Raw genomic sequence first — 72089 nt, forward strand, 5'->3', positions numbered from 1 at the left:
AATTTTTTTCTAATTTTATAGGGCCTCAAAATATGATAATTTTGAATTCCACCAAACCTATCTTATGGCATTCCAAACCTATATTTTTCCAAAAAAAAATTAGAAATTAGATTTGCCAAAATACCATTGATATTTTAAAAATACCAATTTTCAGGATTTCTAAAAAATAATTTTTAGAAAATTCCTAATTTTTTTGAGAATCCCATCGTTCACGAAATTTCCAATTCTCCCTGACAATTCTCAAATCCAATGAAAATTTACAATTTTAATGGATTTTCTAATTTTTTGGGTCAAAAAATATATTTTTAAAGAAATTTGAATGGTCACGGGCGCTCGAATGGACACACCACATGCCAATCACCAACCCCACATTTTCCAAAAATTTAAAATAACCTTTGTCTATTTTTCCACTAATTTTCTAAAATTTTTTTTAAAAAATAAAATTTTTTAATTTACCCTGAACGCATTTAGAATACGAACGGTCAAAAAATTTCAAAACAAAATAGTCTTCCCGGAATCCGGAAAGCCAACAGTTTCGGGAAATGAAAAGACAAAAAAAATGTGGAATGTGATAGGTCAAAAGTTTCCGAAATCCAAAAGGTCAAAAGATTTTCCGGAATTTGGAAAGCCAAAAGGTTTCCTGGGAATGTTGAAAGCCAAAGGGTTTCAAGAAAATACACTCATAAAATTTCAGAGAAATTTTTATCTCAAATTTCATATTTTCATTTTTTTGGCTTTTTTCCAAGCTTTTTTGAAAATCTTTCAAAATCTTTTGAATTAAAAAACCCTTTTTTTTAAATCAAAATTTTTAAATAAAGCTTTTTTTAAGCTTTAGTTATAAAGCTTATGGAAATAATATAATGGAGGAGTGGCAATTTTTTTATGCCCACGACCTCCCCCCCCCTCGGCTACACGTTGAGATAATCTGAGGAGAGGGAGAAAGAACCCTCTCCTCTCTCCTCCCCTTCTCCTCCAATTGATGTCTCACAACCTCCTCCTTCTCTGTTATATCATAGAGAGGTTGATTAAAGAAATTAATTAAACCATTTCAAATCATAATTATCCATTAATCAATATATGCCTATTAAGAGGCATTCACACGCACGAAAAAAGAAATAGGAGAAAAATTTGGATTTGAGAGACGAAGAGGATCCCACGCACACGGGAGAGCATTCCATGCATTAATTGATTTCCCCACACTGCATTTTAGCATAAATTTGGCAAAAATTCGAAAGCATACTCGTGAAAAATCCACAAAATGTATTAAAAATATATTTTTTTCATAAAAATACTTAAAAAATGTTAAAAATTAGAAACAAATTCCTAAAAATTGTAAAAATTCATGGAGTTCATTCTACCAAAATTATCTATAGTAAAATATATGGTATTTTGGTAAAAATTTCCATTAATGCTTATTTTAAACCATAAAAAATAAGAAAAAATAGCATTAAACTCACAGAATTCCCTCGCAATGTCGATTCATCCATTGAATAGAAGAAACACATATTCCAACCGCCATATCGACAATTCACATGTAAATCATCAACACAAATCAATAAAATAACATTTTTATTTAGTAAATATTAAAATTTACTTCAAAAAATGTCAAAAGTTATAATAAGAAAGAAAAAATAACAACAATTAACTAGAGATTGCTCTGATATCATTGTTAAAATCCTAAGATCTCTCTAGATAATTGTTATGCATAAACATGCATAAATCAGGCATAAACTCATCCACCCAACCACCTTTAAGCCCAAGGGATGCACACATGAATTACAATAAAGTATCTCATACCTTTACCTTGATGTCCCATACCATCAAGAGGTATAACTCCAATCCCGCAACATGTAGCTATAGTGTGAAATGGTAGGTGAGTAGTTATGATCCTCTACTACACAAGAGAACATAACATAACCTAGCCTCAAGATAACATCAAGAGACCATAGCCTAAGCCTCAAGATAGCATAGCCTTTGCCTCCCTTGAGTGTGCCCTATGCTCCTGAAGTGACTCTTGACTCTCCATTTCCCATGTGTGACCCTTGGATGCCTGACCCTAACCTTAACCCTTAAGGTTAGTCCTAACCCATGCTCCACTACAGCTTGTCCCCATGCTCCCATGCTCAAAAGCAGCCTCCTAGTATATACACACATAAAGTGCATATAACACACCTACACCCAAAAAGCCTCCCCCTCACCATCAAGTATTCCACCTCTCATCCCTTGGCCTCTAGCTACCACCCTAGTGGAAACCACCATAGCTTGCCCCCACCTCATGTGCCCACGCACACAGCCAATCCTCTATTTAAAAGTATGGTGAGTATGGTCACTACCAAAGCGAGTGCTCCCTACTTGAAGGATCACCACCTTGTTGCTCCAAAGATCAATATACCCATGATTTTCCCACCCACCTAGAAGGCTAGCTCTTCTACCTCTCCATTAGAAGTGTTCACTTTTCCAATAGCATGCCTTATCTCGGTGGGAGAAGAAGGATAGAATACTGTTGGTTTTCAAACTTTTCAATCACATTTTCTTGTTCATGTCTTCGTAGAAGATGACGATCATTGTAGACCATGAAATACAACCGATGAAAGGGAGTTCACAATGTAGAAGTAGACCATGAAGAAGATGGCAGAGCCATTCTTTTTATGCACATCAACCTTAAGATTGGCCTTAGGGCCATTCTTGCAATGCTCTAGTGTATTCTTCTCGACCATATGTGTTTTTCAGGTCCTTAGCTGTAAACCTATGTTCTACCTATATCACCTTATCCTAGGTATATTTTTTCTTTAATTCTATGATTTATAAGTTTTTTTAAAATTTTTGTGATTTTATTGACTACTATCTACTATTTGGAATAAGCTTTTACAAATTTATTGGTGATAAAAATAAAAACAATTCTCATAAAAAATGTAAAAATATTTCAAAGTTAAGAAAAATAGCCCCTTAAAAGTTGATGTTTTGCATCAAAGTTGATGCAAAACATCAACTTTTTCACACAACTCGATGTTTTTGCATCAAATTTGATGCAAAACATCAACTCTACCACAAAACTTAATGTTTTGTATCAAGTTTCAGATGCTCCGGAGAAGAAAGTTGGAGGATCGGAGGTGGAATTTCACAAATGGTCTATTTTAGCGATTCCATTCTCACGCTAGCATGCTGTGATGACCTATTCCACAAATTTTGAGTATCAACATAACTATGTTTCGATGCGATGTGTAGACGTCACAAAGTCACAAAAAGTAATTCTCTGCATCAGCAAATCGCTTTGTGATGTCTGCACATCACATCGAAACATAGTCTTGTTGGTACTCAAAATTTATGGATAGGTCGTTTAAGAATGCCCACATGCACAGAATCGGTAAAATAGGCCATTTGTGAAAATCGACCTCCGATCCTTCAACTTTCTTCTCCGGAGCATCAGAAACTTGATGCAAAACATCAAGCTTTGTGTGGTAGAGTTAATGTTTTGCATCAACTTTGATGCAAAACATCGAGTTGTGTGAAAAAGTTGATGTTTTGCATCAACTTGATGCAAAACATCGAGTTGTGTAGAAAAGTTGATGTTTTGCATCAACTCGATGCAAAACATCAACTTTAAGCCTAAAGTTGATGTTTTGCATCCAGTTGTGTGGAAAAGTTGATGTTTTGCATCAACTGGATACAAAACATCAACTTTAGGCTTAAAGTTGATGTTTTGCATCAACTGGAAGCAAAACATCAACTTTTTCACACAACTCGATGTTTTGCATCAGGCTAAAAGTTGATGTTTTGCATCAGGCTAAAAGTTTATACTTTCCAAAGTTGATGTTTTGCATCAGGCTAAAAGTTGATGTTTCTTAAAGCGAGCTTTTTCATGCTTTCTAAACTCATTTAATAACTAAAATTATCACTTAACCCTTTTTTGTCACATCAAGGACACATCTTCTTTAAAAACGAGTGGGGAATTATTTTTCAAAATTAGATAACTTTTAAATAGCTTATTAATGATATCTGAAAATTCATATGTACGTAGTAACGAACTCTTTTTAAAAAAGTATATATTATTAATTAAGAAATTGTGATACTCAAGAGCTTCAAAATGGATTTTAATACTACTCTCATCAAGAGCTAAAATAGGATTTATAATTAAGATAATAATTGTATCAAGATAACACTTTTGTAATATAATTATACAAATAGTTTTTATAGTTGCACTTTGTAGCACATCCTCAATCATGCTAACATGGCAGATGACCCAAGGAGTCGAAGCTTCAAGTGTACACATAGAAAGAAAAAAATTGTATTTGTGGATATTAAAGAAGAGGATGCCTCGTCTACCTTCTGAGGGAAAGGCATATCAACTAGTGATGGTGTAGCAATGATTATGAGGAACCATAACTATGCCATAAGCTATATGTTTAAAAAATAGCTTCTTTTTACAGTTGTATCATTTTTTAAATGGATTGACAATGGAAATAATAAACATTGTCTCTATTTTGGTATGTTTTTTAAAAACTTATTGTTCAATTTTCAATTATAATCTCAAAAAGTAAGCGAAACGAAGTCTTTTTTTCATGTCAATTTTTGTAAGAAACGTGTAAAGTGCCCAAAATATTATCGTTTTTTGGCAGTGTACGCATGCGTAGACCACTTTTTAAAAAGAGATAAAAAATTGAACTTTTTTGATGGAATATTTGAAAGATGCCAAATGTTTCTCATTTTCAAGAAATATTACCTATTTTGTCTGCAACAACAGTGTTACCAACATTAGGATCGATCTAAATTTCCAACGAAGACATCTAAAAGATAGAAAGAAGACCATATTAAGGAGTCGGGAAAATCCCAATTCCCATTGTATAAGGATAAAAGATGAGGGGCGCGGTAAAGCCTTCTAAGATTTTGTCAAAACCCCCTCATGCGACATATCCTAATAGCACAATAATGCATTAATTGGTGATAAATGACATTAATAACAATGCAATATGAGGCCATCGGGGAAAATCATCATGCCCTTCTCACGTTGTATAATTTGATACAGCCACCATTCAACCTTGTGTTCTAATTATTTGTTAAAAAGGTGCAAAATTATGCATCAATAGTATCCAAAGACATATAACTAAATGGGGTCAAAAATGGCAACAACAACTATATGAAAAGAAATTTGAAATATTTGCCAAATTAAACGTTGAAGACTTTGAAAATGTACCTCGAAAACAACCTGAAGAACACACCACCATGATATGATGAATGCATGAAAACAATTTGAATAACACACGAGAAGGATTTGAAGAATGTACAAAAAAAATTGATACAATTGGTAATGAATGTGGGTAGATACGATTTATGTAATGATATTTACACATGGCACTCATGTGATGCCTCACTTAATCTTCCACACATGTTGGAGTCATGTGTCAAGGACACGTGTCACACATGCATTGGTTGTAATCGTTTTTGCGCCATTACTATTTAATGTGAACATGTGTCATTCTTCTTCTTGCTTTCGCTACTTCAACTATTCTATGATCCTGTATACTTCGACTATTCTACGCTTTACGGGCTCCACTTCTAAATCCTCATCACTTACTTTGATCAAGGTAACTACAGACAAGTCACCATGATGCCAGACAATACTTTCAATGTTTTTTGAATTTCCTTTTTGCGTTATAGTGTGTCCGTTCATTTTATGCATTCTGATAAATTTATCTCTGACACATTTTTATCTACCCATCATACATTTGTGCTGATCACACAACGCGAAGCATTATATAACCAATTGCCACAGAGCGGTAGATATTATTTTGGTGCATTTGTGCGTTAATTCATTTGAACTCTGCGTGAGATGGCTACATTGCTAGGATTGCATGATGGTTTTTTCTGACGTCCCCATGTCAAAAATCAATACTACGTGATAAATCACTACAATGGGAGACAAGGCCTTACAACTTTTTTGAATATGGTCTTCGCATTGTAGTGAGTTGTAGGGTGGTTGCAAGATGAGCGTACTCACTTTCGTTCACTCTCTCTAAAATTGGGACATCGGTGCAACTCAAGCGGATTACCTCGATTGTGATATCGCCATCAATTAAAACACGACACTTGCCTCCCGAGCCTAAAGTGACATATCTCGAATGAGATACCAACTAATGGCACGCCAGCAGGTCTGGGTTTCAAGTCACCATACATGTCAAACTAGTACAGGTCACCCACCACACTATCTCGATTGAGATATGCATGCCACTCAGTTCCACGTCAATGCCACGGGTGGATCCCCCTGGACATCCCACTCAGATGTACATTCAGCATATTCAATAAGGCCATCTCCACCGTCCACATATCTCGAATGAGATATTGAAATATAATCTCGACCATTGAAATATCTCGTTCGAGGTATAGAGATGTAATCTCATCCGTCCACATATCTCGTTCGAGATAGGATCGGCCTCCTCATGTCCCAGCTACATTCGTCCCACCACCACCATGGCCATCACCGAATCAGCGACCACCAACTAACAGGGTAGTGAATCGATATTTTGGATGCTGAAGGATCTAAGGGAAAAACTACGTAAATGGAAGAAATGCAACAAACGCAATCTTCCCCTCCCCGACAAATGCAAGTTTCCACTTTCAATTCACCGCCCCAAGAACATTAAGCTTCCCCTCCCACTTCCCAAGCCACATAGCATACTCCTAATTTTTTGAACAAATATGTGATCCAATGCATGATCCAATGTCAAAATGTAAAATATTTGACAATGTAAAAACATATTGATTTTGTTTGTATTGCCGCTCAGAAATATAAAATGGTTTCATGATTAACTATTTGCCCATCAAGAATACAAGAGGACCTTTTTGAATGTCTCTAAGATGTATGTCATAGTCGGCTGTAATGATTCTTATGACATAGTTTGATTGCACCAAGAAAACTTACTTCCTTATAATGTCTTTACATAAAATGTTCCTTCGTTTTCTCCTTGGTACCTATTTCCAGAGATGACAATTGTATATAAATAATAATGATTGTGGCATATTATTGAAATTGAAACTAAATTCAAGGTTAGAGTGATGGGCGTACCTTACGGTCATTTCATTCAAACGCATAATCATCAAGAACTTATAGGTCCTTGTCATTTTCCAAGTCTGTTCTCACTTGACGTAGGGAGACGTTTCACCTAATATTGAGTATTGTTAAGGAGCTCATGTTCAAACCATACCTCTAATTAGATCAATGGATTTTCAATGTCATCCTCCAAGTCTTGAGCAACTGCTACAAGATTTCCATTGACATAATGCCATCTCATATAATAAAAGGCTAAAATAAAATTTTAAGAGCCAATCATAAATATACAGACAATATACTTATGTTGGATTTTGCAAGTAACCCCATTTAATTCTTTCACATCCTAGTTTTGATCTAAGAAATCCAAACATTTCTTTGATTTATAGATAAACATTAACAATGTTTTTCTGACCTCCTCGTCATAAAAGAAGTCAAAAAAACATGCAATGGCATAAAGACAATGATTTTCACTTGGCGATTTGCTACATTTGGTCTCATACATCTTTGTAGGTATTGGTATATCTTTAATCTAAAACACTCACTTGTTTTGCAGTGGGTATTGGCCATTTTGAACTTTCCAATGAAGGTAGTGGTAATGCTTTCAAAAATCCATAACTTATAACACTATGATGTGCCGTGTAAAATTTGTTATAAAAGAAAACTCCCCTTTTTACCAAAGACTTGCGTTAGCTTTATTTGTATAGCTTCTCACCAATAGAAGCATGAAGCACATTAAAGATTCCCACTATATTGTCCGTAGGTTGCCATTCTAACACGTTTAAAGGATATATATATATATGTACAGAGAAATACAAGATAAGTGTAAGTTTAAAAATGAAACGCATTACATATAATGTAAAACCCTTCCAAAAAAACATTCACTTATAGTTTGGTCTATGGAGTGGCATGCCATTAGGAAAATGTTGCTAACATAGTTCTGAGTGCATGTACACATGGTTTATAAAAGGACTTCCTTAATTCTCCTACCTGTGTCAAATAGCTTGAAGTCTTCAAAAAGAGTGCCTCACTCTCATCAACACCTAAACTCTCTCTCTTCAACACCAAACACCCTTTACTTTTATGCATTTCACCCACTCTATCTCTCCCATGGCACCTAATCTCTCTCTCTTTTGACAACTCACACCCTTTACTTTTGTGCATGTCACCCCACTCTATCTCTCTCATTGGTAGCCTCATCCTCTCTCTCCTTGCCATCTGGCAATCCCTTCCTCTCTCTCTTTGACAATCCCTTCATCGCTCTCTTTGACATATGCCATGTACATCACCTCTTCCATCTCTCTTTAAGAACTCCATCTATCTTTCCTCAAACCCTCATCCTCCCTCTCTCCAACCTACCTATTGCACCTCCAAGATAAGAGACTCCTTTTTCCAAGTGCTTGCATCAATAAGAATTATCCCACTATGTTGTCCATCTTAGCACTCCCATGGGCTACCCATAGGAATCCTCTTGGGCTATCCCACATTCCATACCCTCCCCATCAACTTCCATTGTGCCCTCCTTGCCATCACCTAACCCTAAACCCTCCCCATAGGCATCATTCTTCTATGTAACAACCCTCACCATCAAAATTAACACCACCCTGCTTGTTGACATTACACACTTGTGCTCCTTGCATGTCCCCTAACACACTGCCATGCTACCCAACCATACCCTCTTTCTACACTCTCTCTTCGTCACACAGGTGCCCCTTCTCTCTCTGTGCCAAAAAAGTATTAACCTTATCTCTCTCTACTAAACAACATCACCATCTAGATCTCTTTGCTAATTTTGCCATAATTCCCTTATATAATTAACCAAAGCGATGAGCTACCCTCATACACTCTCTCTCTTTCTCGAATGTGCCTTTTCTCTCTTTTCAATAACTATGTGCTTCCCTCTCTCTCGTTGCCAACATAACATGTGCACTTTCCTCTCTCTCCTTGACATATGTGCTACACACTCTCTCATCAACAACTGTGCTCCCCACCACTCACCCCACTCTCTTTCTTTGAAAATGTGCTTCGTACACCCTCTTTCCCACACAAGTGCTTCTCTCCTCTCCTTCTTTGGTAACCAACTTCACTCTCCCTACGATCAATTCCCACCCCTTGAAAAAAAAATTTCCTAGAAATTGTCCTCCTTTCCTTCTCTCTCATTGTTTTTCTCCTTGTGCCAATACCCATACCTTGCAAGATAACGTTTTTTATGAAATTATTGTTCTCTCCTCTTTCTCATCGTCAACCCCCACTTCTCTATCTCTCTCTTTGTCAATCCTTACTTCTCTCTTATTATCGTCCTTCCCGTCTCTGTCATCATTTTTCTCCTATTGCTAATACCCATATTCAAGACAACAATTTTTCTAAAATTATTATTCTCTCCTCCTCTCTCTCACTATCAACCCCCACTTCTCTATCTCTCTCTTCATCACATTTACCCTCTTTTTCTGTCATCATCAATCTCCAACTCCCTCTCTCACTTCATCCAGTTTACTACATGTCCCTCTATTTAAAATAATCCCAAGAGTAGCCAAAAGACATTTTGGGGGGGGCCAAGATCATAGCTTAGAAAGCATCTTGCAAATAGGCTTGTGGTAGAGCATACTGGAGAAGGATACTGTATATTTCTACAAATAATACGATCAATGCCAATGTTTGGGAAAACCACTATCAAGAAATGTAATGTTTCTCAATCTAATATAGGCATAGATCTTTTTATGAAATGGGGATTGGGATTCATTGGATTCTTTAAGAAAGACACCAAGAAGAACCAAATATGTATAGTGGTTTCCACTCACTATGTTATTAAATAGGCCAACATAAAAATATTCCCTAACAAATTAGTTAATAAGCATAGAGTTGTTTAGTAAATTATTACTTGGTTTAGATGTCTAACAAAGATAAACATTGACCAAGGAACCACTTCATTTACAAGACTATAAAGTGTTGGTCAAGGAGATAATCATTATCCACCACCATGATCAAAATTTATCTTATCCTATCCATTCACATCACCTCCCTTTTCCTAACCCAATTTTGGTCATGGGAAAACCAATCCAAATTTCACAAGTAAAAAGTAAGGTACATTGTAGCTTGCCTACAAAGTAGTTGGGATGTAATAGCTCTACAAGGTGTCTCGGTACTTTGAGAGGACTAAGATATTAGAAGAAGATCTACCACAATGTGGAGAAATACTATTCTAAGGAGGACAACTGTAAAGTTATTAATAGAATCAAGGTGGATATTTTGGTCAGTGCTTAGCACGTATGATTGAGACTTCTATCTCAAGTAATAAGAGAAGAGATTTGGGCCAAGGAGCTACTGAGATACCTACCCAAAAAGGTAGGTAAGTCTACCCACCCTAAACCTACCCAATATGGAAGACAAGTTTGCACATTAATAGAAGACATTGGGTCCAAGGAGTTACTGAGAAACTATAAGTCTACACATTAAAGGGTGAACCTCGAGAAGATATTAGATTAGGAAGATGTATCCTTTTTCCAAAAGAAAGAATTCAACACACTATGAAAATTATTTGAAGGCTTTTAAAGATTATTTATATATGAATAAAGTTAAGTTTGCTATGATTATGTATGAAATCAAGGAGGCACAAATGTATAACCTCTAACAACATAAAAGCATATACCAATGTGTAATAAAATAAGACATACAAAAAAAAAATATTTTCCACAAGATAAAAATTTAGAGTAAGAGAGTGAGCAAGAGAGAAAGAGAACCATTGTGAATTACTATTCAAATTGAATGACAAAAGCTGATATTATCTACCCACCTATGCACTCCAATAAGGAGCTTTGATGGTAATCATAGGATGTTACGCACTATCAAAATGCATAACATAGTGAAGATAGGTCTCAAGTAATTATCTAAAGGGGTTTTATAACTCATCTATAAATAGTACCTAGTGTTGGTTATCTAGGTTGAACATGCAAGACTTGTAAGATTCGTCCCTCCAGTTTTTGAGGTATAAAGGTGTAAGACCCTCCCCTTCTATTCTTGTAATTATTCTGCTCTCTGAAATAGAAGAAAGATCTTGTTTTACCCTGTTTTGGCCTAGAGAGAGAGAATCCAAAATTAAGATATCTTTAGAAATAAAAATCCTCCTAGTGTCTAAAATGGATTCCCCTAAAATAGAAATTCAAAATGAACTTTCCAAGTGCATTTGGAATTAATTGAAAATGTGTATAAAGGACCTTAGCCTAAGGGTCTATATTTTTAGAAATTTTTGGATTATGGTCCAATTAAGGTTTTAATGGGACAATTGGATTAATCCAAGTGTTGGGATGAGATAAATCCAAAAGAATAAAAGAAAATATCCAAAAATAAGTAAATGCTCACACATAAGATGAAGAGTTGACTGAGTATAAGGTTTATTAGTTAAAAACTATGAGATATTACTTAAAAAATGAGATATTTTGGAATCATGATGCATTTTTGACACCTTGGTAAGGAGAGGGGGACTCTTGAGGTAGGCACCTATTTCACACATGTGGAAGGGTGATATTTTTATCTCTCCTCGCTCCTAGATCAAACCAAATCAAAAAGGGAGGCCACTAACCAAGTCCAATTGGGTTCTAGATTTTTTGAGGTTCAGTTTGACTAAATTGGGATAAGATTTGGATTAAATAGATCCTTAGTCTTTTGTAAAAAAATCTGTGAACTATACAGAGGGGGACTCTTGAGGTAGGCACCTATTTCACACATGTGGAAGGGTGATATTTTTATCTCTCCTCACTCCTGGATCAAACCAAATCAAAAAGAGAGCTAAACTGGTCCAAATCTTATCCAAATTGAGTCAAACTGAACCTCAAAAATTCTAGAACCCAATTGGATTTGGTTAGTGGCCTCCCTCACCTATAAATAGATCCTTAGTCCTTTGTAAAAAAATCTGTGAACTATACCATGCTAGTATTACATTAAAATAATAATATTTTCTATTATCCCTTAAAAATCCTATACTTTTGGAGAGCTTGGAGCTCCTCTCTCTCTTCAACAAATCTTGGAGCTTTTTTCTCAACTTACTAAACCAATTGATTGGTTGGGGGCTTCACTTCTAGATAAAGAAGCAAGCCAAACCTTGAGGTAAGAAGGAATTTTATGGTTTTTGTTAATATTCTCAAATGATTTCACTTCTCAACCCCTCTCAAGCTTGAGAAGTTTATAATTAATTGTTTGTAATGCAAATTAAGCTTTTCCTAAGAATTTTAATGATTAATCACCAAAAAGTTAATCTTTATGCTTTTTTAGAATACTTTTTATGTATATCTCTCTCTCCCAAAAGAATAGTCATTCCTATGGCTAATTCTTTACAAAAAGAATGCTTCTCATTGATAAATTCTTAATTTAAAACCAAATTCTAAGCTTGTAAAGCTAGAGGATAAGAAAATGGTATTTTTATGCTTTTATGATAACAAAATAATGGTAAATTCTTTTAAATTATTTATAAGTAGTCAAAAAACTACTTTAAGTGATTCTAAATGTGAAAGAGATAATCCTATCATTTTGGGAAAAGAGGAATAATAGAAATAGCATACTCTAGTAGAAATAATGATAATTAAGTTTATGATCATGGCTAAATTTATGATTTAATTCCATAATTTGGATTTAAGTTTAATAATAGATATTCTATCATAATTATATTGCAATGTCTTATTCTTTTTAGAAAAAAAATAAAAATTATCAGTAATAACAGCGAAGCTATGGTAAAAAAATTAGAAAATAATGCATATCTTATTTTTATGCAGAATGCTAAAAGAGGACTTCCTATCATATTCTAGGATTGGACATCCTATGCAAAAAGAATGATTTTCATCATATTCATGAGAGATAATTTTGTAATTATGCATAATTAATTGATTATGAGAAAAGAGTAAATTTTGATAAATTTATTTTTATATAAAAAGAGAAATTTCCATGATAATTGAGATCCAAGTAATTAAATGGTAAAAGATTTATTTTTTATAAATTGATTTTATGCAAAAAGAGAAATTTCCATGATGATAATTTAGATCCAAGTAATGAAATGGTAAAAGAGGAATTTTTAATAAATTTAGTTTATGCAAAAAGAGGAATTCCCATGATAATTGAGATCAAAAGTGATTAAATAGTAAAAGAGGAATTTTTGATAAATTTATTTTATGCAAAAAGAGGAATTCCCATGATATTTGAGATCCAATAAATTAAATGGTAAAAGAGGAATTTTAAGCATAGTTCAAATTATGAGTATTTATCAAAAGTGAAATTTTGAGCATTATTAATTTTATTGGAAAATATGGGTAGAATTGATTTTTGTAAATCCCATGAATCTTTTACTCAAAATAAGAATATTGAATATATTTCACTTGAGAAATTTGTGAAAGAATATGAAAATATCCATTGAGAAAAAGTACCTTTAACTAGGCCAAGCAATTGGCAGAAATTTAAAAAGTCCCATCAGTCGGTATCGAAAGTAGAAAATGTTACTAAATATGAATAGATGTGAATACGATGTGATAAGATGTGAATACGATGTGATAAGATATGAATGCGATGTGATAAAATGTGAGTGGCTGTGATAAGATGTAAATACGATGTGATAGCATGTGATAAGATGTGAGTGGATGTGATAAGATGTGAATGTGATGATGTGATGTAAATGGATGTAGATGTGGATGTGATGAGATGTGGGTGGGATTTGATGTGATGTAAATGGATGTGGATGTGGATGTGAAGACATGTGGATAGTGGTGAGGGTGGAGCATGGATATCCTAGCCCTCCCTCAATGTCTAGCTGCTATGCAAGTGAACTATCTCCCCTTTGATCTAATGTGGTGTTGATGAAGATGCCATTGCAAAAAATCTCACCTAAAAGTATTATGTATAATTTCTCATTATCAGTTTAACCTCTCCCCATCCATGATTAGCTTACACATAAAGTGATTATGTATAGAATACTCTCCAAAATCAACAAGCATTAAAAGAAGCAAAGAAAGATGATAATCTATAGAATAAAGGGCCTCATACTTAAATATATTTAAATGAAGTAAAGAAAGATGACAATCTATAGAATAAAGGGCCTCATACTTAAATATATTTAAATGAAGTAAAGGAAGATGCCTCAACCCCTTTTGTAGAATTCTTACTAACACAAAAGGTAACTCTAGACCCAAGTGAAAAACCAAAACCTAGATCTTTTTCCACAATCTCCTCCTAATTTGAGTCATAATATCTAATTAAATTTAGGGAAAACAAGGGATCCACATACTAATTTGATAACTCTATAGCTAAGAAGACACCATTATGTGCTACAAAATTCGAATTTGTTTCCCAATACAAAGTGAAACATCTAGCTTGAGTAGGAAAAGAGGAGGAAAATCAGAAAGGAGAATAATATTTGGTAGAAAGAGGCTTAAGAGTCTGCAAAGGAAAAGAAAACCAAGCAAAGACTATAAAGGAAAGAAAATGCTAGGGCTTACTATAGCCAAGAACCTAAGAAATGGTTTAAATTTTTGTATATGGTAGAATTTGCTAATAATGCCTCTTGTCATATAGCTTGGGAATGTCTCCAAAGGCAAAGATAGCAGAAGGGAGAAGCTCACCCAAAAAGACAAAGGGGTCAAAATCTCAAGAGTGGTTATGCTAGGGAAAACATACTAAGAACCATTTAAAAGAAAGACAAAATGTACCTATAATACAAAGAATTTATGTAAGACATGTGAGGAAAATAATAAGTCAATATTAAGTAATTTGGGAAAAATCTCACATTTTGGGAATCAATTACTCCATATAGTTTTGGACATATCTTAAACATTAGGGGAAGGTTGAGGTCTATAGGGGCCCTTTAAGATGCCATGTGATTAAAAGGTTATTAAGGAAAAGGGCCAATCATGTAATGCCATGTATACAAAAATGTTGGGTGATTAAAAGTGGTCAAACGATTCTCTAGAAGATGTCTTTTGTACTTTTCATTCCCAAAAAGTGGAGGGAAAGTTTTTGAAATTTCGGACGTCCATAACTTCTACATATGAGCTCAAAATTTGTCGGAGATTAGAGATCCAGAATCTACTCGCTGAGCTCTTTCCATAGATATGTCACATGATATGGTTTTGCCCACTCAATTTTAAATTCAATTTTGGCGAAAAACTTTCAAATTCAAACTTCTAGCCATTTGAAGAATAAGAAGGTATCTAAAGTCAAAGGAACTTAACATTTTAACAAAAAGTCATTAAAATCATAATATGGCAGCTTAAAGGGCCCCTATAGACCTCAACCTTCCCCTAATGCATACTAACTCCAAATTTGTCGGAGATCATAGATTTAGATTCTACTCTTCAAGATCTTTCCGATGATATGTCACATGAGGGGGTTTTGACAAACTTTTGGACAAGTTCACCATGCTCCCATTTTTCAAATGGGAATGGGATTTTTCCCAAATTATCTAATATGGTGTTTAATGATCAAACACAAAATGTACCTATAATTCAAAAACATACTAAGAACCATTTAAAATAAAGACCTGTTAGGAAGAATTTATGTAAGACATGGAATGGAAAAGAATGATTAAAGATAAAATGTATCTACAATATGAGGAAATTATGTAAGACATGGAAGTAAGAGAATGAAATCAAGGGACCAGTGACCTATGAAGCATTGTCTATGGAGGATGCCTTTTCACATTTCTTTAGCATGACCCTTGAATGCTAAAGACTATTGTAAAATTATGAAAAGTCCAAGCCTAGTATTAGCCTTGAGATGGAAAATACTATTGTAAAATTATAAAGAAGATGTGGAGCTTAAGAGGTCGAGCAATGCAAAATTTACACGATGAGTACCTTAAGAAGGTAAAAAAGAAGCTATCAGAGATCAAAGATAAAGAACATAAGAACAATTGTGGGTGATGCAATCTTGCAATGCAGCTTAGCACTTTATAAAACATGTCATGAATTAATCATTTGTAATCTTTGGAGAGTCTAGATTCTTAAGATCATTAGTGCACTACATTATTTATAAAAGGATAATTCTTCTTGAGTCCCACTTTGTAAAGCATATAGCCTAGATTATAGCACCTTTTAAAATTTTAAAACTATTAAATAACTATTGTGATGTGTAGTGATCTAGTACTCACCATAGATGGTTAGCCACAAGCTACCTTGGCAAACTTGAACCCAAGATCCCTCTTACACACAACTGAGTATGTAGGAACCAATTATTGAGTAGTATTTACTCACATCAACCTTATTTCTTGAGTCAAGTAGAGGTAGTCAATGACCATTTTTACCACCCAAGTCTGTTAGAGTGTGATACAAGACAATCAACCAAGATAATATCCTTGGTATCCATAGTTTAAACTATCCACATTTACCATATGTAGGCTATGTTCTCATATCAACCAAGAAACAAGTCTCCTTCATTAACATTTCTTTTAGAAGCTAGAACCATCTCTTTTCTCCTTAATAATAAACCCTTTGACATTCAATGAGAATCCATTGATATTGATGACATATATAAATAAAAATATCCACCTTTACTCTTAACCCATCCTCTAACTATTTGGAATAGAAGGCACCATCTCTACATCTTTATATTAGCATGCCCTTTCATAAGAGTTTCTACTCATAGTTTTGAGGCAATGCCATATCATTTTTATTCTAGTTCAAAAATATTTATAAAGAATAAGGGTCACTATCTTCGTGTTTCAAAACATTAAACCTATTAACAATGTAAAGTGCGAAGAACATGGGAGATCTAGTAGGGTTTTCCTTTTTTTTTAAGTCTTGATTTCCTATGGGAATCATGTATCTTGATATCACTTGAGTTTAATAGGATATCACTTGAGTTTAATAGGATATCTTTTTATTTTTTTAAAAAATTCATTTATAATTGGTCTCTCACTTATTAGTTTGCCAATGTATTACAATAGGGGTTTTAAATAATCATTTGAAAAGAATTTATACATAGAGGAAATTATTAGTTTGCCAATGTATTTTACTTACAATAGGGGTTTTAAATAATCATTTGAAAAGAATTTATACATAGAGGAAATCATTAGTTTTCCAATGTATTTGACTTAAAATAGGGGTTTTAAATAATCATTTGAAAAAAAATTATACATAGAGGAAATTATTTATATATTCCCAAAAACTATGTATACAAACCTATTCTTTTATATTCTCTCACACATGTAATATGGGGTTTTTCTTAAAGTGAGACCTGTAGGTCCTTACACTATTTAATAGATATTATTCTCTTATCCTCCTATCTATCTAGATCTTTTATTGTTTAGATACCCCCTTAAGTCTCAAATGAGGTTATCTTAGAAGTATCCCGGTTTAGTATTTTTTAAGTCTTTCCATCTTCACTCACATATTTTTGGCCTTTTCACTTTTATCAAATTTCATAATATTAACTTCATCCTTTTTCTTTTGTTGTTGTTCCCTTGCCTCTAGGCCCTCTATTAATCTACATCTTTTTTCATAAAGCCTTATTTCCCCTCTTGAAATCCACAAGAATCGACCATGCTATTTCTTTGTTAGTTTTTTTCTCTTATCTCAACTTTCTCTAGCCCTCCCCTAGACCCTCTAGATTTTTAGTCTTCTTAGCTTTGGTAACTTTAGTACCCACTATGAATTCAACTTTAGCAGCCACTTACAAATTCCCTAACAAGCTCAAAAATAGTCGATAGCAGAAGCAAACACCCATTGGGAATTTGTGTCCCAAGTAACATAAAATTATTGGATCCTTTCCCCAAAGAGGGTTTAAAATTGATATATATAAAAGCTATACCCTCTAAGTTAAGCCAAAGCAATTAATCTACAATGAGAGATCCAAAAATTACACCCAAACATGTTATTCATGTATAAACCCTTTACTTATATCAAAACTCTCAATTCCTAAGACAATATATTGATGAAAGTATTCATGAAGAAAATTTAATACTTAGATAAGATTTGTGCTACACAAGGATCATTGATGTGAAGAACACACATTGAGAAATGCCTTTTCCACTACTAAATTTCTTGGATATATTCCTCTATGCATAGTTCAAAAGATCTTGCCCTTTCTAGTGCCCAAAAAATAGACCACTCAATAATTCAAACACCTTTTTCTAAAAATAATACAAAAGTTGTTGCCTCAAAGGATCTTTCTAGTGTTAAAAAAATTGTCACAATGTAATAATTCAAACATCTTTCACTTTATGTCATCAAATTTAGTAGACTAGGAAGCTGTTACCTATGGACCATAGGTTTTTCTCACCTTGTTATGATAAAACCTTTGTCCTTTTTCTTTAGCAACTTTTGGATTCTAGGCCTAGCCAATTCAACATGGTCACATAATATACCACATCATACAATTTGGCATGATTGGCTCCCTTAGATCCATCATATACTTGATTAAGAAGTATCTTATGATTTATCCCTAATGTCATCTTTGTTATATCCATCACCCCACTAGTAACTCTTTCCATGCTCATTGTAATCTCCATTTGTACCCATGCCACACTACAAGAAAAATCTCCAAAAAAGGGTGGTTACAATGGTGCCATATTTTTCACAACTCTTTGTATTGGTTTTAAGGGTAACCAAACATTATTTGGGTGGCCAAAATGATGGCCACTCATTTTTCATCACAAATGGTATAAAAAAGGGGAAAAATGAGGTTTCTTCTTACTGTTGTAATAAATTTGAGGATCCATAAAGGGATCCTCTTTTTTATAAATCACATTAAAAAGATAGCATATAATCATGCATGCAATTTTCTTCTTTATTTTTTTTTGAATCTTTTGGGGTGGGGGTCACCATAATTGACTATAGAGCAAAACCAACAAGTGCATGCAAGGATGATCCTAATTTACAAAATGTAAATTTTAAGTAACCCCAAGCACTACGTATTTGTTTCACTCCTGATGCAAAAATTTCTCAAGTGTATAGACACCAAAATACCATAAAATATATAACATAGACCTTATTTTTTAGCATCTAAGTCTAGAGCTTTCCTAAATTCAAGAATTTTCTATATACTAAGATCAAAAGTTTTGGTCGTCATTTTTTGTTCAAGAATTTTCTATATACCAAGATCAAAAGTTTTGGTCTTCATTTTATGTTTGGATCCCTAGTGATGCAACAATTGAAGTCTTATTCTTAGGTATAAAACCCTTTTTAAAAAAGCTAAATTAAATAATTAAGCATAATTAGAAAAAAAACATGAAATCCTTATAGAGGAATCTTTTACCAAACCACAAAATAGGATTTCTTGCATGACTTGTTCTGTGAGAAACACTAATTGCAAGTTTCCATAAATTATGGTAGCTTTTAAACCTGTTAGACCATTTTCCCCCTTCCAAAATCAAGAATCAAGTATGCAAGTTCCCTTAAAAAATCTAATTTACATAATTAAGCATAAGTATAAAAATAACCCTAAAATCCTCATATAGGGACCTTTAATTGGACCATAGAATCGGATGTCTTGCATGACTCATTCCTTAAGAAACCCTAATTACAAATTTTCGTAAATTATAGCTTATGGCTTCTAAACTTGCTAGACCATTTTTTTCCCCTTCCAAAATATTTATGGTAATTTTTAGCTTATGTTTTTCATGAACCTTAAGTGAAAACTTCTTAATGAGAAATAAAACATTTTGAACAAGAATTTTCTTCACTTTAATTCAATTAAAACTATTCATTACAAATTTAAAAGAGGAAACTTTCCTTCTTCAAGTTGAGGAGGATTTTTCAATTTTTGAATAGGTTATATGAAAAACTTATGCATGGGACCTTATGCATGTGTTATGCATAATGTTTTTTACATAGGCCTATGTATGAGGTTTATACATAATTCATAAAGCTCCATGCATAAGACTTATGCATAGGCCATCCCTATGCATAATGCTTCTCAATAGTCATATACATATTAAGGGATTCCTTTCATAAAGTCTATGTTTAAGGTGTAATTCATAGATTCTTTTGGATAGGCCCTTACGCCCTATGCATAAGGCCTTATACATGGGGACTTTCTCATAGATCTATGCATAATGCATAATAGCCTTGTGCTACATAAAGTTATATATAGCCTTATGTATAATGCTTTAAGAATAGAGTGGCCTTATGACATAAGGCCTTAACAATTGGCTTTATGCATTGGCCCTTAAGTATAGACCCTATGCATATCACTAAGGCCCTTAAGTATAGACCTATGCATAATTACTAAGGTCTCTAAGTATAGACCTTTGCATAATCACTAAGGCCCATAAGTATAGACCTATGTGTAATCACTAAGGATCTATGCATTTATACATAAGCCTTTTGCATGTATTAGGCCTATGTAGAATGCACAAAGTCTATACATAAATCTATACCTATGCATAATGTATAGAACCTTATGCCGAATAAATAAGGTCTATACTTAAAGCCAGACCTATGCATAATGTATAGGACCTTGCACATAAGGCCTTTAAAATTGGCCTTATGCCGCCTTAAGTGTACCTATGCATAATCACTAAGGCCCTTAAGTATAGACCTATGCATGATCACTTAGGAGGCCCTATGCATTTATGCATAGGACTTTTACATGTACTTTGAAGGTATTAATGCATAAGGTCTATACATAAAGGTATATCTATGCGTAATACATAAGGCACTATGTGTTAAGCTTCTACATAGGCCCTATGTGTTGAGCTTCTATATAGACCCTATACATCCAAGCAAGTCTTGAGTTTGATAATGCATAAGTCACTGTGTGTTAAGCTTCTGCATAGGCCCTATGCATCCAAGCAAGTCTTGAGTTTAATAATCTAACACCTCTTGTAAAAAAGACCATATTCATAATTCATAAGGCCTATCTATAAGCTAATGCATCCTATGTATAATGTCCTATATGCATAGGTCTATATACAAGGCCTATGTATAAGAGGTCCTATACAAGGCATATGTACAAGACCTATGTATAAAGTCCTATACATAAGCATGTGTATAAGGTCTATGCATAATGCATGAGGCCTTAAGTGTAGGGATTATTATGCGCAAAATAGTTTTATGAAATAGAAATGAAAATGCAGACTGATGATGGTTATGCAAAATATGTAAACACATGATGTTTATGGAAAAAAAAAAGTAAAAAGACGATGAAATGGAAATGTAATTAGAGGATGTTTATGGAAAAAAGGCATGAAAGTATGAAACAAAAATGGCTAGGCAATAACAAGTAGTTAAAATATAAAAATATAGTAAAATAGAAATGATGGAAAGCTAGGAAAATAAGTATAATGATGAAGGCCAAAGTTTTTATGATTCTAAGCTTTAAAGTGTGCATTATGAATGTGAGTTTTTTATTATTTAAGTTGTATTCAAGCGGTCCTTTGGATTTGAATCTTACTTTAATTAATTTCCATATATTAAAAAGTGTGCTCCACTGATTGCATATGTTTTCTTTTGCTATGTCACATTTAGATGTCTTTCAACTTCTTTGTGAATGGAGGTATGACATTGCATTCATTTTTTACTCATGTGTATCTCCTTCTTGTTTCCAATTAAGTATCTTTGTTTTTCTAATGTAACCTGACTTATTTTGTGTGCTTTTGGTTCTTGCTTATTTTATGTGTTTTATTTAATATGCTTGTGATTATGTGTGTATGGACTACCTTACTAGAATGCATGTGTTTTTATGTGGTATAGGCATACACAAACGTGAAAGTTGTGTTTAGTATTCTATCAAAGAGGTCTCACAGACCTCAATCTTCAATAAAAAGGATGGCCAATGCTTAGCTCCCTTTTAGTTTTTCATAGAGAGAACAAAAGGGTAACCACTGTATGGCCACCATTTTTATGACATCATGGAAAAAAGGAAGGGTGGCCAATGGTCATCCTTTCAAAATCTTGATAATTAGAAAAAAGGGTGGCCAAACATTATTGTAGCCCAACTTTAGACCCAAATTCCATGCTATTTCTTTAAATACCCTCAAAGTTTATCCTTAAAATGTGTATGCTTTCTTATAGCACTCATGTACCAAGCATACATTTTCATGCATGGTTTGTCGAATGGAGGACATACATTTAAAATATATTTTTATTTTGAAATAGTGCTCTTATCCAAATGGGATTACAGTATGTTCACATTGAAGAGTAAGACCCAATTATCCAAGGAGGGACATCACCTAAAAAAGTATAAGATCATTTGCATGCACATGAGATGATTATTTTATTGTATCATCTTGCATTCTTTATATTTCCATTAGATGTACTTTGATTAGTATCTAAAGTAGTTAACTCATAATAACGTGAACAAGCGTATATTTACAAAACATGTTAAACTGAGTTTTTATTACCATTAGCATGCATGTGTTATATGAGTTCTTTTTAAGTGATAACTTCATGACGTCTATAGGTTTTTCAAGCATTTTTGGTGTGGGAAAGAAATTATTCAAGTATTATTTTCCTTTTCCATAAAACTTTTTTTAAGAGTAATGAAATACACACAAGAATACAACATAGGAATTCGAGCCTTAATGCTCCAATATTTGGATCTTTCAATAAAGCTTAAGTATATTGCTTAAATTCATTAAAAATATATAATTGGTATTCCTCTCCAAGCCACTGCACAGCATTTAAACTATTAATATTCCCTTTCACATAATAGGGGGCTAAGTTTTTCATAAATGCACATTCATCACCCTTAGTATGTGGCATGCCTTTTAGATTAAGAAACTTGAGCAAAATAAGCCATGACATGTTTATCCTTGAATGTTCAAATTCTTTTCCATGAAACAACCAACTTAAATCATTCCCAACTTGGGTTCCAAGAAGGAATAATGCCTAAAATGATTCAATTCAAGGGCCTAGCATTTATTGGGTTGGGCATTACCTAAGAGGCTAACCCGATAGCAACCAAATCACATTATGGAACATACACTAAGTACAAAGCTTACTTTTTGGTGGCATTTGAGTCAAGGTGTCCGATGAAAGTTGGATTCACTCTTTTATGCAAGACAAAGGCCAAACCCAAGTTGGTTCCACTCTTTTATAGAAGGTAAAACACTTCTAGAAATGTGTTTACCATTATATAATGATTTTGCAAAGGGAAAACTATGTGATAATTCCAGGTTTTAAAAAGTTGATAGGCCTTGTAGACAACAATAAGAATGATTGTGTATCTTGTGTAGAAGATAATTGTATGATTAAGGATAGGCAATGCTTAGCATTCTCCTCCTCTCCCCATGCAATGCTCGAAAACAACTAGTTTGCATTGTTTTTTTCCGAGCAGGCATGGCTTTCACTTTCAAGAGGAACGATAAATCACACATTTTGGTTGTAATCCCTATATTTTCTCTATTGTTGCTACTACATCCCAATTATTTTCAATAATATAAAAACCTTATTTTGTAAGGGATGGCCCCACATTCTCTTCGAAAAAGTAAAGTTAAAAATAAAAAACTTTCCCCCTTGAAATAATAATGTGTACTTTTTTTTTTGGTCACATCAGTTGTGGATTGAGAGGACATGAGTCAGTATTCAAAAGTGGGGATGATCCAAGGGAGCGATTAGATATGGTTGGGGAAAGGGAGGACAGGCAACCGAATTCATTGGTGCTGGCCCGTGGGTAGGTGGGGAGGTAGCGTGTAATGTGGTGTGGTGTCCCATCTAGTAGGGCTAGTGAGAGAGAGAGAGAGAGAGAGAGAGCCTTGGAACTCGAAGTGTTGACAAAAGCTGTGGAGGGTACAATAATTGATCAATAGATTATAGAGAGAAGAGAGAGAGAGAGAGAGAGAGAGAGAGCGTGTGAAAATGCAGTACGTCTTCTTCCCGAATCCACCGCTCCCAAATGCTGACTCGAGGCCCGCACCATCCATATCTCCAAAGTTCTAGATTGAATCTCACAAACCACGAAGCCAGCAACTCTCTTCTTCACTTGCGGATAGCCCACCTTGGGATTGTCACTTCTATACTTCTCTCTATCATTTCTAGCTTGAATAATGTCACAAACTACACCACACTACGAACCCTGCACTATAAGAAGAAGCAATCACGTCTTCCCTTACACACATAGTTGCTTTTTGGTGGGCATCATGCCCGTTTTTTTAAGCATTTTGGCCGTAAAATACTTGCGAATTTTTAAAATGCCTGTCAAAAATTACACTAAAATACAAAAGGCCTTGCTATATTTCGTTAAACCCGTCAATTTGGAAGGGCAAGGGTGCCCATCAAAAATCAAGCCTACTTATACATCTTTGCCCTTTGTTTTGCAACAAAGATGAGTCATGAGATTACACATCTTTGCCCTTTGTTTTTGCAAAGATGACTACCATAGGATTTCGTTGATCATTAATCATTGGCAAGTGATTCCTTCTTTCAAAGCAAGAGAATAATATCTCTTAACGATCCAAGAGTCTTACTAATCACTAGAATAGTTATTACTATTTTAGCTACTCACTATTATGTTAACATCACTTTGTATAATCAATTTTTGAAAATCTAGTGTAACGAGTTGATTAACTTTTACTTTAGCAAATAATAATAATAAGTTCATGTTAGTAGTTAAATTACTAGATTAGAATGTTTTGACTGTTATTTGATTGAAAGCTAACAAGAAGATAAATATGGTTTTATTTTAAGAAGCTCGAGAAAGAAGAGGTGGGGCATACTTTAACCAACCTCCCCTTAATTTTCTCCTTTAACCTCCCTTGCCTTTTCTCCTTTAACCTCCCTTGCCTTTTCTCCTTCACATATGTTTTGAAGTAAGTTCTACTCACATTTGTTGGGCTTTTGAAAATATTTTATTGTAGTTTTTGTGTGGCACACTATTTGCATTCAACCAAAGACCTTATTTGTATATGTAACCTTATTTTATCTTCATTTTCTTAGTTATGCATGATTTTTTTTTGGGACCAATAGATATATATTTATATATACCAAAAGGCTGCTTTTACATCTTTATCCCTGATTTAACATACTTTAGGCCCAATTCAACAAGTTACAAATCAAAGTCCATCTATCATCCTCAAATACAAAAGAAGACTTTTCCCATGATATTTGATATCCAAGCTGGATACAAGCTTCAATCAAGGCATCAAAAGTGCATCCTTTAGGTGATTTGTAAGACATCCCCCTTTTTGGACGAAGCTTTGACAACTGGTCTAGTACCAGCTGGATTCTCAATAAAAGCCACAAAAGTATGGTCCGTCTGCTTGACTTTTTTGTACCATATTTTAGTCCTTGGGCTAAATTTTATTGGTCTTGCCCTTGCCTTCAGATCTGTTGTTACCTGAATACAAAAACAACAACTAGTTAGGCTCAGCCCAGTATGCCTGAAAGTTTCTCCTTCTTCCATAAAGAGCGTTAAGATATGGCTTCGTGTAGTGCCCGAATCATCTACACCATCTCATCCTTATTTAGTTTATTAACCAAGTGTATAGAACAACACATATGAACACATTTATACATCATCCCTATCACATCAATCCTTGCATTAACTACTTTTTGAAATACAATGTTGTTCCTGGTGTTCCAAATTTCCCAAAGATAATAAAATATAATTATGTTAAAATCAAAATCAGCATGTTCCTCATCACTGCATGCCCATCTTCCACCACAAGCAGCCAGTCCTCCCATTGTCCATGCATCCTAGTATAGCTATAAACCCATCTATCAATTATGGACCAAGTGCTTCTGATAGCTAGGCAATCCCAAAAGGCATGTTTCCGATCTTCAAGAGCAATTTTACATTTAGGACAACACCCAAGAGTAAAATTTCTCTGCACTAGTTTGATCCCAAGAGGAAGAGCTCCCATACATACTCTCCAAAGAAAGACTTGGAACTTAGTAGGAATATCCAATTCCCAAATTGTCTTCCATCTTTTTCTCCAACTATTAGGACCCCAACTTGTCCTCCAAATTTTGTTGCAGTAAACCACATTCTCCTCAATCCTTCTCTTATACAAGTTTTTAGTGGTCCCTCTATCCAACTTGACCCCATTGTGCTAGACCCAATATTTTATCCAACAAGATTCATCATAGGTAGTAGAGGACCATCCTTTTTGTACCTCTTCCAGCAATAATCTGACTAGTTGTCCTTCCCTATAATTCAGGCTAAACTCCTCATCAAGCTATTCAGGATCCTTCCACCCCACCAAGGCCCTGTCCCAATAGTCATATAACTTCTTGAGGCCTTTATTATTCAAATTTTTCCAGTTTTAGGATCTTGGAGAGATAGGGGGGATTGAGTTTATGTGTCCACCAAATCCCTACGCATAACAAAGAGTTTGCTAAAGCTCTAAGACATCCCCCCCATAGCATCAACCCCAAAGTTTCTTTCCATATACTACACAACATTCTGGCAAGAGATGAGCATGTAATCTTAAGGGGGGCATAGGAGAATATCTTATCTTTCCATCGTAGGTCTTGTCACCTAGGTTCAAAGTAGACATAAGAACCTTCTACCAGTTCCTTCAACATCTTTGTCCAGATCTCCTTTTGGTGAAGACACTTAGGAAGAAATAATTCCATCCTAGCCATTGTATGAGAAGGAAGATGCAAGATACCAATGTCTCCCGAAGGAGGTGGAGGAAGTGGCGGCAAAGGAGACTGCAGCTGAGGCGCCTGCACAGCAGCTGAGGAGGCGAGCAGAGAGAGCCGGCGCCTCAGAGGGAAGCGGTGGTGAGCTGGCCGAAAAAGAAGGCGAAGTGGCCGGAAAAGGAGAGCAGCAGATGACGTGGAAGCGAAAGGCCAAGAGGAGGCGACTGCAGAAATCCCGGAGGCCATAAGGCTTATAAGGTCAGTATTTTTTTTAATTTTTAATTTTTAATTTTTAATTTTTTGTTAATTTCCATGTTCTTTGTATTTTTTTTGAAAAAAATAAAAAATAAAAAGAAGAAGAAAAAATAATAAAACAATAAAAATAATTTTAAAAAAAAGAAAAGAAAAGGAAAGAAGAAAAAAAAAATCTGTAAATTATGTGTTTTATTTTGAGTCTATATTTTCTGCATATTTTGTTTTTTTCTTAAATTTTTTGTAGTTTTTTGGTATAATTAGTGTAATTTGCATAATTAGTATTTTTTAGCATAATTTGTATTTTTGTGTAATTAGTAAGAAATAAAAATAATAATAAAATAATAAAATAATAAAATAAAATATGTATTTACACACATATTCATGTTAGTTGCATTTAGTGGTTAGGTAGGGTTTATAAAAAAATTAAAAAAAAATACACATATATATATATATGTATTATATATATTTATAAAAAAATTCAAAAACTGGACACTGTAACGTGCAAAAAGTAGCGTATGCATCTACGCTCGGGAACAATACTAGGGGGACGTTACACTAGTGCACCATCTAGGGTAACCACTCAAGGGAGCGGCACTCAATCGGTTGTTGGCAACTTGGAGAGCATTCTCGAGACATCTTCGGAGTCTCAAACAGAGAGGCTCTCAAGAACCGAGAGTGATATTTCAATGGACATAAACGAGTCATTTGGCATGAATAGACCATCCACACCCATTGGTATGGCAGATTCTGCTAATCCATTTGAAATCCCAGATGGGAAGTTGATTGACAACATGAGACTCCATTTCTTGTATACAAATGTGCATGGCGGCGGTGAGATCTACAAAGATCCAATGAGCCGGTTTGTTGTTAAAATTGCAGACATTCATTCTGCATTTGAACCAACACCATGGGTAAACTACCAAGACGATATGTACATGGGTAGAAATGGAGTACGCTACGAGGTCACCAAAAATCCTGAACAAGTGGATGCTTTGGGTGTACTTCAACCTAGCACACAAGCAAAGCAGAAAAAGGAGCTTCCATCGGACCCAAATGTGCTAGGAACATCGCACATACCTGGTACGCCCATTTCTTTACTTGAAGAATTGTTTTCCGACAAGAATTGGGAGGATAGAGAAAGAACTGGAAAAGAAAAAGAGACCAAGAAAAACCCATGGGACATAGTAAAAGAAATTCCAGTAGTCAAAATCTATCAAGACGACCCAATTAAAGAGGTGTATAGGGATGTGGTAGAAACCTACTATGCAACCACTAAGCACCTGAGCTTAGAGCTTCCAGTCACTCATACAATAACTGTAGAGCATCTAGATGGTTTCACTAAGCGTGTTCATGATAGATGGGGGAACGACTTTAGAACCCTTAAATGGTCAGAGGTTAGGGAAATGACATGGAAAGGAAGGCCCCTTTTCACTCAGGTGTCTACCTTAGACACGGCACGTCCAGATGAATCTGCCTTTCGAGGAGAAACACTAGCACCACCATGGGCTAGAACCCCAAGTGTGGCTCGACCAGCACCTTCCATGCGAACAATTGCTAAAGGACCAGTCTTTCCAACGATTGATCCTACGCGGAGACCCGAGGCTATTAGAGAATCTAGGGGAGAAGAAAGACCACGAGCAAGTGGATATGTACCTCCAAGAGAACCCCATAGACCAAGTGAACTGACATTTGAAGAGCCTAGATTTAGAGGCCGAGACTCATATAGGAGACATGACGATGAATATTCTAGAAAAGTGAGACCATCTGCGCTGCAAAAGCTTGTCAAGAAGTATGACGGATCCGGTGACCCATATGACCATATAGCAGCTTTTAAGCAAGCTATACATGCGGAGCAAGTCACGGATACGCATACACAAATTGAAGGATTTGGCTTGACGCTAGAGAGTAAGTCTTTATCATGGTTTCAGACTTTAGAGCCTGAGGCAAAGTGGTCTTTTGATGGGCTAGAAAAGAGCTTTATAGCTGCATTTTCAAAAATGGGAATTAAGCACAATGTGGTAGCTCAAATTTACGCTTTTAAGCAAAAAGATCAAGAGTCTGTGCGAGATTGTGTAAATAGGCTAAAGCAATACAGCAATCGATGCCCTGACAGCCAAGCCAAGGGAGGTTAATTTCTATCTTCCTGGAAGGCTTACGAAACAAGACACTTCACGCTCACTTGTACGCAAAGAAGCATGTCATCTTCAATGAGTGTTGCATGGATGCCATGGATTACGATGACAACTTCAACATGACTGGCATGGGAAACCAAGATAGTCATCTGGATGATAAACGTAGCTCTCGGAAGGGCTCTGACTCTAGTGTGCCATTAGTTAATCCAGATCAGATTGCCGAGATAGTATTGAAAAAGATGGGGCAATACTACAGACCCCAACTATCATTCATGCATACTGTACCTATAGGCCCCTACGTCTGTGGAGGATGTGGAGGTAGCCATAAAACCGAGCAGTGCCCAACCTTCTCACCATTGGTTGGCAATCAACCAACAAAGAAGTGGTGCCAGCTTTGTAAATGGAACTACACACATGTGACTTCGGACTACAATCACATTGCAAGGATACAAAGGGAACAAGCAAACAACTCTGCACCTAGACAGCAAGTTGTGAACCATGAGAGAACCTTAGTTGCTCAAGAGCAAGCACGGCCGGTGCTAAGAGCTCAACCTCCTCCACCTGGAACAGCTTCCTTTAGATATGTGGAATATGAGAATCCTGAATTAGGTATGGAGATGGTTAGCTCTCAACCATGCTACATGGAAGTGGATCATACTCTTGTCGAACCCTACTTTGAGAACCCAATCGGACCAAGCCTAGTTCATGACTTTAATGGAGACCCAAGCTCTTTGATGCTTATAGGATCTCAGCTAACCAAGACTCAAGGATATCCAAGACCATATCCTACAAAGAGACTATACCCCACGCAACAAACAGGACCATGCTACGAATGTGGTGGACCACATTGGGCGAGAGAATGTCCAAACAAGAAACGACCCCTCTTAGCTAACATAGGCACAACATCTACGTTTCCACCTATAGAGAGGTTTTGCCAAGGGTGTAGCATTGACCATCTACCAAAGGATTGCTTGTTGAAGCCTGCGGATCCAGCAGCACAAAAGCTGAAGCGCCCCTCAACTATGTTGAAGTGATTCCATCACCCACGACATCTGAGGGGAGGAGAACGAACTAGTGTCGCTAAGAGTAGTGAGACTAGAGTCCAAGAAGACAAATTTAAGAATTTTGGGAATTATTCGAGTCCCATTTCTTATAGGATTGGTTGGAAACTCGGTATTTTTGTGTAGTTTGAGCTAACATCTATTTGTTGGTGCACTCTTTGTGCCATTAGATTATATCTTGACACAACTATTTGGCATATTTGTTTGTAGTTGTATAGATACATACGTCAATGTACATACGTCAATGCAACAATATTAGAAGGACAAGGAAAACATGACACTAAACTTAATTGAGATTATACAACACCTGTTAAATACTATCTCCACTTTGAGACATTGAAGTAAAAACATGGGCTTTATTTAATTTGCCAAAATAATTCTAAATATCACTTAAAAAGAACCTTAGAAGTGAGAGATCTCTAAAGGGTGTGGTGTTAGAAACAACAAAACAAAAAGTAAATCTCAATGACAGTACAATGTGCTAAGTTTACGATTGATCCACAGATAAAAACCCATCTTAGACACTATATCAAGATTATAAATTATGATATATATGCTCAAATTTGAGGGACATTGAAGTAAAAACATGGGATAATAATGCCAAAGAACACTTGGAAAAGGAACCTTAGAATTGAGGGATCTCCAAAGAGTGTGGTGTTTAAAAACACCAGAAGCAATCAATGAGATTGTTACATTCAAGTTTACATCTTAAGTAAAGCACCATTGAGTTCAAGTATCAATACTCTTCTTTGTTTCCTTATTGTATCTGGGGGTGGTGGAACTCTTTTGCTTCTAGGTACATGAGTCACCAATGATTGGTGCCACATCAATAGTAAGTTTTCTGTACACTTGAAATCAAAGCTATATGCTTCAACATATCCTGTTGAAAACAAAATGTATGGTTAATGGACATTCAAAATTTTAAATAAATATATTATGTGCCAACAACAACATAAATTCATCCATGATATGGATGGTCTTAAACCTTCATAGACAAATGCTCCAATACCTCAGAAGTTCAACCAAAAAAATAAAAGAGCAAGTATATTGTCAATGCTAAATTTCATCAAATTTATTGAATATGATGTATAAAAGATTTTCACTGTTGAGATAATTGTGTCTATCCAAATTAAATTATAATATTCATAGCCTTACACCTTGACAAGGCAATATCTTCAATAAAAAACAAACACATCCTCATTGCAATCTTCATTGCAATCGAATTGCAAATATTGACAAAAGAGATAATCAAATGATAGTAAGTTTGGAGGCATTTGATTGCTTGATACAATAGTGTAAAGATTTAGCTCGTACAATCCAAAAATTAAACCCATCTAGGCACATTGTTTTGGCCAAAGCCTAAGTCTATCTTATGGGCTTTTAGTACAAAATGGCTCCAAACATTCTGCACCCAACAAGTCTTGATATTTGTACAGATCCCATACTTCAAACTGCACGTTTAGACCTCAGAAATGGTTTCCTTCGACCTGTAGCAACAACTAGTATGAGTTAGGTTGGAATCTGATTATATAGTCACTTAATGTTTAATGAAACCAGACATTATCCTACCCATAAGCTTAAGTAAGCCTTTTGTAGCCTTGATATGTATGCTTTTGCTGCAACTCCACTTATGAGATGACCACGATCATATCCCAAGTGAGTAGCATAAGCAATAGCGTGTTGATCACTCAAAATCCTTCTTTTGTAACACACTTTTAACAAGCTTAGCTGGTCTTTGGATAGTAATGGTACTCTAGCTTTGGATGCCAACATTGCTAGATCCTTGCTTATGGATTCTACTTCTCTTTTTTCCCAGGCTCTTGATTAACTTTCAGGGAAGAGATAGTTGTCTTTTGGATTAACACATCCCTTGAAAGGGCTATCATCAATAAGCAATGTATTCTTCTTATTGCAAATATCTTGTCACTGATTCCAAACCTTGAGTAAAGGTTTAAACATAGCCTCAACAGTAGGCTTATCTGGCCTATACACTTTTCGAAGATTATGGATATAACATTCTTCTTGTCCCCACACCATAAAGAAATGATATTTCTTATGTGCATACTGTTGAAGAGTATTTACATAGGCACAAACATTCTTGTGTAGCATGGCGGACCAAATATTGGTTGCAAAAGTCTCTTGAAGCTCTTCATTAACCTTGAAGATGTTTGCAAAGCTGAATCATCGATGTGATCTACCTCCACCATGTTGTCTTCATTATTTCTAGCATTTGAATCATGAGAGTTGATCTCTCTAGTAGGGCTTTCATGATGATGTTCTAGTTGAGCAATGTTATCTTCATCTTTCCCTTCTTTGTATATATCTGTAAGATTAAAATAAAATGCTATTACTTTTAGGATTTAAATAATACACCAAGGATAATACTAGTCATTTTTATATCTACACATATACTTTGTATCCAAACTTAGATTACTCAACATTGAGTGATGTACCATAATGAATTAGGAACCATATTACATGCCAAGACTTTCACATAAGGGTCAAACTTGAGTTTGAGCCTCACTTACAAGGGCAAAGTAAAGATCTCTCAACTTGAGATTGTGCCTTGTGTTAGAAGACATCCCCAAGGTTGGACATAAGTGGAGGTACGGCTCAAACTTAATTTTGAGCCTCACCGCTACACTAGGATATGGAGTAAGTGTAATTTCTTAATAGTAAGTGTGCATCATCATTTGTATTAGGCTCAAACTTAATTTTGAGCCTCTTAAGTTTGAGCCTCGCTGCTACACTAGGATATGGAGTAATTTCTTAATAGTAAGTGTGCATCATCATTTGTACCAGACGTTGGCATGAAATAAAGGATAAGTAGAATAGAAATATTCACTTTAATAGAAAAATGTTAAAAGTGAATCCAAAAAAGCCAATGTATTAATCAAAAGACTAATAATTATTTCAACAAATCCACACTTTGAACAAGACCTATGTTAATATTAGTAGTTGATAAGCTCCTTTCAATGATCACCATTCGTTGTACATTCATAAGCACTATCAATGCACTTTTCTACCTTTCTTTGGTTGAGAGCTTGATGGGCTATGAGCATGGTAGAGTGCTTTGCCTTTCTCTTCTTTGTAAGTGCTTGCTCCTCTTCTTGCACCTGAGAGCTTGCCATGTCTTCAGCTGCTATTGTGCTTACATCAAGGACTTTTGTTTTGTCACCCTCCTTTTTATGTTTTGAAGAAGTTGCACCGACATTTCTAGATGCTTCAAGTGCACTGTTCACTATGGCCCTGCCTTTTTTCTCCACAATTTTCCTAACTTGAATGGTTGTTGTCTCCTTTTCAGGTATGGACTTTTTTCATGAATCCAAAGCCTTCTTTGCATGCCTCACCGCTTTCACCAGGTCCTCCACATTATCCACCCCTGAGTTGTTGTTTCGAGAGCATCCAGAGTAAAGATTGGTGCACCATGTGGTTGCGAGGTAGCGGGCGCTCTGCTAGCTTCCATTCCTGTGAAGCACCAAAAAAGTTTCAAAACCTTAGAAAAAAATGGATTTAAATGCTACATATCAAATCAAAACCTATCAAACTTAAGAAACTTAATGCACGCTACAATTATTGATGCTTCACTTAGTTTTCTTGAATAGCGGGGGCCTCACTTGCATTTACTTAATCCATATAGAAGCTCGACTTAAGCTGGAGCCTAGATCTAAGTTGTGCACTCATATGCTAGGGGTACGCTAGCATAGAGAGGCAAAGCTCAAACTCAAGTTTTAGCCTTAAGGCGAAGTTCCATGTATGGGAGGCTTGAACTTAAGCTGGAGTCTAGATACAAGTTGTGCACTCATATGCCAGGGGTACACTAGTATATTGGAGCCTTAAGGCCAAGTTCCATATAGGGAAAATCCGAACTTAAGCTAGAGCCTAGATCCAAGTTGTGCACTCATATGACAGGGGTACACCAGCATATAGAGACAAGGCTCAAGCTCAAGTTCGAGTCTTTATGTAGGAGAGGCTCGAACTTAAGCTGGAGCCTAGATCCAAGTTGTGCACTCATATGCTAGGGATACGCTAGCATAGATAGGGAAGGCTCCAACTCAAGTTAGAGCCTTAAGGCCAAGTTCCATGTAAAGTTAAGCATGGAGAATGAGCCTTAACACATAAGATCCATGTAGGGGAGATTCAATCTGAAGTTTGAGCCTTAAGGCTGGTGTACACTAGCATCGAGAGCAAAGGCTCTAACTCAAATTCGAGCCTTAAGGTCGGGGTATACGAGCATGGAGAATGAAGGCTCAATCCAAAGTTTGAGCCTTAAGGCCGGGGTGCACTAGCATGGAAAGCAAAGGCTCAAACTCAATTTCGAGCCTTAAGACCAGGGTGCAGCATGGAGAGCAAAGGCTCAAACTCAAGTTCGAGCCTTAAGGCTGGGGTGCACTAGCATGGAGAGCTAAGGCTCAAACTCAAGATCGAGCCTTAAGGTCGGGGTGTACTAGCATGGAGAACGAAGGCTTAATCTACAATTCGAGCATTAAGGCCGGGGTGCACTAGCATAGAGAGCAAAGGAGCAAAGGCTCAAACTCAATTTCGAGTCTTAAGGCCGGGGTGCACTAGCATGGAGAGCAAAGGCTCAAACTCAAGTTCGAGCCTTAAGGCCGGGGTGCACTAACATGGAGAACAAAGACTCAATCTAGGTCGAGCCTTGCCGGGGTACACTAGCATGGAGAACGAAGGCTCAATCTGAAGTTCGAGCCTTAAGGCCCGGGTGCACTAGCATGGAGAGCAAAGGCTCAAACTCAAGTTCAAGCCATAAGGCCGGGGTGCACTAGCATGGAGAACGAAGGCTCAATCTGAAGTTCGAGCATTCAGACCGGGGTGCACTAGTATGGAGAGCAAAGGAGCAAAGGCTCAAACTGAAGTTCGAGCCTTAAGGCCGGGGTGCACTAGCATGGAGAGCAAAGGCTCAAACTCAAGTTCGAGCCTTAAGGCCGGGGTGCACTAACATGGACAACAAAAACTCAATCTAGGTCAAGCCTTAAGGTCGGGGTACACTAGCATGGAGAACGAAGGCTCAATCTGAAGTTCAAGCCTTAAGACTGGGTGCACTAGCATGGAGAGCAAAGGAGCAAAGGCTCAAACTCAAGTTCGAGCCTTAACGCCGGGGTGGTGCACTAGCATGGAGAGCAAAGGCTCAAACTTAAGTTCGAGCCTTAAGGCCGGGGTGCACTAACATGGAGAGCAAAGGCTCAAACTCAAGTTCGAGCCTTAAGGCCGAGGTGCACTAACATGGAGAACAAAGACTCAATCTAGGTTGAGCCTTAAGGCCGGGGTACACTAGCATGGAGAACGAAGGCTCAATCTGAAGTTCGAGCCTTAAGGCCGGGGTGCACTAGCATGGAGAGCAAAGGCTCAAACTCAAGTTCGAGCCTTAAGGCCGGGGTGCACTAACATGGAGAACAAAGACTCAATCTAGGTCGAGCCTTAAGGCCGAGGTACACTAGCATGGAGAACGAAGGCTCAATCTGAAGTTCGAGCCTTAAGACTGGGGTGCACTAGCATGGAGAGCAAAGGCTCAAACTCAATTTCGAGCCTTAAGACCAGGGTGCACTAGCATGGAGAGCAAAGACTCAAAATCAAGTTCGAGCCTTAAGGCCGGGGTGCACTAGCATGGAGAGCAAAGGCTCAAACTCAAGTTCGAGCCTTAAGGCCAGGGTGCACTAGCATGGAGAACGAAGGCTCAATCTGAAGTTCGAGCCTTAAGGCGGGGTGCACTAGCATGGAGAGAAAAGGAGAAAAGGCTCAAACTCAAGTTTGAGCCTTAACGCCCGGGTGCACTAGCATGGAGAGCAAAGGCTCAAACTCAAGTTCGAGCCTTAAGGCCGGGGTGCACTAACATGGAGAGCAAAGGCTCAAACTCAAGTCCGAGCCTTAAGCCACTAACATGGAGAACAAAGACTCAATCTAGGTCGAGCCTTAAGGCCAGGGTACACTAGCATGGAGAACGAAGGCTCAATCTGAAGTTTGAGCCTTAAGACTGGGGTGCACTAGCATGGAGAGCAAAGGCTCAAACTCAATTTCGAGCCTTAAGACTGGGGTGCACTAGCATGGAGAGCAAAGGCTCAAACTCAATTTCGAGCCTTAAGACTGGGGTGCACTAGCATGGAGAGCAAAGGCTCAAACTCAAGTTCGAGCCTTAAGGCCGGGGTGCACTAGCATGGAGAGCAAAGGCTCAAACTCAAGTTCGAGCCTTAAGGCCGAGGTGCACTAGCATGGAGAACTAAGGCTCAATCTGAAGTTCGAGCCTTAAGGCCGGGGTGCACTAGCATGGAGAGCAAAGGAGGAAAGGCTCAAACTCAAGTTTGAGCCTTAACGCCGGGGTGCACTAGCATGGAAAGCAAAGGCTCAAACTCAAATTCGAGCCTTAAGGTTGGGGTGCACTAACATGGAGAGCAAAGGCTCAAACTCAAGTTCGAGCCTTAAGGCCGAGGTGCACTAACATGGAGAACAAAGACTCAATCTAGGTGAGCCTTAAGGCCGGGGTACACTAGCATGGAGAACGAAGGCTCAATCTGAAGTTCAAGACTTAAGACTGGGGTGCACTAGCATGGAGAGCAAAGGCTCAAACTCAATTTCGAGCCTTAAGATCGGGGTGCACTAGCATGGAGAGCAAAGACTCAAACTCAAGTTCGAGGCTTAAGGCCGGGGTGCACTAGCATGGAGAGCAAAGGCTCAAACTCAAGTTCGAGCCTTAAGGCCGGGGTGCACTAGCATGGAGAACGAAGGCTCAATCTGAAGTTCGAGCCTTAAGGCCGGGGTGCACTAGCATGGAGAGCAAAGGAGCAAAGGCTCAAACTCAAGTTCGAGCCTTAACGTGGGGGTGCACTAGCATGGAGAGCAAAGGCTCAAACTCAAGTTCGAGCCTTAAGGCCGGGGTGCACTAACATGGAGAGCAAAGGCTCACATGGAGAGCAAAGGCTCAAACTCAAGTTCGAGCCTTAAGGCCCGGGGTGCACTAACATGGACAGCAAAGGCTCAAACTCAAGCTTGAGCCTTAAGGCCGGAGTGCACTAACATGGAGAACAAAGACTCAATCTAGGTCGAGCCTTAAGGCCGGGGTACACTAGCATGGAGAACGAAGGCTCAATCTGAAGTTCGAGCCTTAAGACTGGGGGAGAGCAAAGGCTCAAACTCAATTTTGAGCCTTAAGACCTGGGTGCACTAGCATGGAGAGCAAAGGCTCAAACTCAAGTTCGAGCCTTAAGGGGGGGTGCACTAGCATGGACAGCAAAGGCTCAAACTCAAGTTCGAGGCTTAAGGCCGGGGTGCACTAGCATGGAGAGCAAAGGAGCAAAGGCTCAAACTCAAGTTCAAGCCTTAACGCCGGGGTGCACTAGCATGGAGAGCAAAGGCTCAAACTCAAGTTCCAGCCTTAAGGGGCCGGGGTGCACTAACATGGAGAGCAAAGGCTCAAACTCAAGTTTGAGCCTTAAGGCCGGGGTGCACTAACATGGAGAACAAAGACTCAATCTAGGTCGAGCCTTAAGACCGGGGTACACTAGCATGGAGAACGAAGGCTCAATCTGAAGTTCGAGCCTTAAGACTAGGGTGCACTAGCATGGCGAGCAAAGGCTCAAACTCAATTTCGAGCCTTAAGACTAGGGTGCACTAGCATGGAGAGCAAAGGCTCAAACTCAAGTTCGAGCCTTAAGGCCGGGGTGCACTAGCATGGAGAGAAAAGGCTCAAACTCAAGTTCGAGCCTTAAGGCCGCCGGGGTGCACTAGCATGGAGAGTAAAGGAGCAAAGGTTCGAGCCTTAACGCTGGGGTGCACTAGGATGGAGAGCAAAGGCTCAAACTCAAGTTCGAGCCTTAAGGCCGGGGTGCACTAACATGGAGAGCAAAGGCTCAAACTCAAGTTTGAGCCTTAAGGCCGGGTGCACTGACATGGAGAACAAAGACTCAGAGCCTTAAGGCGGGTACACTAGCATGGAAAACGAAGGCTCAATCTGAAGTTCGAGCCTTAAGACTGGGGTGCACTAGCATGGAGAGCAAAGGCTCAAACTCAATTTCAAGCCTTAAGACCGGGGTGCACTAGTAGCATGGAGAGCAAAGGCTCAAACTCAAGTTCGAGCCTTAAGGCCGGGGTGCACTAGCATAGAAAGCAACGGCTCAAACTCAAGTTCGAGCCTTAAGGCCGGGGTGCACTAGCATGGAGAGCAAAGGAGCAAAGGCTCAAACTCAAGTTCGAGCCTTAAAGCCGGGGTGCACTAGCATGGAGAGCAAAGGCTCAAACTTAAGTTCGAGCCTTAAGGCCAGGGTGCACTAACATGGAGAGCAAAGGCTCAAACTCAAGTTCGAGGCTTAAGGCTGGGGTGCACTAACATGGAGAACAAAGACTCAATCTAGGTCAAGCCTTAAGGCCGGGGTACACTAGCATGGAGAACGAAGGCTCAATCTGAAGTTCGAGCCTTAGGACTGGGGTGCACTAGCATGGAGAGCAAAGGCTCAAAGTCAATTTCGAGCCTTAAGACCGGGGTGCACTAGCATGAAGAGCAAAGGCTCAAACTGAAGTTTGAGCCTTAAGGCCGGGGTGCACTAGCATGGAGAGCAAAGGCTCAAACTCAAGTTCGAGCCTTAAGGCCGGGGTGCACTAGCATGGAGAGCAAAGGCTCAAACTCAAGTTCGAGGCTTAAGGCCGGGGTGCACTAGCATGGAGAGCAAAGGAGCAAAGGCTCAAACTCAAGTTCGAGCCTTAACGCCGGGGTGCACTAGCATGGAGAGCAAAGGCTCAAACTCAAGTTCGAGCCTTAAGGCCGGGGTGCACTAACATGGAGAGCAAAGGCTCAAACTCAAGTTCGAGCCTTAAGGGCGGGGTGCACTAACATGGAGAACAAAGACTCAATCTAGGTCGAGCCTTAAGGCCGGGGTACACTAGCATGGAGAATGAAGGCTCAATCTGAAGTTCGAGTCTTAAGACTGGGGTGCACTAGCATGGAGAGAAAAGGCTCAAACTGAAGTTCGAGCCTTAAGACTGGGGTGCACTAGCATGGAGAGCAAAGGCTCAAACTCAATTTCAAGCCTTAAGACCGGGGTGCACTAGCATGGAGAGCAAAGGCTTAAACTCAAGTTCGAGCCTTAAGGCCGGGGTGCACTAGCATGGAGAGCAAAGGCTCAAACTCAAGTTCGAGCCTTAAGGCCGGGGTGCACTAGCATGGAGAGGAAAGGCTCAAACTCAAGTTCGAGCCTTAAGGCCGGGGTGCACTAGCATGGAGAATGAATTCTCAATATGAAGTTCGAGCCTTAAGGCCGGGGTGCACTAGCATGGAGAGCAAAGGAGCAAAGGCTCAAACTCAAGTTCGAGCCTTAACGCCGAGGTGCACTAGCATGGAGAGCAAAGGCTCAAACTCAAGTTCGAGCCTTACGATCGGGGTGCACTAACATGGAGAACAAAGACTCGATCTAGGTCGAGCCTTAAGACCGGGGTACACTAGCATGGAGAACGAAGGCTCAATCTGAAGTTCGAGCCTTAAGGCCGAGGTGCACTAGCATGGAGTGCAAACAATCTACGACGAGCAACGATTGACAAATGGCACACTTAGCGTGCAATCAAGTAAACGTTTATATTGATATAGACAATCAATTAAAGAAGGACTTACTTGTTGCGTAAAGTATTCAATTAGATAAGGGAACACACGAAATGTAGATAGGCGCACGAAATGTAGATAGGCGCACGAAAGTCTCCGATGTCGCACAGACGTGAGACGGATGCTTGAAGTCTCCGATGGCGTGTGGGCGTGATGGTTTTGTAGGAAACAGAGGTCGAAACCAACGCAGGGCTGAGCGAGTACTTCACAGACAAGAAACATAGATGATTACGCGAGCGTCGAGCGGGGGGGAATTTGAAATCCAAATTTGAATTTGGTGAAAATTTGAAATTCAAATTTCAAATGGAGAGGGTCGAAATTGTGGCACGAGCGCCGAGCAGGAGAAAATTTGAAATTCAAATTTGAATTTGGTGGAACAAATGGAGAGGGGGGAAATTTGAAATTCAAATTTCAAATCGGGGGGCAGGGCACTGGTGATGACGAGAGGAAGGGGGGCGGTTTACGAGAGGGGGGCTGGCATGGCGATCTGCAAGGGAGGGGGGCTGGCATGGGAGACGAGAGGGAGAGGGGGAAATTTGAAATTCAAATTTCAAAAAGGGAAAATTTGAAATTCAAATGGGGGGGAGCGAGGCGCTGGTGATGGCGAGAGGGGGAAATTTGAAATTCAAATTTCAAATGGGGGGTCTGGCGAGAGGGAGAGGGGGGGCAAGCGAGTCTGCGAGAGAGGCAGGGGGGTTGGCGATGGCGTGGAGACGAGAGGGGGGGTGGGCGTGGCTGCGAGAGGGAGAGGGAGGGTCTGGGCATGGAGATGGCAATGGCGATGGCGTGGAGACGAGGGGGGGTCTGGGCGTGGCTGCGAGAGGCAGAGGGGGGGTGGGCGTGGGTGCGAGAGACGAGGGGGAGAGGGGGGGTCTGGGCGTGGCTGCGAGAGGCAGAGGGGGGGTGGGCGTGGGTGCGAGAGGGAGAGGGGGGGTCTGGGCATGGAGATGGCAATGGCGATGGCGTGGAGACGCCGAGGGGGGGTCTGGGTGTGGCTGCGAGAGGCAGAGGGGGGGGTGGGCGTGGCTGCGAGAGGGAGAGGGGGGGTCTGGGCGTGGAGATGGCAATGGCGATGGCGTGGAGACGAGGGGGGGTGGGCGTGGCTGCTGCGAGAGGGAGAGGGGGGTCTGTGTTAGAATACTAAATGTATGAATGAGCTTGATCTCATACTCAATGGATGAGCTATGGTGGATGGAAATGAGCCATATCATAAAACTAGTAATTAAGCACTAGTTAAGCATGATTAGGGAGACTTAATCACAGCATAATAACAACATAAATGAGGCAATAGAATTCGTGTTTCTTCATTAGGAATAGCCTCTTAAATAGGCATGATACAACCTTTTCAAAGAGCCAAAAGGCATCTCCTAAAATCTCTCCATCTCCCCAAAGGTCATTGTCCTTTCACACACCCAAGAGGTACTACATACATCATCAGTTATGTCATGACAGAATCTACCTCATTTACTTGATCCTCTAGCTTTTACATTGCCTTTAACCTTAGGCCATGAAGTACCCTTCAACCTTAGTTCATTTGACATGACTTTGGATCATTCCTTCTAACACCCTTCCTTGATCAAGGCATGTCATAGTGTAATACCCTTCCTTGACCAATACATTGCATAAAAGAAAATAGCATGGCTCATAGGGAGCATAGCTCTACATTGCATGAAAGAGATAGCATAGCTCATAGGGAGCATAGCTCTACAAACTGAAAAAAAACATAAACATGAAAACATGTCTCTCCAATACTCCATATCCATGAACATTGTGCCTCATGTGCACCATCATGTGTTGAGCATGGAGACCCAACTCCCATCAATCCCCCCCTTGTGGGCTACATGGCCAACGTATGAGAACTGTGAGCATACATCATATCACATGACCTACATCATTGGTGGTCAGAGGTGAACATACATCTTGAGTAAAGGAGAGCATCATCATGGCTTTAGAAAGCCCATTCATCATCAGGTACCTCTTCATCATTATAAGAGGTGGATATATGATTACATTGTTCGGTGGTAGTAGTGCTGGCTGCATTGGTTGAAGTGCTAGCAATGTTTGCTTCCACTTTGTTGTAGCATTTGTCTGCTAGATGTCCTGGCTTTCCACAAATGGTGCATTGACGCTTTGGTTTGTCTTTGTGGTAGCAGTTCTTTATGGTGTGTCCCATTCTTCCACAGTGTGAGCATTGAAGAGCTTTACCATTTTGTTTTTGAACAAGATATGCAGGAGTCATAAGTTCTGTGGTGGCCCTTCCTTTAAGTTTCTTTTCTTCTTCTAGAAGGACACTTTCAATGCCTTCTAAAGTGGGATCTTGCATATACTTCAAAGTGGGCATTATGGTGTCATATTCAGGAGGCATAGATTTGAGAAGTATAGCAATGGCATCACTTTCTTTGACTGTTTCATTTATGGCTTCTAGTTGAGCCATTATGCTCTTCATTTTGTTGATATGAGACGCAAGTGTCTCTTCCATTTTTAGCTCCAAGCTGTAAAAGTCAACCTTTAAACTGATTTTACTGTGTAGACCTTGTGCTCCAAAAGATTTGTCAAGTGTGTTCCAAGCTATTTGTGACGAGTTACCATTACCAATGTAATGAATGTAACTATCTTCCAATCCAAGAGCAATGAGAGCAAGAGCTTTCTCATCCTTGGTTTGCCATGAGATTTCCCCTTCTCTAGTGTTGGGCTTAGGTATAGATCCATTGACGATGCCCCAAACACCATCTTTCATCAACAAAAACTTCATTTTGACTTGCCATGTGTGGAAGTCATGGCCATTGAATTTTTTAATGAGGATTTGAGATGACATCTCCATGAGAAGGTCTTACCAAACAATGGCAGTGTCTAGTCTCATGAGAAATAAGAGAGTTCAAAAACTAGAAGGCACCATCACCATACAAGTGTATGTTGTTACTTAGAAATTCCCCAAACCCTAAAGCTCTAGCATGATGATAGTAGTAGGTTCTAGTTTTTACCCGCATCCTAGGCTTTCTGAATTTTCTTGTGCTTTTGAGGGATTTTCTCACATATGATTCATTTGAGGATTCTGCATCACTTTCCGTCATGATAATGTTGAAGAGGATTTTAAATTGTGATGTTTATTATTACATCATCACAATACCATATGATAGTGAAGTACAAAATCATATTGGATTAGCTCAAACCTTATCCATTCATATGAAGGCTGTCCCTAAAACAGAGTTGACTTTGAGTGTTTCATTGAAGGTCTTCCCAAATGATTCACCTAAAATGCTTTGAACACAATGAATAGCAGTGATTTGCTAAGCTATTGAGCTCAACACCATCCAAAACAAGTGAGTAAATCACTGATATGAGCCTCAACACTCCAGACACTTTGAAAACTGATGAATGACTTGAAGCAGCAGCTACAGTGCATCAATGCTCATGAAATTCAATATGTATAAGCTTCATAACATTGCTAAAGTGCTCACCAAAGGAATTAGTAAGCCATTGCCCACATCTCCTGCTGTAGCCGATTTTTGAAGAAAAAAAGCGCAGAACTGCAGACGCAATGTCGACGCGATTCTGGCGATTGAGCTCACGGGCAGCTACACGATGAAAGCGCCGCCTCTTAGCTTTCTTTTGCACCAAAAACTTTGTGAAATGGTTGAGTATTCAGCCCGCAATCAGCAAAAGACCAGGGTTATGTAGTTGAAGCTTCAATGGAAAGCTTCATTTTGATAAAAATGAAAACCATGGTTTAATGCCTTAAAGATGATGATGATAACTAGGCTTAGGAATGAAATGTGGCTCTGATACCATGTTAGAATACTAAATGTATGAATGAGCTTGATCTCATACTCAATGGATGAGCTATGGTGGATGGAAATGAGCCATATCATAAAACTAGTAATTAAGCACTAGTTAAGCATGATTAGGGAGACTTAATCACAGCATAATAACAACATAAATGAGGCAATAGAATTCGTGTTTCTTCATTAGGAATAGCCTCTTAAATAGGCATGATACAACCTTTTCAAAGAGCCAAAAGGCATCTCCTAAAATCTCTCCATCTCCCCAAAGGTCATTGTCCTTTCACACACCCAAGAGGTACTACATACATCATCAGTTATGTCATGACAGAATCTACCTCATTTACTTGATCCTCTAGCTTTTACATTGCCTTTAACCTTAGGCCATGAAGTACCCTTCAACCTTAGTTCATTTGACATGACTTTGGATCATTCCTTCTAACAGTCTGGGCGTGGAGATGGCGTGGGTGCGAGAGGGGGGTGGGCGTGGCTACGAGAGGGGTCTGGGCGTGGAGACGAGAGGGGGCTGGCGATGGTCTGAATTGATAGGGGGGGCTGGCGATGGCATGGATGCGAGAGGGAGGGCTGGCGATGGTCTGAATTGATAGGCATAGGCTCCGATCAATTGCGATGGTCTGAATTGATAGCTTCGATCAATTGCGATGGTCTGAATTGATAGGCATAGGCTCCGATCAATTACTTCTTGGTCTGAATTAGGCTCCGATAAATTGATACTTCTTGTCCTTTGACATTCAACGGCGGGGGTGCAGGCTTTGTCATGCAGAAAGGAATTTCGATTTTGATTTCATTGCCCAAGCCCAAGCCCAAGCCCAGGCCCAGGCCCCAGGTCCCAGGTCTTTTGATTATAGTTAGTTTCACTTTTGTCTATATACCCTTCTTCACCCACACCCCACTTGTTCTCTAGGATTATTCTAGCTTCCCTTCTATTCCTACTTGCTTGTGTAATAGACAAGGCTCAAACTCAAGTTTGAGCCTTGAGCTTGAGCTTGAGATTTCTTCTTCTCTTCCCTCTTTCCCCATACACCCAAATATACTTTCTAGCTTCCCTCTCTATTCCTACTTGCTTGTGTAATAGACAAGGCTCAAACTCAAGTTTGAGCCTTGAGCTTGAGCTTGAGATTTCTTCTTTTCTTCCCTCTTTCCCCATACACCTAAATATACTTTCTAGCTTCCCTCTCTATTCCTACTTGCTTGTGTAATAGACAAGGCTCAAACTCAAGTTTGAGCCTTGAGCTTGAGCTTGAGATTTCTTCTTTTCTTCCCTCTTTCCCCATACACCCAAATATAATTTCAGCTTCCTACAACTTTACTTTCAGCTTCCTAGAAGCGAACTAGCATCCGCGGGTGAGGCTCAAACTTTTGTTGGAGGTGAGATTCAAACTTTGGTTAGAGCCTAAACTCATGTTGAGATTGAATTACATTTATAGTTCTGTGTACTACCGTAAAAACATCGCTTTAATCTTTCTTATTGAGATCTTGATTTTCTCAGGGATTGGAGGGTCTAAAACAAGGTGCTTCAGTGTTTCTCATTGATGGTTCTGCAAAGGAAGGCACGCGGGGTTATTCATTCCATTGATGCATCTCAAACATGACATTGTGGTTTTCAATTCATTGGTGAGACATGTGCAGCAATACATGTTCAACAAAGCTTTGATGACACATTTCTCATTCCATTTGCCACAATGGATGCAAGAACAATGTCTCAAGCAGTTGGAAGCATCATCAAATGGCCATTGGTCAACCTTGTTATGGACAAAGACATTACTAATACCAAAGAGGATAATTTTGCGGAACTTCTTGTTGATCAAGAAGATCACTTTATAGATAGGGAGAGCTGAAAAGAGAAAAGTGTCATCCTCTAGGATGACAACAGATCTACAAAACTTGGCAATAGAGTAGGTATTGCTGGTCCACCCATACGAGGCTATAAATTATAGAGAACTAGGGGAGAGTAGCTTGGGTGTCATTATAGAAGGATCTTTGCATCCCAGTTCAACTTGTGTTTCAGGTCTGAATTTGGTTAGTTTGCCGATCAGGCAACTCACATTCGAGAATGGTGAACCATTAGTGAAGGACACAGAATCTTCTTCTATTGATGAGGGTATTCAAGATCACTTCATGCAAAAAAATATTGACAGCCTAAACAATTCAAGTGATGAAAAAGAGGATGATGATGTAGAGAGCAATGATGGCGATAGTTCTGATGAGACAGACCATGATGCATGATCACTGACTATGATATCATTGAAGGGACAAATAAGAAAAGGAGCTATGTCCATAGGGTAAGGGTAATGAAAAATTACGATAAAACCCATGGAGCTAGCAAAAAATGTGATGTTGCAAACTTTCACAACGTCGCAACCATTGATTGTTGCGAGAAGCGATGTTGTCAATTTGGAGATAGATCCAAAATCATGCAAGCTAGGGTACACTTTTGGGGACCAAAGCTATAGTACACGATACACATTTGTACGAGATTGCATGGGCATGGCCTATAGACAAGGTCAAGATGACGAGTGCTTTGAGTTCACATTTGATGGGAAGAAGGTTTGTAGTAAAGCATGGTATGTAATGCATGGCATTGGTAAGTCAACGTTCTATAGGCTCAGAAAGAAGTTCTTGAATGGTGCATGTAATGTCAATCATGGCAACAGTGGGATAATACGGAAGGGCATGACACATGTTGAGATGGCAAAATCAATCATACAGGGCTTCATAGATAATAATGCCGATCAAATGCCACATAGGTCAAGGACAACTATGCATGGAGCCCGCGAGACCCAACGTGTTCTACCAGCAATGTACAAACAGGTGGACATATTGCGTGAAGTGAATGACACACTTGTCTCATTCGAATACCGGCCACTGTCACAACCATCATTCTCTCAAGATTGTGGAACACAGAGTTCAAGACAGTTAGTTTATCAAAAACCAGCACCTTCTCAAAATGCGACATTTGTATGGCAATCAAGGTCAAGTTGGAATCAACAAAAAATCAAGAGGGGCATGCTAGATACATGGCACAAAGAAGGGCACACATGTTGCAGCAAATGAGTTGTAGAAATCTATACTATTCTTGCAGGAGCTCTTCCAAAATGAACCCAAATAGGTATTTGTGTATTATACATGATAAGATGGACCAGAGCAAGACTGCCATACCACAAATTAAACCAGTTCCTAAATCTCTCAATGGGGTTGAGAGGCTTCTAGTACCCTTAAGAGGAATGCTCACTCATGGTGGACATGGACAAACAGCTTATGGTCACTTTGCCTTGGGGTTATGGCCAAGTGATCCCAACTTCACAATTTCATCTCTCTCAAAATGTTTAAGAAACTTAGAAAGAGGAGAGCAACACATGTATGGTGACTTGAGCTCACAAAACTCAGATGCAGAACCACGAACAGATCTTTTGTATTGTGTTTTGTCTACTATGGCCCTGTATTAGCATATGGAAGTGCTAAAGGAGAGAAACGCATATTGTAAGCAGAGCATTGAGGATGCACATGCACAGACACATGTAGAAACAAATGTGGATACAGAGGGAAATTGTTCTTCACATATGCAGTCAGTCTTTCATATGGAAGTGCTAAAGGAGAGAAACGCATATTGCAAGCAGAGCATTGAGGATGCAGATGCAAAGACACATGTAGAAACAAATGTGGATACAGAGGGAAATTGTTCTTCACATATGCAGTCAGTCTTTCATATGGAAGTGCTAAAGGAGAGAAACGCATATTGCAAGCAGAGCATTAAGGATGCAGATGCAGAGACACGTGTAGAAACAAATGTGGATACATAGGAAAATTGTTCTTCACATATGCAGTCAGTCTTTCATATGGAAGTGCTAAAGGAGAGAAACGCATATTGCAAGCAGAGCATTAAGGATGCAGATGCAGAGACACATGTAGAAACAAATATGGATACAGAGGGAAATTGTTCTTCACATATGCAGTACTAACACACATGTGCAGGATAGGGGCAATGCAATGCCTCAAGTTTAATGCCATCAAATTCAAGGACATTTTTCAAGAGATTGCCAAGGACGTTGTTGTTGCAACTTGACAATTGTGGTTCTGAAAATAAGAATCGTTATGTATTTGCCACCCTTTAAGTATGTTAAGGAAAATGAGAAGGTTGTGGAGGGCTTAAAAAACATGTCAATTGGTGGAAAGAGCACTTGCAAGAGAAAGGAGACCAAAGTGATTATGCTAAGTGGATCAATCCGGTCCTTGCCTATTGGGAGAATCTTATGCTAAACATGCAGACCCCTAGTGCAAGGGAAGACATTGGATTTCATGACTTTTGGCCAAGGAGTGTGTGCAAAAAAGCTGAGCCTCTTAACCTTCAAGTGGAGGATGATGTAGATGAAAGGTTTGATGTAAATGAGGACCATTATTGTGGTCCAATGCGCAATAGACCTGTTGAAGAGTTCAACCCGACTCTTGATGTGTCTAAAGGAGATTTTGTGCTTGTACAACCTTGTGATGCAAATTACCCAATATGGTTGGGAGTGACAACAAGTGATGTTGATCAAAACAACAACTCGATAAACTACCTACAAGTTCAGATACAATATTGGGCACCAATTTCAAAGAAGAATGCAAGTGATGTGGAGGTTTATAAGGATTGCTGGAACAAGTATTGGCGAGAGAACAGAAATGATCCTCAGCGCTGGGAAGACACTAGCTGCATCATTTGGGCATGGAAGCCCAAGGGTAGACGACTTCCAGAGAAAATCAAGATTCCAAAGGCTATAATACTCAAGGCCAAACAGAATCAATTGAATCAACATGAAAGTGAGGCACCATCACACGTCAGTGCAGTTGAGCAAGAATGATTTGTTAGCACATGGGCAACTAGCTTCGTAATCTTTTAGCAATGTTGTATGAAGCTACCAAACTCATAGTTCAATCATTATTCAGATTGTAAGGCTTTCTTAAGCTTTTAAATTTATGGTTCACCCATTGTTCAAGAATTTTGATTCAATACAGATGGTGATCTTTTTAATTCTATCACCTAGTCTTTCTTACAACTTAAAGTTACATTGAATATCCTTTCTTTGTTAAAGTTTCTGTGTTTGATGGTCAACTGGAGGCTATGTGATATAAACAAACTTAATTCTTGGTGTGCATGTGTGTGTGTGTGTGCAGGCAAATTTACATCCCACCAACATTCATATATACTTGTTACAAATGTACAATAGTACATAACTCATATCGCATTATTCAAATGCTTGTTAAGAACATCCAATAATAAATCTTGCATATCGCACAGTAAACATTGTATTGGATCTAACAAAGAATTGTCCCAAAATTGTGCATATTTCTCAAAATTCCTAAATTTGAGTTCAAGCACAAAAGAATGTCAAAGAGGTTGTTGAGAAACCCTTTGAGATTAAGGTTCTATCCAAAGATGGAAAAGAGAGAAAGAAATCAACTCGACGTAAACCACGCAGCAAGGGGAGTAAGAAGTCGAAGGAGCAGAAGAGCTCTGATGGAGGAAACTCTATCCCAAAAGAGCTAGAAGGAATGTTGAAAACGAAACAAATAGGAGAGAAAACTCAAAATGAGAAAAAGGGAAAAGCATTCGAGTTTGAGGAAAGCTCAGGAGGATCAGTCCTTGTGGACAAGGTGTACGAGCCTTTAGATGCAGCGCTTCAAGCGTATAATAGTAGGATCACAGCTCTGACCGAGCTGCCTAAGAAGCTGCAAGAATATCCCAACCCTCGTGTGAGGAGACAATCTTGGCTATCCATAAGCAGTTGATTAAGGATACTTCGACTCTAATAGGCGGCCCACCACCTATGTACGCAAGAGGACCTACTTCTCTGAAGCCTAACTTAGAGACGATACCAGAAGCCAGACCAAGCATGGAAAAGGGAAGTGAAGTTGTATCTCTACATTTCCCAAAAATGCCTGAAGGAGATGATTTACCTCATACCAATGCAGACGAGTCAAAACCATTGACTACCGCGGATTTTGGAGATGAAATTCTTGAAATAGAGGAAGCAGTAGCAAGGGAGATGTGGGAAGCGGTGCAAAAACAAGTTTAGGATCTAGCATTTTCTGACAAGTCACCACCGTTATCTATAGTAGAATTCTCGAATCAAAGGGTTCTAGAATTAGATGCTTTATCTCTACCAGATGATACTCAGACTGTTGCCTCAGCTCGGAGCAACAAGCTCACTTGCAAGACACTGCCCTCATATTTAGGAATGTACGAAGCACATAGCCAAATCATGCGAGTACCATCAATGACACGACAACCTCATCAGGAAACGAGACATAGGGAGTTTACAAGCTTTAATGTCGGCACCAGTTACGTGTACCATTCCACTCACAGAGTTCTTAAAGCTTAGGCCAATATTGTGGGGAGAAGTGGCTACACAATCAACTGAGCAAGGTTTGTGGAACTAGAACATCCAGGTTAAGGAGTTGTTGAAGGCAAAGGCTTCTGGGCTAATGCTTAAGCAAACAATTCCGGTTCCTGTGAACAAAGTTGGCAAGCATTGTGAAGACGATGAAGGAAATACTACGCTTCCTATGGAGATCAACAAAATTGAATCTATAGCTATTCTAGATAGCGGAGCAGGGGTGAGTATAGCAATTAAAACTGTATGGGAAATGTAGGGAAAACCTGCAATTAGAAGTACAAGGATGAGTTTACAATTGGCAGACCAAAATCTAGAGAGTCCCATAGGATTGCTTGAGAACGTTATGGTCAAGTCACGTGGCATTGAGTACGGACATACCTTTGCTATTGTAGACTTTGGCAAGAACACAAATTACGAAGTGATCCTAGGAAGGCCATTCATGCACCAATTCAAAATGATTCAAGACTGGGGTTACAATTACTTGTACCTCAGACATGAGAATGTAACCATGAGGGTGAATCTGAAAAACCATGCTTATCGAGATGTGACGCACTCTCCTGTGGATGAGTTTGATTCCGCTTCTTCAGAAGCATCGGGAGCAACTATGTCTGAAGGAAGAGCTGATCTATGGATCTGTGGAGCATCTTGTCGAGACTTGCAACCTAGAAATGTTACCATAGATAGAAGTGTGACGGATGAGGCGTATATCCCTATACCTTTTCCTGAGAACTTGATAGATCCCTTAGAATGGAACCATGTTTTAGCTACCATAGACACTTGTGCATTGCCAAGGCATTCACAATTCTGTGATCCAGATGGGTATGACATTATTCCCGTAAGAATGCTAAGACCGATCTATAAAGATGGAAACCATCCCTACTGTGATAGAGACATCCTCAAAAGAACCAATGATTTGGGTGAATAATGACAATGACAATACTCAAGGATGGCATGTGCCAACATCTCTCTTATATGCACAAGGCTACGGAAGGGGGAAAGCACTTAGAATTCAAATCTGGTTACCTAAAGCAGCTCGCAAGCCAAGACCCAATGCCACCAAGGAACATCCAAGGAATACAAAGCTAAAGAAGAGGTTCACCAAAACCAACAGTTCCACCTCCAACAAGACCACTCAACAACAGTGGATCCCAAAGAAGGTTCTGCAAGCACAAGGCTACTACGAGGGTGCTACTACCTTGTGGCTACCAAAAAAGAATGCAGGGACTACTGCAACAAAACATAATTATGTTCCTGAATCTACTCAAGAACAAAAGCAGTCAATACCACCTCACTTACAAAAACCAAATCAATACTGGAAACCACGCCTTACCAAGCCTGAAAGAGTCCAGGTGGAAACACAAGCTGACGCGTCAATCGGACATCATCAGAAGGTCTCGAACAGGAAGGGATACTCCAAACAGACATGGGAAGAAAAGGGCAAGTGGGTACCTTTACCCGCTTCTATCTCAGAGGCAACACATCAGATGGAGGACATTGCAACCGAATCAAGCTCAGAGTCTATTCCTCAAAACACAAGCAATGTCAAAGTTCTTACAAAGCCGACAACTTTTAATCAGGCTCCTACACAAGTAGACTCCCTGACTATCAAGGAAAGAGCGTTCTTCCTACAACTCCAACTATTTGGAATGTCGTTGGTATTCTACTCTTTTTCTAATCAAATTACATTACCAGCCATGAGTCTACATGCATAGGTGTTAGAGTCAAGCACTCTGAAGACCCAAGAAAATTTTGAAAGCCCAATGGTATGGCAAGAACACAGCTGCCATATGGATGCCAAAGCTCAGAAGTGTTCAAACATCTCCATTCACACCTCCTCTTATTTGTCCCAATGCATTTCCTAGGCCTATCGCTAAAATCTGAGAATGCAGACATACATCCACCCCTAGGGCAAGACTAGCACTTGTACTCTCTTAATAAGAACTAGAAGCCAGGGCACTTTTTCCCATTGGGTTTTTCCCCTAGCACCAATGTTTTTTATTTTTTATCTTTTTAATTTTCTTTCTGTTTAGTTTGTTTTGTCGGAATAAAACAGATACAAGCACCAGACTACATCTTCCACTTCAGTTCCGCAACTGATAGTCATACAATCAAGTGCAAACAATTCTTCACCAACCAGCGCTTTAACAGAAACAGGTGAACTCATGCCAATCTCTAGTGTTTTTTGTATTTTTCTTATTGCTTGATTGTTTATAAATTTCACTTTACTAAGCATGGCAATATGCATCTCCTTTGGTCTAGAGTAGGGATAGCATTTTAGTACCTTTAAACTTGATAGTGTAAGTTTGACCGTAATTGTTTTTACCTGTTTAGCAATACAAAGTAATTAGTGTTTTGTGCTAAAGGTAGAGTTCCAGACCTAGGACAAAGAGACTAAATTAATTATAGGATCGTCAGTGGATATCTTGCCCTTACTAGGACATTGCTTAGGGACAATCTAATAAACCTTCCATAACAAAAATTGGCATGACAAAAATAAAAGAAAAGTGTATATGTTGTGGCCTATTCCCTTGTTATTCATGGTAGGCGAGGGAGGTCTATACCTTTCCCAGATCAATGCCTTGTGTAGCAAGAAATAGCCATACCGCGGGTGCACAAACATACTCTTAAAGAAAGCCCTGTCCAAAAAGAAAGAAAGAAAGAAAGAAGAAGAAGAAAAAAGGACAGAAAGGCACCAAGAGAAATGCTTGTCTAATCCAGGATGGTCGCCGTTGTGCTTAAAATAATAAACCTTAACACTAAGCAATATCAAGAGTCTGCCAATACATAATTATGTTAGATTTATTAGTGTTGAACCGACATCTTTGACTTAGCATAGGCTAGGTATACTACTTGTTGATAGTCCCTCGATTATTTGTTATCTTTTGCCTTCTAAGAAAAGAACAATACATTTGGCATAAAACATTCTTTACTTTAGTTAGCTGCAGGTAGTAATTATTAAGACTTGAACAAACCTATTCAATCTCTACACTGCTTCAATGTGCCCTTCCTCTCTACGTTTATTGCCATGTCTTATTCAGTAATATTGCTTGTTTCGTTATTGTCTGTCAGTACTTTTGCTTTCAAAAATCCAAAAAAAAGGAACACACAAACCACCTATCGTTTTGCTTGTAGGTACACACTGGAGTTGCTACTCTTCCTTGGCATCTACGCGCTCGAGGACATGCACAAAATAGGAAGGGGGGAATGTTGTGTGACGAGTGGTGATCAATGCAAGGATGCAACACAAAGATGCAAGCAGGAAAACAAGAGACTTGACATTCTTATTTAGGGCTCTTGTAAAAAGTTCCAAGTTGTAGGTGAGTGTGGGAGTGGGCTTGAGAATAATCCCACATGGGAAGTTTTGGGAGTTTTAGGAGTTTTAGTATAAAAAGTGGCTCATTTGAGAGCTTATGGACAAATTGGGCTAAACTTATGGTTGAGCTCTCTTGAGACTAGCTCTCCCTCTTGTTCATAGAGGTGCAAGCTCTTCTCTCTCCCCATCTACACTATTGTATGAGCAATGCTCTTCTATTTCAATGCAATGAGATGATGTTTTTCTCTCTTCTCATCTCTATTCTCTAGTGTGCATTTTTCTTTGTTGATGCTTGTGGATTATGTATTAGGCTTTGTGTGGTAGTGGATTCAAGCTTAAGCTTCTCCATAGCTTGTAGCTTATCCATGGGCAAGGCATTGCTCGAGTAGTGATTGAGAATGCATGTTTATTTCAAGTTCCATTAAGCTTCAAGGTTTGTGTGCATGCTAGGGAAGTAAGTGCTTGAGAATGAAGTATGCTTTGAGCTTGTGTATGCATTAGCTTAGCTTTCTTCTTGTATTGGATGCATGAATGAGTGGGATGATGAGTGAATGAGTTATGGCAAGATTGAGCTTGTGTGTGTAAAGTCTATGTCAAGGTAGTAGTGTTCATAGCATTTTCTCCATTCGTCGTGGATAAGCTTTTGTGCACCGGTACGGGTTGAATCCCTAGCTCCGAAATGGATGTAAATCCCATTGGATTGAGCTACACACGGATCATACTACTCATGCTACAAGTGAGAGAGTCTTTCGTCTCTCCATTGGCGCAATCTTGCCATAACTCATTCACTCATCATCCCACTCATTCATGCATCCAATACAAGAAGAAATCTAAGCTAATGCATGCACAAGCTCAAAGCATACTTCATTCTCAAGCACTTACTTCCCTAGCATGCACACAAACCTTGAAGCTTAATGGAACTTGAAATAAACATGCATTCTCAATCACTACTCAAGCAATGCCTTGCCCATGGATAGGCTACAAGATATGGAGAAGCTTAAGCTTGAATCCGCTACCACACAAAGCCTAATAGAGAATCCACAAGCATCAACAAAGAAGCATGCATACTTAGGAGAATAGAAATGAGAAGAGAGATAAACATCACCTCATTGCATTGAATTAGAAGAGCATTGCTCATACAATAGTGTAGATGGGGAGAGAGAAGAGCTTGCACCTCTATGAACAAGAGGGAGAGCTAGTCTCAAGAGAGCTTCAAGCAGGAGGTTAGCCCAATGTGTCCATAAGCTCTCAAATGAGCCACTTTTTATACTAAAACTCCTAAAACTCCCAAAACTTCCCATGTGGGATTATTCTCAAGCCCACTCCCACACTCACCTACAACTTGGAACTTTTTACAAGAGCCCTAAATAAGAATGTCAAGTCTCTTGTTTTCCTGCTTGCATCTTTGGGCTCATTTGAGAGCTTATGGACACATTGGGCTAAACTCATGCTTGAAGCTCTCTTGAGACTAGCTCTCCCTCTTGTTCATAGAGGTGCAAGCTCTTCTCTCTCCCCATCTTTGTGTTGCATCTTTGCATTGATCACCATTCGTCACGCAACATTTTTCCTTCCTATTTTGCGCACGTCCTCGAGCACGTAGATGCCAAGGAAAAGTAGCATCTCCACTGTGTACCTGCAAGCAAAACGATAGGTAGTTTGTGTGTTCTTTTTTTTTTGAAAGCAAAAGTACTGAAAGACAATAATGAAACACACAATTTTACTGAATAAGACATGGCAATAAACGTCCAATTAGCTAGAGGAAGGAAACATTGAAGCAGTGTAGATATTGAATAGGTTTATTCAAGCCTTAATAATTACTACCTGTAGCTAACTAAAGTAAAGAATGTTTTATGCCAAATGTATTGTACTTTTCCTAGAAGGCAAAAGACAACAGTTAATCGAGGGGCTATCAAAGTAGTAACTGCTCCGCTATCTAGAATAGCTATAGATTCAATTTTGTTGATCTCCATAGGAAGCGTAGTATTTCCTTCATCGTCCTCACAATGCTTGCCAACTTTGTTCATAGGAACCGGAATTGTTTGCTTAAGCATTAGCCCAGAAGCCTTTGCCTTCAACAACTCCTTAACCTAGATGTTCTGGTTTCACAAACCTTGCTCAGTTATTTGTGTAGCCACTTCTCCCCACAATCTTGGCCTAAGCTTTAAGAACTCTACGAGTGGAATGGTACACATAACTGGTGCCGACATTAAAGCTTGTAAACTCCCTATGTCTCGTTCTTGATGAGGTTGTCGTGTCATTGATGGCACTCGCATGATTTGGCTATGTGCTTCATACATTCCTAATATGAGGGCAGTGTCTTGCAAGTGAGCTTGTTGCTCTGAGCTGAGGCAACAGTCATCTGGTAGAGATAAAGCATCTAATTCTAGAACCCTTTGATTCGAGAATTCTACTATAGATAACGGTGGTGACTTGTCAGAAGATGCTAGATCCTCAACTTGTTTTTGCACCGCTTCCCACATCTCCCTTGCTACTGCTTCCTCTATTTCAAGAATTTCATCTCCAAAATCCACGGTAGTCAATGGTTTTGACTCGTCTGCATTGGTATGAGGTAAATCATCTCCTTCAGGCATTTCTGGGAAATGTAGAGATACAACTTCACTTCCCTTTTCCATGCTTGGTGTGGCTTCTGGTATCGTCTCTAAGTTAGGCTTCAGAGAAGCAGGTCCTTTTGCGTACATAGGTGGTGGGCCGCCTATTAGAGTCTGAGTATCCCTAATCAACTGCTTATGGATAGCCAAGTTGATTGTCTCCTCACGAGGGTTGGGATATTCTTGCAGCTTCTTAGGCAGCTCGGTCAGAGCTGTGATCCTACTATTATACGCTTGAAGCGCTGCATCTAAAGGCTCGTACACCTTGTCCACAAGGACTAATCCTCCTGAGCTTTCTTCAGACTCGCATGCTTTTTCCTTTTGCTCATTTTGAGTTTTCTCTCCTATTTGTTTTGTTTTCAACATTCCTTCTAGCTCTTTTGGGATAGAGTTTCCTCCATCAGAGCTCTTGTGCTCCTTCGACTTCTTACTCCCCTTGCTGCGTGGTTTACGTCGAGTTGATTTCTTTCTCTCTTTTCCATCTTTGGATAGAACCTTAATCTTAGAGGGTTTCTCAACAACCTCTTTGACATTCTTTTGCGCTTGGGCTCTAGTCACTACTCTTAGCGACACTAGTTCGTTCTCCTCCTCAGATGTCGTGGGTGATGGAATCACTTCAACATAGTTGAGGGGCGCTTTAGCTTTTTGTGCTGCCGGATCCACAGGCTTCAACAAGCAATCCTTTGGTAGATGGTCAATGCTAAACCCTTGGCAAAACCTCTCTATAGGTGGAAACGTAGATGTTGTGCCTATGTTAGCTAAGAGGGGTCGTTTCTTGTTTAGACATTCTCTCGCCGAATGTGGTCCACCACATTGGTAGCATGGTCCTGTTTGTTGCGTGGGGTATAGTCTCTTTGTAGGATATTGTCCTGGATATCCTTGAGTCTTGGTTGGCTGAGATCCTATAAGCATCAAAGAGCTTGGGTCTCCATTAAAGTCATGAACTAGGCTTGGTCCGGTTGGGTTCTCAAAGTAGGGTTTAACAAGAGGATGCTCCATTTCGATGTAGTATGGTTGAGAGCTAACCATCTCCATACCTAATTCAGGATTCTCATATTCCACATATCTAAAGGAAGCTGTGCCAGGTGGAGGAGGTTGAGCTCCTAGCACCGACCGTGCTTGCTCTTGAGCTACTAAGGTTCTCTCATGGTTCACAACTTGCTGCCTAGGTGCAGAGTTGTTTGCTTGTTCCCTTTGTATCCTTGCAATGTGATTGCAGTCCGAAGTCACATGTGTGTAGTTCCATTTACAAAGTTGGCACCACTTCTTTGTTGGTTGATTGCCAACCAATGGTGAAAAGGTTGGGAACTGCTCTGTTTTATGGCTACCTCCACATCCTCCACAGACATAGGGGCCTATAGGTACAGTATGCATGTATGATGGTTGGGGTCGGTAGGAAGGTCTGTAGTATTGCCCCATCTTTTTCAATACTATCTCAGCAATTTGATCTGGATTAACCAATGGCACACTAGAGTCAGAGCCCTTCCCAGAGCTACGTTTATCATCCGGATGACTATTTTGGTTTCCCATGCCAGTCATGTCAAAGTTATCATCATAATCCATGGCATCCATGCAACACTCATTGAAGATGACATGCTTCTTTGCATACAAGTGAGCGTGAAGCGTCTTGTTTCATAAGCCTTCCAGGAAGATAGAAATTAATCTTCCTTGGCTTGGCTTCTCATCGTCAGGGCATTGATTGATGTACTGCTTTAGCCTATTTACGCAATCTCGCACAGACTCTTGATCTTTTTGCTTAAAGGCGTAAATTTGAGCTACCGCATTGTGCTTAATTCCCATTTTTGAAAATGCAGCTATAAAGCTCTTTTCCAGCCCATTGAAAGATCGCTTTGCCTCAGGCTCTAAAGTCTGAAACCATGATAAAGACTTACTCTCTAGCATCAAGCCAAATCCTTCGATTTGCGTATGCATATCCGTGACTTGCTCCGCATGTATAGCTTGCTTAAAAGCTGCTATATGGTCATATGGGTCACCGGATCCGTCATACTTCTTGACAAGCTTTTGCAGTGCAGATGGTCTCACTTTTCTAGAATATTCATCGTCATGTCTCCTATATGAGTCTCGGCCTCTAAATCTAGGCTCTTCAAATGTCAGTTCACTTGGTTTATGGGGTTCTCTTGGAGGTACATATCCACTTGCTCGTGGTCTTTCTTCTCCCCTAGATTCTCTAATAGCTCCGGTTCTCCTCGTAGGATCAATCGTTGGAAAGACTGGCCCTTTAGCAGTTGTTCGCATGGAAGGTGCTGGTCGAGCCATACTTGGGGTTCTAGCCCATGGTGGTGCTAGTGTTTCTCCTCGAAAGGCCGATTCATCTGGACGTGCCGTGTCTAAGGTAGACACCTCAATGAAAAGGGGCCTTCCTTTCCATGTCATTTCCCTAACCTCTGGCCATTCAAGGGTTCTAAAGTCGTTCCCCCATCTATCATGAACACACTTAGTGAAACCATCTAGATGCTCTACAGTTATTGTATGCGTGACTGGAAGCTCTAAGCTCGGGTGCTTAGTGGTTGCATAGTAGGTTTCTACCACATCCCTATACACCTCTTTAATTGGGTCATCTTGATAGATTTTAACTACTGGAATTTCTTTTACTATGTCCCATGGGTTTTTCTTGGTCTCTTTTTCTTTTCCCTTTCTTTCTCTATCCTCCCAATTCCTGTCGAAAAACAATTCTTCAAGCAAAGAAATGGGCGTACCAGGTCTGCGCGATGTTCCTGGCACATTTGGGTCCAATGGAAGCTCCTTTTTCTACTTTGCTTGTGCGCTAGGTTGAAGTACACCCAAAGCATCCACTTGTTCAGGATTTTTGGTGACCTCGTAGCGTACTCCATTTCTACCCATGTACACATCGTCTTGGTAGTTTCCCATGGTGTTGGTTCAAATGCAGAATGAATGTCTGTAATTTTAACAACAAACCGGCTCATTGGATCTTTGTAGATCTCACCGCCATGCACGTTTGTATACAAGAAATGGAGTCTCATGTTGTCAATCAACTCCCCATATGGAATTTCAAATGGATTAGCAGAATCTGCCATACCAGTGTGGATGGTCTATTCATGCCAAATGACTCGTTTATGTCCATTGAAATATCACTCTCGGTTCTTGAGAGGCTCTCTGTTTGAGACTCCGAAGATGTCTCAAGAATGCTCTCCAAGTTGCCAACAACCGATTGAGTGCCGCTCCCTTGAGTGGTTACCCTAGATGGTGCACTAGTGTAACGTCCCCCTAGTATTGTTCCTGATCTTAGATGCATACGCTATTTTTTGCACGTTGCAGTGTCCAATTTTTTTATTTTATTTTTATTTTACAAATATATAATATATATATATATATATATGTATTTTTTTTTATTTTTTTATAAACCCTACCTAACCACTAAATGCAACTAACATGAATATGTGTGTAAATACATATTTTATTTTATTATTTTATTTTATTTTATTTATTTTATTTATTTTTTTTATTTCTTACTAATTACACAAAAATACAAATTATGCTAAAAAATACTAATTATACAAATTACACTAATTATGCAAAAAAAGTTACAAAAAAATTAAAAAAATGCAAAATATGCAGAAAATATGGACTCAAAATAAAACACATAATTTATAGATTTTTTCTTCTTCTTTATTTTCTTTTCTTTTCTTTTCTTTTTTTTTAAAATTATTTTTATTTATTTTTATTATTTTATTGTTTTTTTCTTCTTTTTTTTCAAAAAAATGCAAAGAACATGGAAATTAACAAAAAATAAAAAGAACATGGAAATTAACAAAAAAATGCAAAGAACATAGAAATTAATAAAAAATAAAAAATAAAAAATAAAAAAAAAATACTGACCTTATCAGCCTTATCGCCTCCGGGATTTCTGCAGTCGCCTCCTCTTGGGCTTTCGCTTCCACGTCGTCTACTGCTCTCCTTTGCCGGCCACTTCGCCTTCTTTTTCGGCCAGCTCACCACCGCTTCCCTCTGAGGCTCCGGCTCTCTCTGCTACGCTCGCCTCCTCAGTTGTGCAGGCACCTCAGCTGCAGTCTCCTTTGCCGCCACCACTGCCTCTGCCTCCTTCTTCGCTTCTTTGCTTTCAGCCTTCAGCGGCCACTTCACCACCGCAGCTGCCTCCTGGCCCTTCTCTTCCACCGCCAGCACAGCAGACGCCTTCACCTCCACCTTTACATTCGCCTGCTTCGCCGCCTCAACCTTCGCAGCGTTAGCTACAGCCGCCGCCCTCACTGCTGCGCGGGTGAAGCAGAGACGGGTAGCCGCCTTAGCTTCTCCTCCTGTGGCCAGCCCTCGCCTCCCTGCCTGACGCCTGACGCCTTCTCTTTTATTTGGCGCCTCTTCGCCTTCTCTGCCGGGCCTCTGCCACCTCACCTTCTGACACCCCCGTCAACCTTCGCCTCTCGGCCTCTCTTCCTTCGCCCGTGCCCAGCTCTCTCCTCAGCTACGGCCAGTCGCCTCCACGCGGTCGCCCTTCACAACTGCAGTCGGCCTTTGCCTCCACGCGGCCCTTCAGCGGGTGGCTAGCTGTCAGTCAACACCAACCTTGGCTTCGCCTTCGCCACCCCGCTCTCTCTTCAGCGTTGAGAAAATCTATGTGAGCTGTTCAGACAAGAGGACGTTGAAGACGTTGAGGACAGCCATGTGTTCTGCTCTTGCTGCTACTGTTGGTGATCGGGATTCAGCCGAGGAGAGAAAACAAGCTTGAAGAAAAGCGCCTGATTAGAGGCGATGTGGAGAGAGAAGGGCTCAGCCTTCTTACTGAGCAGCCGCCTTATCTTAGTAGGCGGCACTATTCTCCATGTGGGAAAGCAACAGAGCAAGCGGTTGTTCAGTGGAGTCTTAAAAAGCTCCGCCTCCTTTGCCTTCACCTGCAGCCCCTTTCCTCACCGCCTCTGCTTCCTTAAGCGGCCTTCACACTTGAGAGCCTATGGAGCTTGCATAAGCTATGGAAGAGCTTAGCAACGCACCCTATAGATTCCGCAATGCTCCATGAGAGCTACAACCCGTCACAATGCATGGTTTCTTTGTGTGTTTTTAAAAAAATATAACAAAAATAAAAAATAAAATTTGCAACCTTATCCGGCCCCTCCTTTGTCTTTGTAATCTACCTTTTTTCTCTTCTAATCACTAGCTCCGAGATTCCACACTCTGCTAACCCTAAACCTAAAAACAAAAAGAAATAGTGGTAGTAATGCAAGCTTCTCAACCGGTTTTGAGTCTTCTCCCCGGCACAGCGGCGCCAATGGAGAGACGGAAGACTCTCTCACTTGTAGCATAAGTAGTAGGATCCATGTGTAGCTCAATCCAATGGGATTTGCATCCCTTTCGGAGCTAGGGATTCAACCCATACCGGTGCACAAAAGCTTATCCACGAATGGAGAAAATGCTATGAACACCACTACCTTGACATGGACTTTACACACACAAGCTCAATCTTGCCATAACTCATTCACTCATCATCATGCCACTCATTCATGCATCCAATACAAGAAGAAAGCTAAGCTAATGCATGCACAAGCTCAAAGCATACTTCATTCTCAAGCACTTACTTCCCTAGCATGCACACAAACCTTGAAGCTTAATGGAACTTGAAATAAACATGCATTCTCAATCACTACTCAAGCAATGCCTTGCCCATGGATAAGCTACAAGCTATGGAGAAGCTTAAGCCACTACCACACAAAGCCTAATAGAGAATCCACAAGCATCAACAAAGAAGCATGCATACTAGAGAATAGAAATGAGAAGAGAGATAAACATCATCTCATTGCATTGAATTAGAAGTGCATTGCTCATACAATAGTGTAGATGGGGAGAGAGAAGAGCTTGCACCTCTATGAACAAGAGGGAGAGCTAGTCTCAAGAGAGCTTCAAGCATGAGTTTAGCCCAATGTGTCCATAAGCTCTCAAATGAGCCGAAAGATGCAAGCAGGAAAACAAGAGACTTGACATTCTTATTTAGGGCTCTTGTAAAAAGTTCCAAGTTGTAGGTGAGTGTGGGAGTGGGCTTGAGAATCCCACATGGGAAGTTTTGGGAGTTTTAGGAGTTTTAGTATAAAAAGTATCTCATTTGAGAGCTTATGAACACATTGGGCTAAACTTATGCTTGAGCTCTCTTGAGACTAGCTCTCCCTCTTGTTCATAGAGGTGCAAGCTCTTCTCTCTCCCCATCTACACTATTGTATGAGCAATGCTCTTCTATTTCAATGCAATGAGATGATATTTTTCTCTCTTCTCATCTCTATTCTCTAGTGTGCATGTTTCTTTGTTGATGCTTGTGGATTCTCTATTAGGCTTTGTGTGGTAGTGGATTCAAGCTTAAGCTTCTCCATAGCTTGTAGCTTATCCATGGGCAAGGCATTGCTTGAGTAGTGATTGAGAATGCATGTTTATTTCAAGTTCCATTAAGCTTCAAGGTTTGTGTGCATGCTAGGGAAGTAAGTGCTTGAGAATGAAGTATGCTTTGAGCTTGTGCATGCTAGGGAAGTAAGTGCTTGAGAATGAAGTATGCTTTGAGCTTGTGTATGCATTAGCTCAGCTTTCTTCTTGTATTGGATGCATGAATGAGTGGGATGATGAGTGAATGAGTTATGGCAAGATTGAGCTTATGTGTGTAAAGTCTATGTCAAGGTAGTAGTGTTCATAGCATTTTCTCCATTCGTGGATAAGCTTTTGTGCAATGGTACGGGTTGAATCCCTAGCTCCGAAAGGGAAAAAAAAGGAACACACAAACCACCTATCGTTTTGCTTGCAAGTACACACTGGAGTTGCTACTCTTCCTTGGCATCTACGTGCTCGAGGACGTGTGCAAAATAGGAAGGGGGGAATGTTACGTGACGAGTGGTGATCAATGCAAGGATGCAACAAAAAGATGCAAGCAGGAAAACAAGAGACTTGACATTCTTATTTAGGGCTCTTGTAAAAAGTTCCAAGTTGTAGGTGAGTGTGGGAGTGGGCTTGAGAATAATCCCACATGGGAAATTTTGGGAGTTTTAGGAGTTTTAGTATAAAAAGTGGCTCATTTGAGAGCTTATGGACACATTGGGCTAAACTTATGGTTGAGCTCTCTTGAGACTAGCTCTCCCTCTTGTTCATAGAGGTGCAAGCTCTTCTCTCTTCCCATCTACACTATTGTATGAGCAATGCTCTTCTATTTCAATGCACATGATGTTTTTCTCTCTTCTCATCTCTATTCTCTAGTGTGCATGTTTCTTTGTGTGTTTTAAAAAAAATATAACAAAAATAAAAAATAAAATTTGTAACCTTATCCGGCCCTTCCTTTGTCTTTGTAATCTACCTTTTTTCTCTTCTAATCTCACTAGCTCCGAGATTCCACACTCGCGCTAACCCTAAACCTAAAAACAAAAAGAAATAGTTGTAGTAATGCAACCATCTCAAACCGGTTTTGAGTCTTCTCTTGGCAGCGGGGCGCCAATGGAGAGACGAAAGACTCTCTCACTTGTAGCATGAGTAGTATGATCCGTGTGTAGCTCAATCCAATGGGATTTACATCCCTTTCGGAGCTAGGGATTCAACCCGTAAGTACTGGTACACAAAAGCTTATCCACGAATGGAGAAAATGCTATGAATACTACTACCTTGACATAGACTTTACACACACAAGCTCAATCTTGCCATAACTCATTCACTCATCATCCCACTCATTCATGCATCCAATACAAGAAGAAAGCTAAGCTAATGCATACACAAGCTCAAAGCATACTTCATTCTCAAGCACTTACTTCCCTAGCATGCACACAAACCTTGAAGCTTAATGGAACTTGAAATAAACATGCATTCTCAATCACTACTCAAGCAATGCCTTGCCCATGGATAAGCTACAAGCTATGGAGAAGCTTAAGCTTGAATCCACTACCACACAAAGCCTAATAGAGAATCCACAAGCATCAATAAAGAAACATGCACACTAGAGAATAGAGATGAGAAGAGAGAAAAACATCATCTCATTGCATTGAAATAGAAGAGCATTGCTCATACAATAGTGTAGATGGGGAGAGAGAAGAGCTTGCACCTCTATGAACAAGAGGGAGAGCTAGTCTCAAGAGAGCTCAAGCATAAGTTTAGTCCAATGTGTCCATAAGCTCTCAAATGAGCCACTTTTTATACTAAAACTCCTAAAACTCCCAAAACTTCCCATGTGGGATTATTCTCAAGCAGCCCACTCCCACACTCACCTACAACTTGGAACTTTTTACAAGAGCCCTAAATAAGAATGTTAAGTCTCTTGTTTTCCTGCTTGCATCTTTGTGTCGCATCCTTGCATTGATCACCACTCGTCACACAACATTGAAAATTTAAAAAAAATGCAGATTATGCAAAAAATGTGGACTCAAAATAAAACACATAATTTACAGAAAGTTTTTTTTTAAAAAATATTATTATTTATTATTTATTTGTTTTATTTTTTATTTTTATTTCTTTTTTTTGCATAATTAGTGTAACTTGCATTTTTTTAAAAATTTTGTAATTTTGTGCATAATTAGCTGACTATCAAGGAAAGAGCGTTCTTCCTACAACTCCAACTATTTGGAATGTTGTCGATATTCTACTCTTTTCCTAATCAAATTACATTACCAGCCATGAGTCTACAGGCATAGGTGTTAGAGTCGAGCACTCTGAAGACCCAAGAAAATTTTGAAAGCCCAATGGTATGCATAGCAAGAACACAGCTGCCATATGGATGCCAAAGCTCAGAAGTGTTCAAACATCTCCATTCACACCTCCTCTTATTTGTCCCAATGCATTTCCTATGCCTATCGCTAAAATCTGAGAATGCAGACATACATCCACCCCCAGTGCAAGACTAGCACTTGTACTCTCTTATAATAAGAACTAGAAGCCAGGGCACTTTTTCCCATTGGGTTTTTCCCCTCGGCCAAATCCGGTGTTTAGCACCAATGTTTTTTATTTTTTGTCTTTTTAATTTTCTTTCTGTTTAGTTTGTTTTGTCGGAATAAAACAGATACAAGCACCAGACTACATCTTCCGCTTCAGTTTCGCAACAACTGATAGTCATACAATCAAGTGCAAACAATTCTTCACCAACCAGTGCTTTAACAGAAACAGGTGAACTCATGCCAATCTCTAGTGTTTTTTGTATTTTTCTTGTTGCTTGATTGTTTATAAATTTCACTTTACTAAGCATGGCAATATGCATCTCCTTTGGTCTAGAGTAGGGATAGCATTTTAGTAGCTTTAGACTTGATAGTGTGAGTTTGACCGTAATTGTTTTTACCTGTTTAGCAATACAAAGTAATTAGTGTTTTGTGCTAAAGGTAGAGTTCCAGACCTAGGACAAAGAGACTAAATTAATCATAGGACCATCAGTGGGATATCTTGCCCTTACTAGGACATTGCTTAGGGACAATCTAATAAACCTTCCATAACAAAAATTGGCATGACAAAAATAAAAGAAAAGTGTATATGTTGTGGCCTATTTCCTTGTTATTCATGGTAGGCGAGGGAGATCTATACCTTTCCCAGACCAATGCCTTGTGTAGCAAAATAGCCATACCGCGGGTGCGCAAACATACTCTTGAAGAAAGCCCTATCCAAAAAGAAAGAAAGAAAGAAGAAGAAGAAGAAAAAAGGACAGAAAGGCACCAAGAGAAATGCTTGTCTAATCCAGGCCGTTGTGCTTAAAATAATAAACCTTAATACTAAGCAATATCAAGAGTCTGCCAATACATAATTATGTTAGATTTATTAGAGTTGAACCAACATCTTTGACTTAGCATAGGCTAGGTATACTACTTGATAGTCCCTCGATTAACTGTTGTCTTTTGCCTTCTAGGAAAAGAACAATACATTTGGCATAAAACATTCTTTACTTTAGTTAGCTGCAGGTAGTAATTATTAAGGCTTGAACAAACCTATTCAATCTCTACACTACTACTTCAATGTTTCCTTCCTCTAGATAATTGGACGTTTATTGCCATGTCTTATTCAGTAAAATTGCTTGTTTCGTTATTGTCTGTCAGTACTTTTGTTGCCAAAAAAAAAAGAACACACAAACCACCTATCGTTTTGCTTGCAGGTACACACTGGAGATGCTACTCTTCCTTGGCATCTACGCGCTCGAGGACGTGCGCAAAATAGGAAGGGGGGAATGTTGCGTGACGAGTGGTGATCAATGCAAGGATGCAACACAAAGATGCAAGCAGGAAAACAAGAGACTTGACATTCTTATTTAGGGCTCTTGTAAAAAGTTCCAAGTTGTAGGTGAATGTGGGAGTGGGCTTGAGAATAATCCCACATGGGAAGTTTTGGGAGTTTTAGGAGTTTTAGTATAAAAAGTGACTCATTTGAGAGCCTATGGACACATTGGGCTAAACTTATGCTTGAGCTCTCTTGAGACTAGCTCTCCCTCTTGTTCATAGAGGTGCAAGCTCTTCTCTCTCCCCATCTACACTATTGTATGAGCAATGCTCTTCTATTCAATGCAATGAGATGATGTTTTTCTCTCTTCTCATCTCTATTATCTAGTGTGCATGCTTCTTTGTTGATGCTTGTGGATTCTCTATTAGGCTTTGTGTGGTAGTGGATTCAAGCTTAAGCTTCTCCATAGCTTGTAGCTTATCCATGGACAAGGCATTGCTTGAGTAGTGAATGAGAATGCATGTTTAATTCAAGTTCCATTAAGCTTCAGGGTTTGTGTGCATGCTAGGGAAGTAAGAGCTTGAGAATGAAGTATTCTTTGAGCTTGTGTATGCATTAGCTTAGCTTTCTTCTTGTATTGGATGCATGAATGAGTGGGGTGATGAGTGAATGAGCAATGGCAAGATTGAGCTTGTGTGTGTAAAGTCTATGTCAAGGTAGTGGTGTTCATAGCATTTTCTCCATTCGTGGATAAGATTTTGTGCACCGGTAGGGGTTGAATCCCTAGCTCCAAAAGGGATGCAAATCCCATTGGATTGAGCTACACACATATCATACTACTCATGCTACAGGTGAGAGAGTCTTTCGTCTCTCCATTGACGCCGCTGTCTGTCTGTCCTTTTTTTCTCTCTTTCTTTCTTTCTTTCTTTCTCTTTGGACAGGACTTTCTTCAAGAGTATGTTTGCGCACCTACGGTATGGCTATTCCTTGCTACACAAGGCATTGGTCTGGGAAAGGTATAGACCTCCCTCATCTACCATGAATAACAAGGCAATAGGCCACAACATATACACTTTTCTTTTATTTTTGTCATGCCAATTTTTGTTATGGAAGGTTTATTAGATTGTCCCTAAGCAATGTCCTAGTAAGGGCAAGATATCCACTGACGGTCCTATGATTAATTTAGTCTCTTTGTCCTAGGTCTGGAACTCTACCTTTAGCACAAAACACTAATTACTTTGTATTGCTAAACAGGTAAAAACAATTACGGTCAAACTTACACTATCAAGTCTAAAGCTACTAAAATGCTATCCCTACTCTAGACCAAAGGAGATGCATATTGCCATGCTTAGTAAAGTTAAATTTATAAACAATCAAACAACAAGAAAAATACAGAAAACACTAGAGATTGGCATGAGTTCACCTGTTTCTGTTAAAGCCCTGGTTTGGTGAAGAATTGTTTGCACTTGATTGTATGACTGTCAGTTGCGGAACTGAAGCGGAAGATGTAGTCTAGTGCTTGTATCTGTTTTATTCCAACAAAACAAACTAAACAGAAAGAAAATTAAAAAGACAAAAAATAAAAAACATTGGTGCTAAACACCGGATTTGGCCGAGGGAAAAAACCCAATGGGAAAAAGTGCCCTGGCTTCTAGTTCTTGTTAAGAGAGTACAAGTGCTAGTCTTGCACTGGGGATGGATGTATGTCTGCATTCTCAAATTTTAGCGATAGGCATAGGAAATGCATTGGGACAAATAAGAGGAGGTGTGAATGGAGATGTTTGAACACTTCTGAGCTTTGGCATCCATATGGCAGATGTGTTCTTGCCATACCATTGGGCTTTCAAAATTTTCTTGGGTCTTCAGAGTGCCCGACTCTAACACCTATGCCTGTAGACTCATGGCTGGTAATGTAATTTGATTAGGAAAAGAGTAGAATACCGACGACATTCCAAATAGTTGGAGTTGTAGGAAGAACGCTCTTTCCTTGATAGTCAGGGAGTCTACTTGTGTAGGAGCCTGATTGAAAGTTATCGGCTTTGTAAGACAAACTTTGACATTGCTTGTGTTTTGAGGAATAGACTCTGAGCTTGATTCGGTTGCAATGTCCTCCATCTGATGTGTTGCCTCTGAGATAGAAGTGGGTAAAGGTACCCACTTGCCTTTTTCTTCCCATGTCAATTTGGAGTATCCCTTCCTGTTCGAGACCTTCTGATGATGTCCGATTAACACGTCAACTTGTGTTTCCACCTAGACTCTTTCAGGCTTGGTAAGGCATGGTTTCCAGTATTGATTTGGTTTCTATAAGTGAGGTGGTGGGTGGTTGCAAGATCAGGGTGCCCAGTTTTGTCCACTCAGGCACCCTGTAAATAGTAAAAAAATAGGCATTTGTTTACCTTTAGTGGCTAATCTCTCCTAGTAAATGAAGGAATTTCGTTTCAAGTTCTTTTGTTGGAACATCATATTCAAAGTTGGAAATATAGTTGCATAATTTGATTAAGCATTAGATAGTCAAAAGTTCTCATTTTCTTAGGTACAAAGTCAATGTATACACCCTGTCCTAAATTTGAACTGATTCCATAAAATGCTAATATCTTTTACATATAAACTCATATGAGATTCCCACTTTGTACCTTAGATCTTCACATAATATGGAGCTTAACTTGATTTTTTGAAAAAATTTTAAGATATTTGTCTATTTTCTTTAAATATTTCAAGGTCTTTAAAGTGTTATAATATACGCCACTTTTTGTACCCACAATAGCTACCACTTAAAATCCTTAATCTTGTAGATCAAAAGAGTGGGTAGATACTGAGACATTAGTAGAATGTGGTGGTTAGTAAAAATTACAAATCCAATGGTTGGATTTTTAATGATCTCTTTTTTAAAATTCTTCCAGACTATCAGAAGGCCTGCAAATATTAATAATCTAATTAGTAAAATTACAATTTTAATGTGAATCATCTAAAACCTATAGGGACTAGTGTACTTGTAATGGTGCATCTATGGAAAAATAAATTGGATCACTCTAAGTATGGAAAGATCATTTGTTTATCATTTCATCATATTTTTGATTAATTTTAATTAATTAGACTAATTTATATTAAGTTAAGTTATATTGGATTAATTTAAGGGCAAGCATATTTTCTATTATTTGCTTGATCTCATTTTAAGTACCTTGCCTCCCAAAATTTGCTCTCCAAGCATTGTCCCAGTCCCAGAAACTGGATAAAACTGGACACCCTCATCTTGCAACAACCCTGGTATTGACTGATTTTGTTCTTGAGTAGATTCAGGAACATAATTATGTTTTGCTGCAGTAGTCCCTGCATTATTTTTTGGTAGCCACAAGGTAGTAGCACCCTCGTAGTAGCCTTGTGCTTGCAGAACCTTCTTTGGGATCCACCGTTGTTGAGTGGTCTTGTTGGAGGTGGAACTGTTGGTTTTGGTGAACCTCCTCTTTAGCTTTGTATTCCTTGGATGTTCCTTGGCGACATTGGGTCTTGGCTTGCGAGCTGCTTTAGGTAACCAGATTTGAATTCTAAGTGCTTCCCCCCTTCCGTAGCCTTGTGCATATAAGAGAGATGTTGGCACATGCCATCCTTGAGTATTGTCATTGTCATTATTCACCCAAATCATTGGTTCTTTTGAGGATGTCTCTATCACAGTAGGGATGGTTTCCACCTTTTGAAAAGATGGGAGTGCCGAAGCACTTGATTCAGATACCATATCTCCTAGCAATAATGATTTGTTTGTACCTAGGGGTTTCTTGTTGAGGTTCCTTTGCATAGATCAGTCTTAGCATTCTTACGGGAATAATGTCATACCCATTTGGATCACGAAACTGTGTTTGCCTTGGCAATGCACAAGTGTCTATGGTAGCTAAAACATGGTTCCATTCTAAGGGATCTATCAAGTTCTCAGGAAAAGGTATAGGGATATACGCCTCATCCGTCACACTTCTGTCTATGGTAACATTTCCAGGTTGCAAGTCTCGGCAAGATGCTCCATAGATCCATAGATCAGCTCTTCATTCAGACATAGTTGCTCCCGATGCTTCTGAAGAAGCGGAATCAAACTCATCCACAGGAGAGTGCGTCACATCTCGATAAGCATGGTTTTTCAGATTCACCCTCGTGGTTACATTCTCATGTCTGAGAGGTACAAGTAATTGTAACCCCAGTCTTGAATCATTTTGAATTGGCGCATGAATGGCCTTCCTAGGATCACTTCGTAATTTGTGTTCTTGCCAAAGTCTACAATAGCAAAGGTATGTCCGTACTCAATGCGACATGACTTGACCATAACGTTCTCAAGCAATCCTATGGGACTCTCTAGATTTCCATCTGCCAATTGCAAACTCATCCTTGTACTTCTAATTGCAGGTTTTCCCCACATTTCCCATATAGTTTTTGTTGCTATACTCACCCCTGCTCCACTATCTAGAATAGCTATATATTCAATTTTGTTGATCTCCATAGGAAGCGTAGTATTTCCTTCATCGTCCTCACAATGCTTGCCAACTTTGTTCACAGGAACCGGAATTGTTTGCTTAAGCATTAGCTCAGAAGCCTTTGCCTTCAACAACTCCTTAACCTGGATGTTTTGGTTCCACAATCCTTGTTCAGTTAATTGTGTAGCCACTTCTCCCCACAATCTTGGCCTAAGCTTTAAGAACTCTGTGAGTGGAATGGTACACGTAACTCGTGCCGACATTAAAGCTTGTAAATTCCCTATGTCTCGTTCCTGATGAGGTTGTCGTGTCATTGATGGTACTCGCATGATTTAGCTATGTGCTTCGTACAGTCCTAAATATGAGGGCAGTGTCTTGCAAGTGAGCTTGTTGCTCTGAGCTGAGGCAACAGTCTGAGCATCATCTGGTAGAGATAAAGCATCTAATTCTAGAACCCTTTGATTCGACAATTCTACTATAGATAATGGTGGTGACTTGTCAGAAGATGCTAGATCCTCAACTTGTTTTTGCACCGCTTCCCACATCTCCCTTGCTACTGCTTCCTCTATTTCAGAAATTTCATCTCCAAAATCCGCGGTAGTCAATGGTTTTGACTCGTCTGCATTGGTATGAGGTAAATCATCTCCTTTAGGCATTTCTGGGAAATGTAGAGATACAACTTCACTTCCCTTTTCCATGCTTGGTGTGGCTTTTGGTATCGTCTCTAAGTTAGGCTTTAGAGAAGCAGGTCCTCTTGCGTACATAGGTGGTGGGCCGCCTATTAGAGTCTAAGTATCCCTAATCAACTGCTTATGGATAGCCAAGTTGATTGTCTCCTCACGAGGGTTGGGATATTCTTGCAGCTTCTTAGGCAGCTCGGTCAGAGCTGTGATCCTACTATTATACGCTTGAAGCGCTGCATCTAAAGGCTCGTACACCTTGTCCACAAGGACTGATCCTCCAAAGCTTTCCTCAGACTCGGATGCTTTTCCCTTTTGCTCATTTTGAGTTTTCTCCCCTATTTGTTTCGTTTTCAACATTCCTTCTAGCTCTTTTGGGATAGAGTTTCCTCCATCAGAGCTCTTCTGCTCCTTCGACTTCTTACTCCCCTTGCTGCGTGGTTTACGTCGAGTTGATTTCTTTCTCTCTTTTCCATCTTTGGATAGAACCTTAATCTCAGAGGGTTTCTCAACAACCTCTTTGACATTATTTTGCGCTTGGGCTCTAGTCACTACTCTTAGTGACACTAGTTTGTTCTCCTCCTCAGATGTCGTGGGTGATGGAATCACTTCAACATAGTTGAGGGGCGCTTTAGCTTTTTGTGCTGCCGGATCCGCAGGCTTCAACAAGCAATCCTTTGGTAGATGGTCAATGCTACACCCTTGGCAAAACCTCTCTATAGGTGGAAACGTAGATGTTGTGCCTATGTTAGCTAAGAGGGGTCGTTTCTTGTTTGGACATTCTCTCGCCCAATGTGGTCCACCACATTCTTAGCATGGTCCTGTTTGTTGCGTGGGATATATTCTCTTTGTAGGATATGGTCCTGGATAACCTTGAGTCTTGGTTGGCTGAGATCCTATAAGCATCAAAGAGCTTGGGTCTCCATTAAAGTCATGAACTAGGCTTGGTCCGGTTGGGTTCTCAAAGTAGGGTTCGACAGGAGGATGCTCCACTTCGATGTAGTATGGTTGAGAGCTAACCATCTCCATACCTAATTCAGGATTCTCATATTCCACATATCGAAAGGAAGCCGTGCCAGGTGAAGGAGGTTGAGCTCCTAGCACCGGCCGTGCTTGCTCTTGAGCAACTAAGGTTCTC

The sequence above is a fragment of the Cibotium barometz genome, chromosome 19, assembly GCF_041138505.1.
Source record: "Cibotium barometz isolate CiBa-2024 chromosome 19, ASM4113850v1, whole genome shotgun sequence".
Taxonomy (NCBI): Eukaryota; Viridiplantae; Streptophyta; class Polypodiopsida; order Cyatheales; family Cibotiaceae; genus Cibotium; species Cibotium barometz.